Source organism: Pongo abelii, chromosome 1, assembly GCF_028885655.2.
Source record: "Pongo abelii isolate AG06213 chromosome 1, NHGRI_mPonAbe1-v2.0_pri, whole genome shotgun sequence".
Classification (NCBI taxonomy): domain Eukaryota; kingdom Metazoa; phylum Chordata; class Mammalia; order Primates; family Hominidae; genus Pongo; species Pongo abelii.
In genome coordinates this window covers 1,307,493-1,379,581 of record NC_071985.2, presented here as the reverse complement: position 1 = coordinate 1,379,581, position 72,089 = coordinate 1,307,493, and the positions used below count along the sequence as shown (strand labels likewise).

The 72,089-nt window shown below is 37.8% G+C and overlaps 1 long non-coding RNA gene across 1 annotated transcript; it reads left to right on the top strand.

The window, feature by feature from the left end:
* The first annotated feature begins 46,203 nt into the window (after positions 1-46,203).
* On the top strand, positions 46,204-52,327 carry LOC129060738 (uncharacterized). The gene is made up of 2 exons (XR_008527632.2): positions 46,204-46,544; positions 52,189-52,327. It is a non-coding gene; the product is annotated as an uncharacterized LOC129060738 (long non-coding RNA).
* The last annotated feature ends 19,762 nt before the right edge of the window (positions 52,328-72,089 follow it).

The following is a 72,089-nucleotide window of genomic DNA, read 5'->3' as shown; positions in this document are numbered from 1 at the left end:
TTGATGTGTGAATATGTAAGCATTTAATTGGACACTAAGTCATCATGAAACCTCAGGCCACCAGTCAGAGTTAGCACAATTAGGCTGATTAGAACTTGTCGAGAGAATATGTCTCCAAGCACACGGAGGGTGTCTATGATTAGGAGGCTCAGGAGGGTCTCCTAGGAAACTGATAGCTGAGCAACGCTGTGTTTGTGTGTGTGTGTGTGTGTGTGTGTGTGCGCGCGCGCAGGTGGGGGCGTGGATTAGGGGAGGATGTGCAGATGGTCTTAGAATTTCTTCTATATGGTTCTTCTAAATGTATAGTTATTTAGACTATACTTGATTTCTCTCAAAGAGAGGGAAATCACATGGCCCCCATCATCTTCTGATCTGGCTTTTGTCTAAAATTATATATCAATATTGTTAGAGGTTATTTTTCTTTATTAGAGTCCGTGTTGTAACTAAGCTTAATTTGCCTATTAATTCAGTGGACTATTATCTTCCTTTTTGATGTGTCGGGACTCATATCTCATATCATAACTCAGAGTTGATATAAAGATTATTTTATGTTGAAGACATTTGAGAATCAGTGGATACTAAAGAAGCCTTCTCAGGCCTGTCTTGTCTGATGCAAAGCAACACATTTTGGGAAATGAGGCTGCCATAAATTTCCTCTTCAGGGAGGGGCTGCTCCTAGGAGGGAGACCAAAGAAAACCTATTGTAAGTTTCCTCTCAGGGGTTGTCTCACGGCCATAAAGACGGGAAGACAGAAAGGCCACTTACACCTACGTGAATAAACATCATCACAAATTTTCTCATCTTTCTTTTGTTCTTCTAAAAACCCATTTGTCTTTGCTAAAGAAACCTGTCATTTACACAGAGATCTTTTCTACCCACCCCAACTTTTCCTTACTAAAATAGGCATATAAGCCCTAGCTAACCATTTAGCAAGCTGGCTACTTCTTGTGTTCTCATACGTATACAAACAAATGTTTTCCTGCTGCTGATCTGTCATTTGTTAAAGGAGAAGAAAGGTTTTTTCTCCCTGAGAAATGCCTTTGATCGGCCTATTTAAATAAGTATATGACTAATAATATGGACCTACTCAAGGCCTCCTAGTATGACTTTTACATTTTCCATACTTTAGTTAGAGTGACTGGGGTTATTGAAGCAGACAGGAGAGTATCTGGAGAAGATGAATCCTGAGCTGAGGTCTGAAAAGTTTTATTGCAAGTGCAGTGATGCCAGGTTCCATTTGATAATCTTATTTGCATGCTGGAAACGTCAATAATGTCTTACTAAATAAAAATGTCAGCCGGGTGCAGTGGCTCATGCCTGTAATCTCAGCACTATGGGAGGCTGAGGCAGGCAGATCACCTGAGGTCAGGAGTTTGAGACCAGCCTGGCCAACATGGTGAAACCCTGTCTCTACTAAAAATACAAAAAAAAAAAAAAAAAAAGCAAAAACTGGGCATGGTGGTGGGCGCCTGTAATCCCAGCTACTTGGGAGGCTGAGGCAGGAGAATCGTTTGAACCCGAGAGGTGGAGGTTGCAGTGAGCCAAGAATGTGCCACTGCACTCCAGCGACACTAATGAAACTCCATCTCAAAAAAAAAAAAAAAAAGAAAAAAGTCAATGAAAAGAATCAAACTCTGTAATATATTTAAAGAGATTTATTCTGAGCCAAATATGAGTGACCATGTCCCATGACACAGCCCTAAGGAGGTCCTGAGAAACATGTCCCCAGGGTGGTCAGGGTATAGCTTGGTTTTATATATTTTAGGGAGGCATAAGACATCAATCAAATACATTTAAGAAATACATTGGTTTAGTTCAGAAAGCGGGACAAGTCAAAGCAAGGGCTTCCAGGCTATAGGTAAATTTAAACATTTTCTGCTTGACAATTGTTTGAGTTGGTCTAAAGACCTGGGATCCATAGAGAGGGAATGTTCAGGTTAAGATAAAAGATTGTGGAGACCAAGGTTCTTTTGAAGTCTCATAGTGGCTGCCCTTAAGAGATAGTAGATGACAAATATTTCCTATTCAGATCTTTAAAAGGTGCTATACTTCAGTTAATCTCTTCAGGATTGGGAGGGCCTGGAAGAAAAAGATCTATCTAGCTATTAACAGATATTCTTTACAGATGCAGATTTTCTCCCACAAAGGACGGCTTTCCAAGGCCATCTCAAGATATGGCACAGAAACATGTTTTTGGGGTAAAATATTTTGATTTTTTTCCTTGTCTCATATTTTTACACCAGAGTCAGACTGGAAAGTAAGCCATGATGTATAGGGTTAAATAAAACCCATCTGATGAGATTTATGGTTTGTAGCACATGACTCCCCAGACCCCTTAAATAAGAATTTGGGTAAGATTAAAAAATAGACTTGAGTCCTCAAAAAGCAGAGTGACAAAAATATCTGCCTTAAAAGCGTCCTTTTCCCTGAGTGATTTCTGACAAACTGTACACAAGATTTAATTGCTTCCTTGGTATCCTTTGCCCCAGTGACCTCTCAGCCAAGTTAATATTCTCTATATTTCTCTTTGTGACTTCCCCACTGTCTGTCTCATTATTTTAGAGAAAAATAAGTTTTTTTTCTTTTTTTTAATAAGCATGTGCATTTGATCTCTCCTGGTGTCTGCTGTTTGACCTCAGGTAAAAGATGCTACCCATTGTATCAATAATGCTCATATGTCTTTCCATGATGATGAGTTTATAAATCTTGTGGTAAAATGCTCTATGGGGAGTAAGGCAATTGCTTGTTTATGGTTCATTTTTAATCAATAAATACTTCTAAAATGAAATGAAATATTCTGTTATTAATCAGATTAAAGTGAAATAAATATGATTGTTTCTTAGTATTTCACCAAATATGTGTCTCTTATGCAAATTGACTAAATAAATAATTTTCATGGATATTAAAAACAGCTATTTCACTTGCTCTTATGTCATGAAAAAAGGGCTAACTTGAAAAGAATTATTTGGATATGATACAAACATTATAAATCACTGTATCCTCTTTCAACATATGAATGTGCTGTTTTGTAAAAAAAAGGAATTCCCTCCTGGCTAACACGGTGAAACACCGTCTCTACTAAAAAAACACAAAAAATTGGCCAGGCATGGTGGCTGGCGCCTGTAGTCCCAGCTACTCGGGAGGCTGAGGCAGGAGAATGGCGTGAACCCAGGAGGCGTAGCTTGTAGTGAGCCGAGGTCGCACCACTGCACTCCAGCCTGGGCGACAGAGCCAGACTCGTCTCAAAAAAAAAACCAAAAGGAATTCCCTTGGCAATAAGGAGCTGGCAGGTGGAACCTTCTGATAAAGCTGCAAGCATGGTGTAACATCTTCAGTTTTCTTAACTAGGTTCAGAATGAAAATCTCTGTAGGTAAATATCTAGGTTAACATGAGACGTTCACTAAGACCTGTTTTAATGTTAACATGAGATTGAGTCAGAACAATGGAAAGACAAGTCTTTTTTAATTTTAATTTTAGTTTTAGAATTAATTAAGTGTAGGGAAATGTGAGGTTTGAGGGTAAGGGCAAGCGGGGTGGTGTGTGTACGTGTGTGTGTGCGAATTTTCTGATTACAGATGATGGTTGATGCTGCTATGGAGATGAGACTGATAGGAAGAATTTTGTAGAGAAGCAAAGGGGGTGAGAATTGGAAAGATGCATAGTTAGGTAAAGGAAGAAAGAGCAGGCATCGATACTCAGTTTTGTCATAGTTAACTCTTCAGTCAGCTCACATTTTAATATAATTTCTTTTTCATATGCAGGACTTGTCTATGGGGCACTTGAAACACATTTATTGTTCTTTTCTTCCAGATGCTTGTAATACGTATGGTAAAGCTAACATAAATATATGTAAATATTCGATATACAAGCCCATATGAGAGAAACGCGAAACAACTGCGTAAAGACAAAATCAAAACAAAACAAAAACTTACAAGCTCACAGAGCAAGCCATACATTGCAACAGTTTTTATCTAAATCTTTTGAGAACTAAGAAGCTTCTGCAGGCTTTGATCTGGGAAGAATCACAATAAGAGCATTTTTAAGATCTTAGTTGCAGTGATAGTCCTGGGACAGGATTATTAGAGACAGGATCAATGAGAAGCAAGATCAAATATGATGGTAAATTTTAAATCAAGGTGTGTGAAAAAGTGGGACTCTCTACGGTTAAGGTGGTCATCACAAAGTGTTACGTGGTTGGCGCCTGGGCTCACCGTGAGACATGTTGAATCCAAGATGGTATTATGATAGACATAGATACAGGCACACTGGAGTGTAGTTTTAAAGTCAAAGCTAACAAAATAAATTGAAGATGTAACCATGGTATCATGGCAAGTAGCAAATTGATGTGATCTGATTGGATGAAAAAGTTGAGAATTATTAACAGAAAATACCCGAAAACGAGTATAAAAAATTGGGCATAGTGGCTCATGCCTGTAATCCCAACACTTTGGGAGGCCAAGGTGGGAGAATTACCTGAGCTCAGGAGTTCAAGATTAGCCTGGGCAACATAGTGAACCCTGCCTCCTCACAAAAAAGAAGAAGAAAGAAGAAAGAAGAAAGAAGAAAGAAGAAAGAAGAAAGAAGAAGCAGCAGCAGCAGCAGCAGCAGCCAGGCATGGTGGTGTGCACCTGTGGTCCCAGATGCCCAGGAGGCTGAGGTGAGAGGATCTCTTAAGCCTGGGAAGTTGAGGCTTCAGTGAGCCATGATCATGCCACTGCACTCTAGCCTGGGTGACAGAGTGAGATTCTGTCAAAAATAATTGAGAAGTGACCCCAGTGGGGAGGAGGAGAAAGAAAAAGCTCAGTATAGAAAAAATAAAATCTTCTAGAGTGAAGGAAGAGCAAAGCATACTTAGAATTCCATAATGGATAGAGTTTAAAGAATAAAATATGGCAATTATCATACTTCCATTACCAAAGTAATGAGGCAGAATGTAAGTGCATCAAGCTAATTGGATTAACTGTTGAGGGATTATTTCTAAGCTTTATGAATTCTGTTTCAGCAAGCCAAAGCACAGAAAACAGATTTGGGATATTGAGCAAAGAAAAAAGTGGTGTACATACATACATTAATGAAGAAATGTAGAGCTGTGGGAAGAAGTGTATCGTAAGCTGCAATTCCATACAACGATGAAATCAGAGAGAGATACTTCAGATTTTATGTGATATTAGAACCATATAACTTTACAGTGTCATTTAGGACATGATAGCAGGAGGTACAGAGAACAACAAGGACAAATAAATTTTAAGAGCATCGTTAATTTTCAAAATAAGGGAAATAATATGCATGTTTGAAGGCAGAGACAAAGAAATGGAAGAGAAGTAAAGATTCCAGATATTGTAAATACACAAAATAAGTGAATGATAAGAGTCCCAGGGAACGTGGAGAAAAGATATTAATGTGGGCATAATAGAAGAACGAGAGCTTAGTTTGAAGTGATGATTCACAGTTTAGAGAGAGAAATGTGCTCTCATTGCATCCTTCAAGGTGGCACCCAAGAAAGATAACGAAGGTATAGATTTTTGTTCAACCTCACATATCTACTCATTCAAACATAGTTATCCATTTCAGAAGCAATGCAATGAAAGGTAATGGCCATTTCCAACATCAGCTCATTCAGTGGGTTTTTCCTGCTGGGTTTCTCCAAGCAGCCTCTGCTAGAGATGGTGCTCTTCATTATCATTGTGATTTTCTACTTGCTGACTTTGCTTGGCAATATGGCCATTATTGTTTTGGCTTGTCTGGATCCCAGGCTCCATACCCCAATGTACCTCTTCCTTAGCCATTTGTCATTGATGGACCTCTGCTACTCTGCCAGCACAGTCCCCCAGCTGCTCTTCAACCTGCAGGGCCCAAGGAAGACTATAACTTATGGTGGCTGTGTTGGTCAACTCTATGTGTCTTTGGCAATGGGTTCCACAGAATGCATCCTTCTTGCAGTCATGGCCTTTGACCGTTATGTTGCTGTATGCTGGCCTTTGCACTATACTATTCTCATGCATCCTTGCATCTGTTTGCAACTGGTGGTTATGATATGGCTGACTGGCTTGTCCAGTTCATTGCTGCAGACTGTGCTCATCACACAGGTTCCCCTTTGTGGAAGAAACATCATAGACCATGTCTTCTGTGAAGTGCCAGTTCTCCTCAGACTGGCTTGTGTGGATACCACCTTCAATCAGATGGAACTCTTCCTGGTGAGTGCATTTTTACTCCTCGTGCCCCTTACTCTCATTCTTATTTCCTATACCTGCATTGCTCAGGCTGTGTGGAAGGTCATCTGAAGGACGTCGAAAAGCCCTGGAGACTTGCTCTTCCCACTTGGTGGTGGTATTTCTCTTGTATGGCACTGCTATGGCCACGTATCTGCAGCCCGGTTCAGCCATCTCCCGGGACCAGAACAAGTTTATGGCTTTATTCTATGGAATTGTTACTCCAACTCTAAATCCTTTCATATATACATTACGTAATAAAGATATGAAAGGGGTACTGTGGAAGATAATGGGGAAAAAGTAAAGAAAAAGAAAGAGTTTGAAAAGATGGTAGAAATGGAAGAATGGAAAATTGCTTAATGGAAATAAACCATGAAATGCTTTTAATTCTGAAAAAAAGGTAATATCCCTTTTATTTTGGAGTCGCATTACTCATATATGAAAATATATTTACCATGTTAACATATTTTTATGTTTTATTTACAATGGCTAGATAATAGAATAGCTAAAGGTTACCTATCTTGATTCTGACAATGCCTAGCTACACAACCATGGCCAACTCACGTAATTTCTATTATTGTCATTATATTAACGAAAATGGGAATGAAAACACCTACCCTGCATTGTGTAGAGGTTATTGTGGAGACAGAGCTAGATAAAGCAATGTTTTGTAGTCTCCAAATGTAAAATTCTGTATAACAATTTCACATACAACTTTTGGGAGTATTCTCCAAATTTTGAGGGACTTCAGAGGCCATCTGGCCTAATACATCCAGTATGAGAATCCCCAGAAAATATTTTTGAATAGTAGTCATTCAAATGTGTTTGAACATGTCCATGACAGAGCAATCTGTTTTTCCCAAATGTTACACATTTGGACAGTTATGTTCATTAAAGTCTTTTTTCTTAGATTAAGCTGGGAATCTGCCTATTTATTATTTTGACCTTGTTGATTTTGGCTTTGGCCTTCAGAGCCAAACAAAATAATATTCCATTTGCCTAAATATTTTGAACATATGAAATAGATTACCATGCAGAACTTCTCTGAATTAGTGCATAATACTTTAAACTATTTTTTAGGTAACATGATGTCAACTATCAACAAAACCTTGACATTTTTCTAAATTAAATTTAACAATTTTAACCTACTTTTACCAATAAATTTTGTTGATCAAGTTGATTTATATAGATATAGTGAGGTGGGCTAGATTTGTCTTTTAAGCTCCATGAATATCTTTTGCTAAAAGTCAACCCAATTTTAAAATGGGGAGGTTATTTTTAAATTAATTCCTTTAGACATTCCTGTCTGATTGTGCAGGAAGGAAAATGTCCATTCTCTTCTTGATAGGCAATAAGATTCTGCATCTTAGTGAACAAGCAGTGGTCACTGTGAATTACATTCCCATCGCACTGGAGTAGCATCATCAAAACCATTCATAGCTCAGAAGACCACCAATGCTACTAAAGGCATGTTCATCATTTCTCCACACAGTATTCTTTGCTTAGCATAGAAATTATTATACCATGTTCACTGAAAATTGACAATAAAATAAGAAAAAGTAATAAATATATAAAGGTTGGTGTTTCCTTCTGCTTGGTTGTTGGAAATGGAAATGAATAATGAGACATCTTTGGTCCCTTTTCTTTCTCAAGTTTCATCTCAAAATTGGTCACTAAGTCCCATGGACATTCCCTCCTAATATCTCTCAGATTAGTTTATCATCATTTCTAATCAAACTTAAGAGATAACGTTATTTGCTTTTATGAATATTTGTTGAATAATTGAATGGTTCAAATTAACAACGATTAGAATTCAGTAAATTGGTTAGGAAGCAATACTTACTACACATATGTAAATACTTATATGGCAACCTGTCTAAAACAGACTCCTTATATACCAGCAATAATGACTTAAAGGCATAACTCATTCAATTAATTATTTTATGATTTTGAATTGTGCATTAATTATTTTTCTCCTTATCTTATAATAATGACTCAGGTTATTGGAAGTGTCATAGTAGCAATGATGGTATGCACACTTCTTATTTTTAGTACTAAGGAATGTGTTCAAGTTTTTCAACTAAATATGGTATTAGAAGTAAATTTTGGCATGTAACTTTTAACAGAAAAAATAACTTCTCTTTCATTTCTGGTTTTCTGAGATTAATGCATCACAAATTGTTACTAAATTCTACCAAATGCTTTGTATTTACTTTGAAAATCATGTGAATTTTTTCTTTTAGGCCATTTTTTCTGATAAATTAATATTTATACTATTGACTCATCTTTGGAAAACTGGAATGGGGCCTATTAGATAATGTTTTAAAAGTAAATGTTTCATTTATAACTTTCAGTTGAGTTAATAAGTGCTCATAATTCTTCTGAACTAGTACTTTTCTCAAAATATAATCCTGATGATAATGAAGTATATCATAGAGGGTTACAGTCTATTGATGAAGATAATCGAAAAGCAATTACAAAGCAAAAGAAAGAGGGGATAGTCTAATGGGGGAATTGCAGGCAATATAGAAAACTGGTAGTATTGAGAAGTTTTCACTAATTCCCAGAGAGCATTTCCTTTTACATAACACCTGAAGGAAGATGGAATAAAATTTTGTGTAAGCAAGAGAAAATCTGAACAACAGTGGTTTAAATATTCATGAGTTAGGTTTCTTAGGCAACAAGCAGGCCAGCAGTGTGGTAGCTCAATGATACCATTAGAAATCATCTAGGTATTTGTCAGATACTTTACATAGATATTTCTCTTAAGTATTAATAGCTGTTTTAGGAATAATATATGATATATTAAAAAAAGAAATAATGTAAGTAAATGGGAAAGTTTTGGCAGATAAAATAAACCATCCTTGTTTATATGAAGTAGGTTCTAATGAAGGTATACCTACCCTTTTGAGTATGAGTGTGGGAATAAAGAAGGGATGATGAGGCACCCAGAGATTAGTCACAGGGGAAAGCATGCTCCCCTTTGATCTGGAAAAAGGAGGGAAGAAAAAATTGTCATCAAAGTTGACATAAATTGAGAGCTGTGAATGGAGATGCCTTGCATGTGTGGTAGAGATGCAGCTGCTGTCAAAGGTGCAGCTGAAGCAAGGAGAAAGCAGTGGGGAAGTATCCTGATGGCTCTTTTACCCCACGTTTTCTGATCTTGTTCTGGTGCCTTGAATCACCTTGAGTTTGGAACTCCAGTTAGAATCCAGCAAGCAATTGCACTGGGGGCGTGCAGTCCACAGGGAGCAGCTTCCCCAACACAGAGCAGAATAAAGAAGAGCAGAGAATAGGTCTGAGGCCAGATGGAATAAAAGAGTTCCCAGGAACCTCCTCTTTCTTTCACCGCCCTCCTGTCACCCCCCTGTCTTTGGCATAAGTCTTCATTTGCAAATGTTTTGCTTTATAATTGGTAAAGACATTTGCATTTGGATGGCCTCTGCTCATGTAGAGGTGAGTACTTTCACCTCTCAAAGTACTGGGACTACAGGTGTGAACCACCACATCCAGCCTGCATTTTCATATGAATTGTAAAATCAACTTTTCAATTTTTAGAAAACAGTCTGCTGTGTTTTGGTTGAGATTGCATTGAATCTATAGAATAATATGAGAAAAATTGACATCTTAACTATATTGAGTTTTCTGGCATATGATCATGGTTTATCTTTCCATTTATATAGGTCTTCTTTAATTTCTCTCCATGTTTCAGTTTTCAAAGCACAGATCTCACACATCTATTTTCGATTTATCTTTATGTATTTTGTACTTAATTTTTGTTTTACTTTTATTATTATTTTTTGAGACGGGGTCTCCCTCTTTGGCCCAGGTTGTAGCGCAGTGGCACAAACACAGCTCACTGCAGCCTCAACCTCCTGGGCTCAAGCAGTCCTCCTGCCTTACCCTCCCAAGTGGCTGGGACCACAGTCGCTTGCCACCACGCCTGGCTAATTTTTTAATAGAGATGAGGGTCTCGCCATGTTGCCCAGGCTCGTCCTTAACTCCTGGCCTCCAGCAATCCTCCTGCCTCAGCCTCTCAAAATGCTGAGATTACGGGCATGAGCCATTGCACCCAACCTATTTTATACTTTTGATGCTATGTTGAATAATATTATTCTTTAATTTCTGAGTGTTTATTGTTAGTATATAGAAATACAATTGATTTTTGTATATTTGAGCCATGAATTATTTAGATATCTGTTATTTAATTCCAAATATTTGGAGATTTTCTAGAGGTCTTTCTGTTGCTGATTGAAAAATAATTAATAGATAATTTTCATTACAGTTTTAGATGTTCTGACTAATTGGGCAAATAGTATGTAATGTTGCATATATCTACACCATACCCATGCATATACCAGCACACATAATTTCCCCTATTATTAACATCTTGCATTAATCTGGTACACTTATTATAATTAATGACCAAATATCAATACTACATTATTAACTATTCTCCATAGTTTTCATTAAGGTTCACATTGAGTTATACAGTTATGTAGGTTTCAACAAATGCATAATGGCATGTGTCCACCATTAAAGTTTCATACAGAATCATTTCCCCACCCTAAAAATCCCCTGTGTTTCACTTCTTCATGCCTCCCCACCCTCTCCATTGATCCCTGGTAACCATTGACCATTTTTTTACTATCTCTTCAGATTGACCTTTTCTGAAATGTTATATGGTTGGAACCATATGGTGTGTAGCCTTTTCAAACTGACCTTCTTCATTTAACAACGTGCGTTTAGGATTCCTCCATGCCTTCTCATGGCTTCATAGCACATTTCTTTCCATTGCTGAATAAAATTTTGTTGTGTGGATGTAGACAGTGTGCTTGTCCATTAAACTGTTGAAGGACATCTAGGTTGTTTCCAGTTTGGGGTAATTATGAATAAAGCTTCTATTAGTATTCGTGGGTAGGCTTTTGTGTGGACTTGTTTTCAGCTCATTTGGATAACTATCTAGGAGTGCAAATGCTGTGTTGTATGGTAAAACTATATTTGGCCAAACTATCTTCAAAAGTGATTGAACTATTTTGCATTTTCACCAACAATGAGTGATAGTTCATTTTGCTTCACAGCCTCCCTGGAATTTTGTCTTTTTTGAAGAACGTTAGCCATTCTAATACATGTATCGTGGTATATCATTGCAATTACTTAATGGCATACAATGTTGAGCATCTTTTCATAAGTTCTTTTCCATCTGTATATCATCTTTGGTGAAGTGTTCAGAACTTTGGATTATTTATTAATTGGGTTGTTTGTTTTCTTGTCACCCCCCCTTTTTAGGGCACAGATATATTTTATCACATTTGTGATTATAAAAAGCTGGGAGAAGCAATGAGGCTTTGCTTGTTGGTACAGAAAGATAAATAACTCTATGACAATTATGGTGATAACAGTTGTATAGTTACAAGGAGAAAAGTCAAGTATTTAGTGTCCTTGGCTAAGAAGTGACTAAAACAAAACCACAAGCTTATACTATATTAAAAGGAATATGGTCTTTAGATGAGATTAGTCCTGAATTCTTCCTCCACTGTTTATTAGCTATGTGAACTTCAGAATGTTGGTAACATTTCTGAGCTTCAGTGTCACATCTGTATAGCAGGGGTATCTATTTCACAAGATTGTTTTAAAAATTAAATGAGATTTTAAAAGGTGAAAAGATTTTAAAGAATCACCTGAGGTCAGGACCTCGAGACCAGCCTGGCCAACACAGTGAAAGCTTGTCTCTACTAAAAATACAAAAATTAGCCAGGCGTGGTCGTATGCGCCTGTAATCCCAGCTACTCGGAAGGCTGAGGCAGAAGAATAGCTTGAACCCAGGAGGCGGAGGTTTCAGCGAGCCGAGGTCGTGCCACTGCACTCCAGACTGGGTGACAGAGCAAGACTCCATCTCAAAAAAAAAAAAGACAAACAAAGAGAAATTGACACTGCATGACTCCTATAAGAGAGAAAGTAAATTTTACCCTCAGTACACTTAAAAACTCCTTATGCAACTATTGTTTGTATAATGCAGTATACATTTGCTTGTATAATTTTTGTATTATACAATATAAATTTGCATATATATTGGTGTTTGTATGTATAACATATATACTTATATATAGTACATGTACATTTATATATACGTAAATTTATTTTACATAATCAAAAAGCAATTATAAAACCATAAAAACTGTTAAAAATAGATGTTAATGCATATTTTTAGAGCTAGATATAAAAACTTTTATTCTAGCTTTGTCCCCAGTGTGCATATGGGAAAATGATTTTCTAGACCATTCTCTAATTAAAACGAAATGGAAATAGTACAAAAACAACAAAAAACCACTATAAAATACATCATAGCTACCATTCAAAAAGAATGAGTAAAAGAAATAATTATTTTACTCAAGCCAAGCTTTTGGTCAAATGATTAACTGTGGCCAATTTATTTATATCTCTATCTCCTTTATTTATGAAAATGATAAAATGACAAAACTTTTGACATTTTCTCAATGTTGTGGTAATATTTTATAAACCAATTGCTTTTCTCCTTTGATTATTGAAATATTAACTATGAATCAGACAAACAACAAAAACTCTTCAGAGGAACTGGGAAGATCTATTAAACATTCTACCCAGAGCACTCTTAATCGCCCTGTTTCTGAGGCTAAAGATGATCGGGTTAGTGAAGGGGGGCACCATGGTGTAAAACATGGCTGTGAGGAGGCTTTGAAGGGTGGATGCATGTGAAACGGGGCTCAAACAAGCAAACAATGAAGAAAGTACAAATAGAATAAAAGTAGCTATCTGTGGGGAACAGGTTGACAGGGCTTTGTTCCTGGCTTCCAAAGAACACATCTGGAGCACAGCTGAAAAAATATTAACATATGAGATGAATAACATGACAGAAAAAAGTAGAACAATGCAAGCACTCACAGAAAGGGCCACAGATTCAGAAAACTGCACATACTGGGATGAGATGCTCATGACTTGAGGTACATCACAGAAATATTGATGGATCACATTAGACTCTATGAAGGGAAGTCTGAATATGGTTCCTGTGTGGATAGCAGAATAGACCAATCCACTGACCCACGAGCCACCTGCTGCCTGAATGCATAGACGCTGAGTCATGGTGAGCCCATAGTGTAGAGGATGGCAAATGGCAACATAGCGGTCATAGGACATGACCACAAGGAAAAAAAACTCAGTGAATCCAAAGAAGATAAACAGAAAAGTTTGAGTGGCACAGGCTGGAAGAGAAATCCATTTTCTGCCTGTCAGAGAATTCACTATTGATTTGGGAATAGTAACTGAAATGTAACCAAAATCTATGAGGGATAAATTGCCTATAAAGAAATACATTGGGAATTGAAGTCGTGGGTCTATCACAATGACAGCAATGGTCAAAAGATTTCCAGCCAGGGCTCCCACATAAATCACTAGGAACAACAGACCTTGCAAGACTTGCAGCTCCTGGGAGCTTGAGATATCCATGAGAATAAATTCTGTGAAGATGGTGAGGTTTCCCATGCCTGCTAAAACGCTGTGGTAATCTGTAGTCAATGGATAAAGTGATAAGAGGAAGTTACAAACAAAATGGAGACAGAGCAGAGCTATCCTCATATGATACACAAATTGTGATCATTGTTTATTGAATTTAAAAACATATACCTCAAATAAAGTCATTATTTAATTTCGTGTTTTTATGGAGTGATAAAAGCATTGAGATATAGGAAAACACAAAAATGCTAACAACATTAAGTAATGTCACTATATCTTAGAAAATTTAGAGTTTTGTCCAATGGGATATTGAAAATACAACTATATCATAAAGTAATGAGCACCAACATAAACAAGACATACCTGAGGACGTGAGGTCTCTGTGAACATCAGTATCTCTCACAAAGACACACGTATAAAGCCCAATACCATTACTCTTCAGTTCTCTTCACTGAGCAGAGAGTTCTTTCTCACTGGTGCATTTTGATTTTAAGCCGCATGAAGAATTGTGCTTTGGGCTTCCATGATTTGCTTTATGATCTCTTCTTGAGGACACTGTTGAACTGATACCTCTGATAAGCTTCACAGGAACTAGTAATTATAGTCTCCTGAAAAGCTGAAGTCCCGTCAATGACTTTTTTCCATAGGTTTTTTTTTTTTTTGGCCAATCCATTGAGATTAATTAGATTAATAATAGTCTGTCTTAAGCTTAGGATAGAAATTTGTTAAATTTGAGAGAGCACAGGTTTTCCGTAATGGTTTCTAGGTCACAGGTGATTCAATGATTAAATAAATTTATCTAAAAATGTGTGCAAATAAACTAAAATAAGAAATAAGTAAAACTGAATCAATGTGCTTAACTCTCATATCTAAACTAAATTAACCAATAGTGTCTGAAACAGTCTCAAAGACACCAACATAAATGCTAACTTATACCATAACTTTGAAGAATGCTAGCCAAAAATGAAACAGGAAAATGACTATTAGGTCATAACTTAAGCTCCTAGTCAAAAGCTTAGAGAAGTCCCTGACCTTTAGCTACTGCTGAAATGCTTTAAGGGAAAGTAGTTAGACAAAATTCTGAGATGATCCTGATGATTCTCACAAATAAATAAAAATAAAATCTTTATGATAAATTCAGGAATAATAAATCTTAAAGTCCTACATCCCAGTGCCTTGTTGGGCAAATATATAAATCAATATGGGGCTGTAGTTTTCTTTTTTTGTGTGCCTTTGTCTGGTTTTGGTACCAGGGTGATGCTGGCTTTGCAGAGTGAGACTGGAAAAATTTTCTCCTTTCCAATTTTTTTAGAATTAATTTGAAAGGGAATGATATTAGTTCTTCTTTAAACATTTTGTAGAATTCAGCAGTAAAACCATTACGTCCTAGGCTTTTCTTTGATGGGAGACTTTTTACTACTAATTCAAACTTCTTACTTATTATTGGTCTGTTCAGATTTCCTAGAGGCCTGATGAACATAGTGCTGAAGTCCTCAGCAAGCTACTAGCAAACCCAATTCAACAGTACCTTAAAAAGTTCATTCTCCATGACCAAATGGGATTTATCCCAGGGATGGAAGGCTGGTTCAACATATGCAAATCAATAAACATGCTATATCACATTAACAGAATCAAGGGGAAAATATATAATTATTTCAATAGACACAGAAAAAGCATTTGATAAAATTCAACATCCTTTGATGATAAAAACTCTCAACAAATTAGATATAGAAGGAACACACCTCAACACACTAAGGCCATATACACGTATACAGGGAAAACTTGAAAGCTTTTTCTCTAAGATCTGGAACAAAACAGGGATGCTCACATTTACCACTTCTGTTTAACATAATGCTGGAAGTCCTAGCCAGAGGAATTAGGCAAAATAAAGAATTAAAGGGCATGCAAACTGGAAAGGAGGAAGTCAAATTGTCCCTGGTTGCATTTCACATGATTATATACATAAAAAACCCTAAAGACTCCACCAAAAAGCTGTTATAACTAATAAAGAAATTTAGTAAAGTTGCAGAATACAAAATCAACATACGAAAATTAGCATTTCTATATGCTAATAGTGAACTATCCAAAAAAGAAATAAAAAAAGCAATCTCATTTACAATAGCTACCAAAAAAAAAAAAAAAGAAAAACCCTTAGGAATAAAGTTAACCAAGGAGGTGAAATATCCCTAAATTAAAAACTAAAACATTGATGAAAGAAATTGAAGAGGACGCAGATAAATAGGAAGACATTTTGTGTTCATGAATTGGAAGAATTAATCTTGTTAAAATGTCCACACTACCCAAGGTAATCTACACATTCAGTGCAATCCCTATTAAAATGCCAATGACATTCTTCACAGAAATAGACAAAAGTCCTAAAATTTATATGGAACCACAAAAGACCCCAGATAGCCAAATCAATCTTGAGCAAAAAGAACAAAACTGGAAGCATCACACTATTTGACTTCAAAATGTGCTAAAAAGCTGTAGGAACCAAAAAAGCATGATATTGGCACAAAATTAAAGACATAAATCAATGAAACAGAGTAGACAATAGAACAATAAAATCGCACACTTACAATGAACTGACTTTTGACAAAGGCACTGAGGATGCATATTGGGAAATGGACAATCTCTTTAACCAATGATGTTGGAGAAACTGGATATCCGAATGCAGAAAAATGAAACTAGACCCCTGTTTTCTCAACATATACAAAAACCAACTCAAAATGAATAAAAAGATTTAAATGTAAGACCTGAAATTCTAAAACTACTAAAAGAAAACATAGGGAAATACTTTAGGACATTGATCTGGACAAGGAATTTTTGGTTAGGAACTAAGAAAGCACAAATAATGAAAGCAAATATAGACAAATGGGATTACATCACACTAAAAAGCATCTGTACAACAACAGAAATAATAAAGAGACAATCTCCAGAATGGGAAAAATATTTGCAAAACTATGCATCTCATAAAGAATATCTAGGATGTATAAGGAATTCAAATAGCTCAATATCAAAGAAGCAAATAATATTAAAAATGAGCAAAGAACTTGAATTGACATTTCTCAAAAGAAGACATACAAATGCCAACAGGTGTATAAAAAATGTTGAAATTATTTTCCTATTTGATACTGATTATAATTAAAATTCCTTGTATATTTCAAGTGATAAGAAAGATTTCAATATATAATGCCTATAAGTTGGTTTTCAATCCAGATTTTTATAGGCTACTTCACAATATTTGAAAGAGAAAATTCTGATTTTAGCAGTGTATTTGAATTGCATGTGAATTGCTTATGTTACTGTGAATGCCAGGCTTCTTAAATCCTATAGATGCCAAGGTGACTATACGATCACTGGTCATGTACAAGGTCAATGATGTTACAAATGAGTGAAAAGCAAACTGTAGGTTCTTAATTTCTCCCAGGCAAACACTAACATGTAGCCAACATGTGGCCAAGAAACCACTAAACACTAAAGCCCATGCTCAATTAGGGTGTATTCCTTCCTAAAAGCTATCTAGCCATCAATCTAGATATCACAACAACTTTTGAATTATTTACTCATTTAAATATTTTACAGGTTTTTTTCTTACATTATATTTGTACCTCATCAAGCTCAATATCACTTCATTCTGAATGAACAGCTGTCAAAAAGTTACATAATTTCCTTAGGTGTCATGACATCCTACTTTTGGTAAGAGCATACCACTATGAGCAAGACTGAATACCCTTGATCTTGGTGTTAAACGCTAGAGGACCAAAATGTATCAAGAAGGAAGAAGGAACGGTTGGTCAAATATAAAACAAATTGCAAGATAATAGAAATAGACTTAACTTTAACCATATCAGCAATCATAAATGTAATTGGTCTGAAGAACTCAAAAGGCAGAGATCGTTAGATTAGATAAAAGATTAAAGACATAAATCAATGAAACAAAGTAGACAATAGAACAATAAAATCGCACACTTACAATGAACTGATTTTTGACGAAGGCACCGAGGATGCATACTGGGAAATAGACAATCTCTTTAACCAATGGTGCTGGAGAAACTGGATATCCGCATACAGAAAAATGAAACTAGCTATATGCTGCCTACCACGAACATACTTTAAATATAAAAATGCAAATCACTTAAAAGGAGCAGGATGAAATAATACATATTATACTAGCATTATGAGAAAAGGTAGAGTTTAGAGAAAATTATGCTAACAGTTAAAGAAGGACATTTTACAATTACAGAAAGTCAACATTGAAAAGGTATCATAACCCCCCCTTGATAATACCTCTAATAATAGAGAGCTTGAATATATACAAATAAAAGACTCATAGAAGTTTAAAGGTAAAGTATAATGAGTAAAGAGGTATGCTAAAAGACAGAAAGTTCTACAATTACAGCCTAAAATTTCAATTACCTCTCTCAATAATTGATACAACAGGTAGACAGTAAGGATGAAATAGACTGCAACAAAACTATCAAGCAACTTATCTTTCATTTATAAAACATTTTGTCCCCAAACAGCAGATTGCATCTTCATTTCAAGTGTACATGGAAGATTTACCTAGATAGATCATGTCCTGGGACATAAAATTGGTCTCAATTAATTTTTAAAAGATTCAAGACATATGAAGCATGTTCTTTCTCAAAACTGGAAATAATCAAGGAACATAAACAAATTTACAAGGAAAAAAACAATCCCATTAAAAAGTGGGCAAAGGACATGAACAGACACTTCTCAAAAGAAGATATTCATGCAGCCAACAAACATGAAAAAAAGCTCAACATCACTGATCATTGGTGAAATGCATATCAAAACCACAATGATATACCATCTCACACCAGTCAGAATGGCGATTATTAAAGTCAAGAAGCAACACATGCTGGGTAGATGGCGGAGAAATGGATGAACACCACATGTTCTCACTTATAAGTGGGAAGTGAGCAAGGAGAACACATGGACACAGGGAGAGGAACAACACAAACTGGGGCTTGTCAGGGGGTTGGGTGGGGGGATGGAGAGCATTAGGAAAAATAGTTAATGCATGCTAGGCTTAATACCTAGGTGATGGGTTGATAGGTGCAGCAAACCACCATGGCACACGTTTACCTATGTAACGAACCTGTGTATCCTGCACAAAACACACACACACAAACACCACCACCACCTTATTTTATATATAATAATTAAACATGGATAATACACCTATATATAAGTAAAAACTAAGTACTCTGGAACTTAAAATTAAAATTAAAATTAAAAAAAACAAAAAACAAAAACAATGCATCTAATTTTTAAAATTTATGTTAAATTGATAAATTTTTTTAGGAGACAAATGAACAAGACTCACTGAAGAAGGCATAGATAATTTAAATACCCCTAATTATAATGAAGATATTGAATTTGTAGTTAATTTAAAAAATTCCCCAAAAGAAAACTCAGTGTGAACATGGTTTCAATGGTGAATTCTATCAAACATTTAAGTATGAAATAGTTCCAATTCCACACAGCCTATTCCAGAAAATTGATGACAAAGGCATACATCCCAACTTGTTTTATGAGGACAGAATTTTCCTGATATTTAGACCAAAGATACTGCTAGAAAAAAAATCTATAGACTCATTGATACCAATAAAAAAATTCTATAAAATATATAAATGAATTCCAAGAAAGGAAACTCTAGAATTTAGGAATAAATAATTGAAACTAAAAACTTAATGAATGAGATTTGTTTCCATCTAAATCAAATTGCAACATGTCTGTTTTGAAGAAATTGGCAAGCTAATTATAAAGTGTATATAAAAAAACCAAAGAAATAAGAATAGTCAAAACAATCTCCAAAAAAATTTTGAAAGCATTCTGTTAGAAGATTGCTACTAATTGCTGTTAATGTTTACTCTAAAGCTATAGTCATTGAGACAGTGTGAACTTTTTATGAAGATAAATGGATACATGCAACAGAAGAAAGAGTGAAGAAATAGGGCTACATATTCATGGACAGTGATGCTTAACAAAGCTTTGAAGAAAATTCAAGGCCAGAAAGGGCAATCTATATATCACACTGGAATAACTATATAAGCAAGCACACACACAGAAACACCACCACCACCTCATTTTATATGAAATAAGTAAACATGGACAATACACCCATATATAAAATTAAAAACTATGAATATTATAGAAGGAAGCATATAGAAATATTTTTATGGGTTAGGCAAAGATGCCAAAACATAAAACTAAGCATTAAACAAAAACTGGACTTCTTTAAAAAAATCTGCTTATGGCAAATTAACCTACAATCAAATGCAAATCAATCAAATTTGCATTTGATTGATAACTAATGATGTATATATTCAGCATCATTAGTAATCAATCAAATATAAATGAAAACCATAATGTTATACTGCTTTGCACACCCCCAAATGGCAAAAAGGAAAACTAAAAACAAAAAAATGCAAAAAACCACACACACAGACACACACACACAAAACAGAGACTGACAACAGCAAACACAGTCAAGGATGTGAAATAGCTATAAATTATTCATCACTTGTTGCAGGATAAAACGATACAAACTTGACAATAGTGTTTATCAGTTTCTTATGAAATCAGACAGATATTGACCTCATGAATCAACAATTGCATCTCAGACATTTAGCAACTTTAGTAGAAATATTTGTTTCCAAAATAATTTTTACATGAATATTTATAGTTTTTTTCTTAGTACCCACGGTGCAAAACCAGTGAAAATGGTAATGAGGAAAAGAACGGAAAACAGATTGCAAAAGATCCACACAATGAAATATTACCCAACAATAAAAAATAAATGATATACCTGCACTCTGATGTTCCTTGCAGCATTATTTACAATAGAAAGTATGTGGAAGCAAACTGTCTATCAAAGGATGAATGAGTAAATAAAATATGATAAATATATACAGTGGAATGCTTTTAAAAAGAAGGAAATTCTCTCATTTGTAGCAGCAGGCCAAACCTGGAAGACACTATGCTAAGAGAAATAAGCCAGGCATAGAAAGACAAATATTGCATGATGTCATTTAAATGTGGAATCTAAAAAAGTTAAATTAATGGAAGTAGAGAATAGAATGATGGTTATCAGAGGCTCAGGGGCAATAGAGGGTGGATGAGAAAAGGGAAGATGTTGGTTAAATGTTGTAAAGTTTCAGTTAGGGGAAAAACGTTTCAGTTAGGGAAAAAACATTTTAGTAATCTCTTGCACAGCAGAGTCACTATAGTTAATAATAATATATTGCATATTTCAAAATTGCAAAGAGTAGATTTTAAATATTCTCACTGCAAAGAAACGATAAGTATATGAGGTGATGGATATGTTAATAAACTTGATGTAAGCATTGTACAATGAATATATATATTATGACATCCCATTGTACCCTATAAATATATACAATGATTATTCGGCAGTTAAAAATGAAATATAATAATAAACTATAGACATTTACAACCATGTGAATGAATCTCTTTTAAAAATTACTTTGAAAGGAAGAAGCCAGACAGAGCAGTTTACATTATATATGTATGCAATTTTATGAAGCCCAAAAATGTGCAAAAATCATCTATGGTGATAGGGAAAAATGTCAGTTGCCTACAGAGTGAAGATTAACTAGAAGAGGAATGTGAGTGAACTTTCTAGAGGATGGAAAAATTTAATGTTTCAATTGGAGTTCTGGTCACATAGGAGTATATATTTTTCAAAACTTGTCAAAATGTACAATGAAAATCCATGCATTTTACCCTTAGGAAACAAACAAGCATGTTCAACCACGCTGAGTTCAGCGCATGGAAACATCGCATGAAGTGAGGCCTCCCATTCTAGATGCTGACCTTGTGAATGAGATGGCTCAGCCAAGGTCTAACTCTAGCTGCGTGAGAGGCGCTGCGGGAGAGCACCTCAAGGCTGCAGTCAACGATGTGCAGAATAAGGAATAGCTGTTATTTTTAGCCACTGTTTGAGGATACTCAGTTACATTTTAATTTGTGTTTGGACCTAAAGTATTTCTGTCTTATCTTACCCTTAGTATATGTAGAATCTATAATGATATTTCTATTTTATTCTTTTTATTGATAATTTCTGAATTGTCTCTTTTTTCTTTCGATATAGTCTTGCTAGAGACATACATTTTAATTTTTTCAAAGAAGCAACTTTCAGTTTCATTAGATTCCTCTGTAGTGTGTACGTCTTCCATTTCATTTTGATTTCTGCTCTTTTCTTTCTTATTGTTCTCTTTTAAAACGACTTTTGCTTTGGTATGTACTTCTTTTCTAGTTTCCTTAGGCAGAAATATGCATAATAGATTTTAAGTCTTTTTTCCCTAATGCAAACATTTTAATCTGCAATCTCACCTCTAAGGACTGCTTTTTGATGCATCCCACAAATTATGTGTTGTACTTTTATCAATAATAAAATATATTCATTGCATTGTGTAATTTTCCTGTGTATTTGTTCCTAGTCTCAAGGTCGATTTAGAAGTGTATTGTCAACTTCTCAAATATTTCGGGATTTTTATACATACCATTTTAAAATATTGATTTGTAATTTAATTTCATTGGGGTCACAGAAGACGCCCTGGATCATTTCAGTCTTCATATGTGTGTATATAAATATGTATATATATATATATATCTTTTTTTTTTTTTTTTTTTTTTGAGACGGAGTCTCGCTCTGTGGCCCAGGCTGGAGTGCAGTGGCGCGATCTCGGCTCACTGCAAGCTGCGCCTCCCGGGTTCACGCCATTCTCCTGCCTCAGCCTCCCAAGTAGCTGGGACTACAGGTGCCCACCACCACGCCCGGCTAATTTTTTTTTGTATTTTTAGTAGAGACGGGGTTTCACAGTGTGAGCCAGGATGGTCTCGATCTCCTGACCTCGTGATCCGCCCGCCTCGGCCTCCCAAACTGCTGGGATTACAGGCGTGAGCCACCGCGCCCGGCCTCAAAATATATTAAAACATTTTATGGGTAAGCCTGTGATCATTCTTGATGAATTTTCTATTTTTACTTTTAAAAACATATATTATGACAATAGTGCATAGTTTTAATGTTTAATTAGGCCAACTTGATTGCCAGTATCTATAATTCCTATATATTTAATGATATTTGTACTGATAATTACTGAAAGAGAGGATGTGAAAATCTCTTTCAGTGTGGATTCATTCGTTTTCCTTGTAGTTTTAGTAGCCTTGTCTTCATAAAGTTTGATGCTCTGTTACATATGTACATAATTTGAAATGTTGTGCCTTCCTTGTGAATGTCTAGTTTCTTGACAATTATCTTGACTATTTTTGTAATGAAATTAATCTTGAAACATATTTGGTCAAAACATTGGCTAGCCCAGCAACTTTTTGCTTCCTATGTGCATAGCATATATTTTTCCATAATTTTTACTTTTTACCTGTGTGTCGATAATGAATCCTTTGAATATACAATAAATTAGGTCTCCTTTTTTTAAAAATCCAGCTTGACTATCTCTGCCTTTATTTGATGCTGTTTAGTCTATTCATACTTAATGAAATTCTTGATTTTGTAGGCTTTAAATGTACTTTTTTTTGCATTTAGTCTGATTCCTTTTGTTCCTCATTTTCTCCTTTTCTATACTCTGTTAATTAGATTGAAAGTCTAATTCCTTTCAATTCCTCTTTATTCCTCTGGTAGTTAATGCATAACACATTTTTAACACCTCCCCACATAACCTATTTTTTTTTTTTGAGACGGAGTCTCACTCTGTCACCCAGGCTGGAGTGCAGTGGCGCAATCTCGGCTCACTGCAAGCTCCGCCTCCCGGGTTCACGCCATTCTCCTGCCTCAGCCTCCCAAGTAGCTGGGACCACAGGCGCCCGCCACCACGCCGGGCTAATTTTTTGTATTTTTAGTAGAGACAGGGTTTCACCATGTTAGCCAGGATGGTCTTGATCTCCTGACCTCCTGATCTTCCTGCCTCTGCCTCCCAAAGTGCTGGGATTACAGGCGTGAGCCACTGCGCTTGGCCCACATAACCTATTTTCTACTTGTTTTTATGCCTCTCAAATACTTAATCAGCGAAATTATTAGGAAGAAATACCTTATTTATTTTATGCATTTTAGCACCTAGCATATCAGTATATAGTATGTGGTTGAAAATATCTGGTAAATGTTTGAATGAATGAATAAATGAATAAATGAGCGGATGAATGATTTCTTAAAAAAACAGGGGAATTTGAAATTTAGTATTGCCACATTTTTACAGAGTAGCAAAACCTCTGAGACTCATACTTTGTAAAGGAGAGTGTTATAAGTGAAACATTCATACTCTGGATTAGAGACTAATGAAGACCTCACCCACAAAGACTTCAGAATTTGGGAGATGGCAAACTATTGGAGGGTATATGGATAAGCGATTCAATGGTAGCTTATTCTGAAAACGATATTGTAAACAAATATTAGGAGCTTACAATTGTCTCCCAGTGAGGGATATTTGAGAAGAACAATCACATACTGTACATTAAATGAAGATAAATTGTAACAGGAAAAGGTGCTCTGGGGGATTTTGATTTTTTATAGCGTCTTTTGGGGTAGAGTCATGTAGCAGTGGCTCCCTCCATCCTAATCAATTCCCCTCATGAAAACGAAAATCATTCTAATTTTTAGCAGCCATTTTATAACATATGAATTATGAAAATTTATAATTATATCTTTACTGGGAGACACTTGTCTTCATGACTTCTTCCATGTTTTCTTCCTCTACAAAGTGTAACTTAATACAATCTTTTTGAAAGGGAGTTCCCTGGTTGTCTTACTTCACACAAACTCACTCTATCTTTATAGCCCCAAGGTTAGAACCTCATCATGCAACCACTAAGATTGGTTGTCATGTGGATTTCACTTTCCACATATTCTACTTTTACGTGTCCAAACAAAATATGCTATCTTTAATGGCAGGGACCATGTTTAAAATTCCACTGTGCTATGTGGAATGTCCAGTCCAGTGTTCATTCAAAGATTACTGTGATGATTCCAAGGATCAGTTCTTACAAAATTCCCACACGAACCTCATACTATTTGAAAGTAATGAATTGCTTCAAATGGTTAATTTGAAAAAGCAACAAAGATGCATGAAATATAACGCTGAGAGATAAAGATTTCCTCATAACTTAAAAATACAAACTTCATTTTTATGATAATTATATCAGTATTTCTATTTGTATACATGTTATTTTAGCATTAATAATTATTTTTTATTTTTTTAGCATTAATAATTATTAATCATTAAAATTTTATTATTTTGTGATCTTACAATTACAAATGTATATTTCATACGACTGATCACATTTTAATGTTTATTTGTTTGTTTGTTAATTATGATGATTGTATAGAGATGAATCTTACTGTTCAGGATTGCTTAATGCATTTACCATGCAAGAACTAAAAAAATGTAATCTACCAAACAGACTCAAAGAACTGTGGGAAACCAGACACAGGAAGGAATACTAATAAACAAATGTTGGAGAGAACCATATTTGGAAGTGAGACAGTATGGTAATTTAGAAGCATGATGAAAAGTTAGCTTGTGAAGGTACTGGGAAAAAAGAATTCTGGAGAAGGAAAGCAGCATAAGAATAGAGCAGAGGTGGTGACATGTATTCTGAGCAGCAAACAACACATGTGTGCACATGTATGCACAGATGAGTAAGCATGTGTGCATGCTATGTTGTTGGTGGGACAATAAAAATTCTCAGGATTCTTTGTAGAAAACTACTCCTGGTGTTCTTCTAAACCCTTACACACAGTTTTTGATGAGTAATACATTGAGCCTCACAGGAACCAACTCTTGCACTCCATTCAAACCTTACCCCATTATCAGTATTTGCTCCCAGAGGAGAACTTGCTTGCTAAAAGTCAGAGCTCTAGTAATGAATTCCCAGAAGTTTCCCAAAGTGGAAGAGATGGGCCATAGAAGTGTAGCTCATTCCCAGGTCTTCAGCTGTTTAGCTGCTGGCCTATGTTCCGTGAAGTCAGATTCTGCACTAGAAAGAGATAACGCCATCACCCTAAAACTACCAGTTAAGCATTGCAAAACAAACACAACCACATGGAGATAAGCACACTTCAATAGCCTTAGAGTAAGGAAAACTGACAGTGATACTGCAGATGATTACAAAAAAAAATGTAGTACGTTGTTTTAAAATAAATGCGACCTGGGTATGGTGGCCCACGCCTGTAATCCCAGCACTTTGGGAGACCGAGGCGGGCAGATCACCTGAGGTTGGGAGTTCGAGATCAGCCTGGCTAACAAGGTGAAACCCTATCTCTACTAAATATACAAAATTAGCTGGGTGTGGTGGGGCATGCCTGTAATTCCAGCTACTTGTGGGGCTGGGGCAGGAGAATCGCTTGAACCTGGGAGGCGGAGGTTGCAGTGAGCTGTGGGCTGGGATCGTGCCACTGCACTCCAGCCTGGGGCAACAGAGTGAGGCTCCATCTCCAAAAAAAAAAAAAAAAAAAAAAAAAAACAAAACAAACAAAAAAAACAAACAAAACAAACAAACAAAAAAAACTCCACCGGAATAAATGCCTTAAAATTCAGTGTCTTGAGAACTAGAATTTGATTTTCTAAAGACATATTACAAATTTTTGCAAGGAAAATCTTCCTCGTAACCCTGCTGATAACAGTGTGTTAAGTGTTTTCTTTTTTTAAAAAAATTACATATTCAGAAAATGAAGCTTAAGTGAATTTCATATGTGGTATCAGGGCTCTAACCCTGAACTATGTTGTTTATAAAAAATCCTCATATTCTCTATACTGATAAAAAATGAAAGTCATACCATTTTGAGTAATGGCGAGTACACATTATAGGAAATGATGAAATGTATCATTTAAAAATAGACAAAAATTATGTATAATTAAATTAGGCAGGAAATAATCCAATTCAATTTAAAAAACAAAGGGTGCATGAGGAACTGGGCATCAGGGAAAACTAAAGAAAAGTACCAAGACCCTGCTCCACTTATGAAGAGCAAAAAGAAAAATGCATGCAAACCTTGAGAAGAGTGTGGAGTTCAGCCAAGACTCACGGAATAATTTTCATTGAATTGTTGGTGTTTTTTTCCCACTCTGCCACCTCCATTTGAATTTTCTCTTTTGACATGTACACCTGGTGGATTTTTCTCATTCTTTATGACTCGAATAATCTTCAGGGAGAGGGCTTTCCTGATGGCCCTGCATGTTGCTGGGCTTTTACTCGCCTGCACCGCAGGTAAAGTCAGCATGCACACTTTCTCCTGTGTTAAACTGTGAGGATTCTGGAGGGTGTCACTAGTCCATGCATGGTCCTTGTAGATTTCATGGCTGTCAAAAACACGTGGGAAGTAAAACATGCCATGAGAGAGGATGAAGTTTAAAGTCCTCCATCAAGAAAGGAGAATTCACAGGAAGGTAAAAAGGGTGGGCTTTTCAGACAAAGATTTAAGGCAGAAGGTTACAATTGAGTGGAGAGTTGCAATACATATACCAATTACATGCCTGAGGAATGCATCAGCATTAGTTGAACAATTGCCCAGACTGAATGAAGTGCAGTCACATTTTGGAGACACTGTGTTTGACCAGCTTAGAGATGGATTTACCAGCTTAGACATGGAAAGCTAATTCATGTTCCATAGTACCCATAAAACATCCAGAATTTGAGAGTCATAAAGCCTTTTCCTCTGAAATGGAATTATTTGTTGAATTTGATTATATTTACTAAGCTATAGAAAGAATCTCTGCCATTAGTGAAACACATGTTTCAAAGTAGACATATATTGAGTATGGGTAACTAAAGAGGATGCTATGACATATGGTTAATAAAAAAAAATAAGAACCTGAATAGTATAGGGGCAAGAAATAATGAAATGTGGAGGCCAAGCAAAGTTACAAAGTTGAAAGCCTGCCTGGAAATGTCAATTCCACTTTTATCATTAAATGAAACTTGCTTGTTGTTCGAATTAAATTTCTGAAGTGTAGAAATTTTCAATACCTGTGGTGTAATCCAGTAAAAGTCATGAAGGGCACAGTCACAGTAGAGTGCTGTCAGAGAAGATGACCTAATATATTTGTAGTGATTTTGACATAGAGTTACATGTATTTGTAGCTAATTAAGTTAAATATATGCCATACATATGTCACTAGCCTTAAAGAGAGCATTAGGAGGAGTAAGTTCTAACTACTGGCATCTTAAGATGGTGTCTTCTGCCTTTGGTGCATGATCCATCTCTCCCAGACTCTCCTTATGGCTCTTTTCACCTCCTTGTTTCTCAGGCTGTAAATCAAAGGATTTAGAGCAGGATTGATGATGGCATAGAACAAGGAAATCAGTTTGTCACCCTCAGCTGAGTATAGAGAGTTGGGCCTCATGTACATGAACATTCCTGTCCCATAATAAATGGTCACCACAGTCAGGTGAGAGCTGCAGTTAGAGAAAGCTTTTTTCCTGCCCTCAGCTGAGTTCATCCTCATCACGGCAACCACGATGTGTAGGTAGGAGAGGATAATGAGGAGGAAGGGCAGTAAGAGGATACCAGATGCACCTGTCACCATCATGGTCTCCTGCAGGGATGTGTCACCACAGACCATATGAAGAAGAACAGGTACTTCACAAAATATATGATCGATGACATAAGGGCCACAGAAGGGAGGTGTGGTGATGTAAAGAGGCACCACGGAGGCAAGGAAGCTAATGGTCCAGGCCCCCATAGCCAGCTGCACACAGGCAGACTGGTTCATGATGAGCATGTACCGCAGAGGGTAACAAATGGCCACATAACGGTCTAGAGCCATGACTGCCAAAATCATGCACTCAGCTGCTCCCATGAACAGGGAGATGTAGGTCTGGGCAAGGCAGAATTTGTAAGAGATAATTTTCTTGGAGGCGAGGAGGTTGAAAAACATCTTGGGGACCACAGCTGTGGTGTAAAATATATTGAGAAAGGCCAAGTGACACAGGAAAAAACACATGGGTGTTTGGAGACAGGCATCAATTACCACCAAAATGATAACTGCTGTGTTTCCAAAGAGATTCACCAGGTAAACCAGACAGAAGAGGAAGAAGCGGGGGATCTCAGCCTGGGGGTGACTGGAAAATCCAAGAAGGACTAGCTCTGCGATGGTGCTGGCATTCTCCTGAGCCATCCTGGGGGTCAGCATTAAACCACTGATGTGCACAGAAGAAGAAATGTACTTTGAGGACATAGAATCATGATGATGCCACAAAGACACACTAATTCTTTAACATCACCAAATGCCATTCAGGAGATATATTCAGTCATTCTTTGGACAGAATTACCTCTTTTTGCAAGCCTTCTTCACATTCATACTGAAGATTGGAAAACGCTTCTACATATTGTGATTTAGAAGTTCCTATTCAAATTCTGAAAGTGACCATAAATACAAAAACACAAATATGCACACACAGATTCACATACATGCAATTAAAGGATAAATTATTTTATGTTGCTCTTATACAACATAAAGAGCTAACACGTGCAGTGCGAAATTTTAGTGAGTCATTGGTTTTTATTTTAACAACCTCTTTCTTTATTCATATTATGAGAGTTCATAATAGAATCCTCCAGAATGTGCTAATATTATGATGACTGTAAAATATGAAATAGTCATTTAAAGAAGTCTTACAGGGAGTCAGCGTCTTTAGTGAGTTTGTCAAAGTCATGAGAGGAGTAAGTGGCAGCGATGGATGAGAACCCAGATCCTCTGATCTGCTTCTCCACAGGCTTGCCATCCCTGTGCTTCCACTGCAGAGATGAGAAGCTCATTTTAACGCACACATTTGTTGACTTACAGGGATATGTTATATATGCTTTGGAATTTGGAGAAAAATGAAGGCACCTATTAATTTAAACTCATTTCTGACCTAATTTACACAAAACAGGCAAACACAATATGCAATTTGTATAAGGAATAAGTGAGTCCATTCACTTACTTTTAATCTTCATTTCTTCACTTTTCTTTTTTTTTTTTAAGATGGAGTGTCACTCTGTTGCCCAGGCTGGAGGGCAGTGGCGTGATCTTGGCTCACTGATACCTCCACTTCCTGGGTTCAAGCGACTCTCCTGCCTTAGCCTCCCAAGTAGCTGGAATTACAGGCACCCGCCACCAGGCCCGGCTAATTTTTTTGTATTTTTAGTAGATATGGGGTTTCACCATGTTGGCCAGGCTGGTCACAAACTCCTGACCTTAGGTGATGTGCCCACCTCGGCCTCCCAAAGTGCTGGGATTACAAGCATGAGCCACTGTGCTCAGCCCTTTCATTGCTTCACAATTAAAAAAAAACACATCTTAGGCAGAAATATAGACTCATGTTCTTCCAAATACTGTCTAAGAATTTTTTTTTTTAATTTAACTGTCCATTGTCCTCTCCCCTCAGATATGTGTACATTTCAACCAGGTTTTGCATGACCACACACTCAAACCCCACCATGTACGCCCTCTGGATCCCTCCAAATTATGTGACTTTATGGAAAAGTTATAGCCGGATAACTAATGATAGTAGAACAAGGTAAATGAAGTCTTGGGAATCATTTAATCTAAAATATAATATCAAGAGTCCTGATGATTTATCAGCACATCTAAGAGTTATTGCAAATTTGCTATGTCTGACACTGTTATAAATGTCTTTTTGGATTAATTCTTTCCATTTACACAATAAGCATATGAAATGGGTTCTACTTTTATCCCCACTCTCCTATAAAAAAGTGTGATATAAAGAGTATTCACAGTTCTCAAATACATATCACCAGTTAGTGATGGGGGCCAGAATCCAAATCAAGACAGTATGGTTTTGATTTGTACTCTTAACCCATAGGTTTTCCTGATTATGAGAAACTCAAACCAATCAGCTTAACCCTGAGGACCACAGCAAAATAACCATAACATCAGTTTACTCCTCTGTAACATCATTCTTTAATACTTCCAGGCACTTAGTCACAAATAAAGGCAGATAAATTTCCAGAAATAGCAATATCACATATATTTTTATCCAGCCACATGTCTAAGCATTCCTTTCTCAGAAACCATAAAATATTAATAATAAGTGTTCTCACCTTAACAAAGGAGGAAAACTCAGAAGAACTTGTCCAAGTGAAAGGAAATTACCATTAAGAGATTGCAGTTTTTCCTGAGTGTTGATAAAAGACATTTTTCCGAAGATAAAAAAAAAAAAAAAACTTTAGTCTTCAAGAGAAGGAACCAAAAGAAGACATCAAGATTTATTTTTAATCAGCCAAATTCACCATATTTTATTATTCCAAATTGTCTTGATGTCGTGATTTCACTAATCTCTACAGAAACTACACGGAAAAGGAATCTTCCTGGGCTCTCATCAGAGGAGGAGATGCCTGGGCTCCATTTCTTCTGCCTGGCACTTGAAATGCCTTAATTGTTTCCTCCTTAGAGAACAGGTCAGAGGCTGAGACAAGATTATGCTGAAATAAGTATAAGTCTTTATGTGTTATACAGAGTTCATAGCAGGTTAACATATCTCCATATCCCAAGACATTAACAAACATGAGGTCCCAATCCCTGGAGAATCTTGTTAAGTTTGCATAGATGTTCTGTGTAGGGGATGGAGAGAAAGGAAGACACAAAACACTTAGGTATCACTCAAATGAGAAAAAGCTAACTTTCTAATCCCAGTGAGTGTGTGCTTGCGACTTCTGAATTCCTCCCCTTTGTCTAAACATAGTTATCACAAGGGTGTGAAAGAAAGCTTTCTTTTCACAAACTTTTATCATAAACTTGACTTTCTTCCTATGGCTTACAAATTTTGTACCTTTATTGCATTTGAAATGATGGCAGGCACTGGCATTTTCTTTTCCTTTTAAAAATTATAATAAAAGTAATATGTAATGAATCTCAATTTTATATTTTTATTATTTAAAATATGTAAATGGCAAAGATTGTATATATTCCAGGCATACATAAAATGATTTGATATCATCCATCACCACCCATGCTGTACATTAGATAATAGACACAGTCCTGGCCAACCTTCAGGAAACTTCAGGAAACTTCAGAAAGTTGGTATTTTATATTTATGAGTGGAAATTACATAAACCTTTTTGAAGATGAAATGTTTGAGTAAGAAAAAACTAGATTAAGAAATTAGAGAACTCAAATGTTTGAGTAAGAAAAATCTAGATTAAGAAATTGGAGAACTCATTGACATGCACAGTGCTTATATAATGCAAGGTCCTACGTTAATGTATGGAGAATCATGATGTCTGTCCATAAATACCTGTATATCACAGGATTATGAGCAGAACTTATAAAAATCAATTGATGCATATGAATAAGCCTGAAATAGAACAGAAGAAACTTTGGTTGTATTGGTAGGATGATTCTATTTTGAGGGTGTCTTTTTACTTCTATAACAAAATGCCATAGACTGGGTGATTACAAACCACATGGTACTGGTAAAAGAACAGACATATAGACAAAAGGAACAGGATAGAGAACTCAGAAATAAGGTTGCACATATCAACCATCTGATCTTTGACAAACCTGACAAAAACAAGCAATGGGGAAAGGATTCCCTATTTAATAAATGATGCTGGGAGAACTGGCCAGCCATACGCAGAAAATTGAAACTGGACCCCTTCCTTAAACCATATACAAAAACCAACTAAAGATGGATTAAAGACTTAAATGTAAAACCCAAAACTTTAAAAACCCTAGAAGAAAACCTACACAATACCATTCAGTACATAGGCACGGGCAAATATTTCATGACAAAAATGCCAAAACGAACAGCAACAAAAGCAAAAATTGACAAATGGGATCTAATTAAACTAAATAGCATCTGCACAGCAAAAAAAACTAGCAACAGAGTAAACATACAACTTACAAAAATGGCAGAAAATTTTTGCAATCCATGCATCTGAAAAAGGTCTAATATCCAGCATCTATAAGGAATTTAAACAAATTTACAAGAAAAAGACAACTACATTAAAAAGTGGGCAAAGGACATGAACAGACACTTCTGAAAAGAAGACATTCATGTGGCCAATAATCATGTGAAAACGGTTCAGCATCACTGATCATTAGAGAAATGCAAACCAAAACTGCAATGAGATAACATCTCAAACTAGTCACAATGGCTGTTATTAAAAAGTCAAAAAATAACAGATGCTGGTGAGGTTGTGGAGAAAAAGGAGCAGTTATACACTGTTGGTGGGAGTGTAAATTAGTTCAACCATTGTGGAAGACAGTGCGGTAATTCCTCAAAGACCTAGAGACAGAAATACCATTGGACCCAGAAATCTCGTTACTGGGTATATACCCAAAGGAATATAAATCTTTCTATTATAAAGACACATGCACATGTATGTTTATTGCAGCACCATTTACAATAGCAAAGACATGGAATCAACCCAATGCCCATCAATGGAGAAATTTGATGAATACACTACCACAATTTTTATAGATATATGCTTCCTAATAGGACAATTTTTCATATTTTTAACAAACTCAAATACATTTAGCCTGTTTAGACTCTATAAAAATAAGAAGTCAAAATTACACAAACTTAAACTAGAACTTAGTAATTAATGTTTCAGTACTTTATCATACTTTTAAATCACTAATGAATATCACTGTAATAACATAAGTCTAAATTGCAAGTTATCAAAAATAGGCAGAGAAGTTGGGTTAGAATCTCTAAGTTAATAAAATAACTCTAAGACTGCAAGTTATCAAAAATATTTTGGAAGCTGTTTTCAGCAGACATAACATTAAACAAAACTAGCTATCATCTCAAGCTACCTTTTGCTAATTTTAATTAACATGCATATTAGACATGTATCACAAAAGCAAAAAAAACCTTAAAAGTTTTTGTTTGTTTCTTTTACTGCTGTGCTTGATATACATTATTTCATGGAGATCAAACAATTCACTGTTACTGCATTTTTACTTATTCATCTGTTCTTAGGTTGAATTTATAATTTTAAAAATAATCTTAAATATCTAGTAGTTACAATCTTACCTTAATTGACTAGTAAATCCAAGAGTAATGCTTGTATTATAATTAATGCTGATAACTCAGAACATGTACCCATTTTTATGAAACCAATAATACCAAACTGCTTTATTTATGAAGGATTTACTAAAATCATGTGAATTTGAAAGATATTTGCGTAAGTTTCTATATTCTAGGATATTTAAGAATACTGAATTTATAGAAGTACTGACTTTTCTCTAAGCCAATTTGAACAGAACTTTAAGAGATTTTATAAATTTATTTGGCAATATTATCCAGGTGGAAAAGTATCACACACACATAACATACATACATACACACAGGCATAGAGACCTTGTAGGTTTCCTTCTCGCATTTTAGCCAGGAGACAGGTAAACACAGTAATACAAAACTCACTGGTTTATACGAAGTAGTTGTCTCTTGTCTTTGCCCTTTTCCTATTTTTATGCGAAGTGTGTTTCTAACAGATGGAATAAGTTTAGGTTCCTGCTTTATATGAGGGCTAATGCTTTCCACCAGTATTTATGGAGGAGACATTTCAGATTTTCATTTTCCCTGATATCTGAATGCTGTAGGGATTCCCTGAGTCCTCTGAGAGCTCCTGATAGGAGTAAAGGCCTAGAATTTCAGTTGTCACAGGGAGTTGGGAGGCTGGAGTAGGAAGAGAGAGGTCTGGCAGGGATGGACAGAGGGATGGAAGAGGTCGAGGTGTGAAGGATTCTACATATCAAAGGATTCTAACGAACTGAAGGGAAAATCAATGTGGGTAAAAGGAGGAAGAAGGAGCAGAGGTGATGGAAGGGAGAGGTCTCAGGAGCCAGTATGGGGAAGCCATCAAAGTTCCAAATTATCCTTAGTAAAAATCATGCCACAAGAAACAAAGTGGATGGAGTGCATGCCCTAGTGGTGGGACATATAGTCATCAAGGGTTTGAGAAGAGGAGTTTTTGGTCGACTGAGAAGCCCCCATATTCTTAACTAATGGTACCTCGCAAGCAAAGAAGCCTAGGATTCTAACCCAATTTCTCTGCCTACTCAACAGAGAATCAAAGGACTCTGCCCCAGCATCTGTTTACCTAGGACTCTACCCCAACCTCTAGAGCATGCTCAGAATCTTAAGAGGCTAAATCTGTCCTGACCATGCTTCTACACAGTCACCCAGAGCCCTGACTCAGGAGCCACCCTCACCAAGGGATCCTTGCTCAATCAGTCAGGACCGAAGACAAAGGTTTCAAAGCTGTGTGTCTGGGGTCCTGGAGGAGAGCAGTCCAGGGATCCAGTGATGAATCTGAACCTACATAAGTCATGGCACCATAAGTGTTAAAGCACAAATTTCTCTGACAGGGGTTAAGATGGTAAGGAAGACTTTGTTTACAGCTATTGCAATAGGTATCAAGACCACCACAACAGGGGAGAGATTGGACTCAATTCTAGTACAGCAAAGACAGCTGGGGATGTCCAGACCATGAACAGAGTGAAGGAGTCAATGGATGGAAAATTGCTAAGAGGAGACATCAAGGATAGGGGATCTTGCTAAATCGACCTGATGGGATAGTTGCTGAAGGCAGGCCAGAGTGATCAGATAGCAAAGGTGGGGTACTCTCCCTAAACTGACTTAGCAAAGTTCTTGCAATAACTGGATAGACAGGCAAAAGACAGGGCACCAGGATGAGTAGAAAAAAGGAGTAGAAAAGAGGGCTTGGAGGAGTCTGTTTAAAGTTTGGTCAAGGAGAGAGTCTTTGTCAGGTTCAAGCCCAGTCATTCCTGGACCCACCTCTCCTGTCTTCCTCCAAGCCCGCTGTATGTCTGGCTGTCCATCTAACTTGGGGACTGCAATGCACTACTTTCAGTTAAAATGCTCCAAACACTTGGAACACTCTCTTCTTAAAATCATACATTCAACTCTCAGGTGTTGAGCATTTATTATGTGCCAGGGACTTAGACTTAACCAAGGAATGGAATTAATATAGATACCAACTTTGGTGAGTTTTACATTCTAGCAAGGGAAAACAGAAAGGAGGCAATCACTCTAAAAAATAATTAAACTGTGTGGTATACTATAGGACAAACAAAAGGAAAGATAGGCAAGGACAAGGAGATGGAGTCTGATAGTTATGTGGGAACAGGTGCCACAGTCTTCTTTTTTATTATACTTTAAGTTCTGGGGTACGTGTGCAGAACGTGTAGGTTTGTTACATAGGTATACAGGTGTCATGGTGGTTTGCTGCATCCATCAGCTTGTCATCTACATTAGGTATTTCTCCTAATACTATCCCTCCCTCAGCCCCCCAAACCTGACAGGCCCCAGGGTGTGATGCTTCCCCCACCCCCGTGTCCATGTGTTCTCATTGTTCAACTCCCGCTTAGGAGTGAGAAGATGCAGTGTTTGGTTTTCTGTTCATGTGTTAGTTTGCTGAGAATGATGGTTTCCAGCTTCAACCATGTCCCTGCAAAGGACATGACTTCATCCCTTTTTTATGGCTGCATAGTATTCCATGGTGTATATGTCCCACATTTTCTTTCTCCAGTCTATCATTGATGGGAATTAGGGTTGGTTCCAAGTCTTTGTTATCGTGAACAGTGCTGCAATAAACATATGTGTGCATGTGTCTTTATAGTAGAATAAAGAATATAAATCCTTTGGGTATGTACCCAGTAATGGGAATGCTGGGTCAAATGGTATTTCTGGTTCTAGATCCTTGAGGAATCACACACTGTCTTCCATAATGGTTGAATTAATTTACACTCCCACTAACAGTGTAAAGGCATTCCTATTTCTCCACATCCTCTCCAGCATCTATTGTTTCCTCACTTTTTAATTATCACCATTCTAACTGGCACGAGATGGTATCTCATTGTGGTTTTGATTTGCATTTCTCTAATGACCAGTGATGATGAGCTTTTTTTTCATATGTTTGTTGGCTGCATAAATGTCTTCTTTTGAGGAGTGTCTGTTCATATCCTTGGCACACTTTTTGATGGGGCTGCTTTTTTTCTTGTGAATTTGTTTAAGTTCTTTGTAGATTTGAGATATTTGCCCTTGGTCAGATGGATAGATTGCAAAAGTTTTCTCTCATTCTGTAGGTTGCCTGTTCATTTTTGTTTGCTGTGCAGAAACTCTTTAGTTTAATTAGATCCCATTTGTCAATTTTGGTTTTGTTGCCATTGCTTTTGGTGTATTAGTCATGAAGTCTTTGCCCATGCCTATGTCCTGAATGGTATTGCCTAGGTTTTCTTCTAGGGTTTTTATGATTTTAGGTCTTATGTTTAAGTCTTTAATCCATCTAGAGTTATTTTTTTGTATAAGGTGTAAGGAAGGAATCCAGTTTCAGCTTTCTGCATATATCTAGCCAGTTGTCCCAACACCATTTATTAAATATGGAATCCTTTCCTCATTGCTTGTTCTTGTCAGGTTTGTCAAAGATCGGGTAGTTGTTGATGTGTGGTGTTATTTCTGAGGGGGTCTGTTTTGTTCCATTGGTCTGTATACCTGTTTTGGTACCGGTACCAATACCATGCCGTTTTGGTTACTGTAGCCTTGTAGTATAGTTTGAAGTCAGGTAGCATGATGCCTCCAGCTTTGTTCTTTTTGCTTAGGATTGTCTTGGCTATGTGGGCCCTTTTTTGGTTCCATATGAAATTTAAGGTAGTTTTTTCCCCCAATTCTGTGAAGAAAGTCAGTGGTAGCTTGATGGGGATAGCATTGGATCTATAAATTACTTTGGGCAGTGTGGCCATTTTCATGATCTTGATTTTTCCTATCCATGAGCATGGAATGTTTTTCCATTTGTTTGTGTCCTCTCTTATTTCCTTGAGCAGTGGTTTGTAGTTCTCCTTGAAGAGGTCCTTCACATCCCTCATAAGTTGTGTTCCTAGGTATTTTATTCTCTTTGTAGCAGTTGTAAATGGGAGTTCATTCATGATTTGGCTCTCTGTTTGTCTGTTATTGGTGTATAAGAATGCTTGTAATTTTTGCACATTGATTTTGCATCCTGAGATTTTGCTGAAGTTGCTTATCAAACTTAAGGAGATTTTGGGCTGAGACGATGGGATTTTCTAAACATACAATCATATCAACTGCAAACAGAGACAATTTAAATTCCTCTTTTCCTAATTGAATACCTTTTATTTATTTTTCTTGCCTGATTGCCCTGGCCAGAACTTCCAATACTATGTTGAATAGGAGTGGAGAGAGAGGGCATCCTTGCCTTGTGCCTGTTTTCAAAGGGAATGCTTCCAGTTTTTGCCCATTCAGTATGATATTGGCTGTGAGTTTTTCATTAATAGCTCTTATTATTTTGAGATATGTTCCATCGATATGTCGTTTATTGAGAGTTTTCAGCATGAAGTGTTGTTGAATTTTGTTGAAGGTCTTTTCTCCATCTATTGAGATAATCAGGTGGTTTTTGTCATTGGTTCTGTTGATGTGATGGATTACGTTTATTGATTTGTGTATGTTGAACCAGCCTTGCATCCTAGGGATGAAGCCAACTTGATAATGGTGGATACGCTTTTTGATGTGCTGCTGGATTCGGTTTGCCAGTATTTTATTGAGGATTTTCACATCGATGTTCATCAGGGATATTGGCCTGAAATTTTCTTTTTTTGTTGTGTCTCTGCCAGGTTTACGTATCAGGATGATGCTGACCTCATAAAATGAGTTAGGGAGGATTCCCTCTTTTTCTATTGTTTGCAATAGTTTCAGAAGGAATGGTACCACCTCCTCTTTGTACCTCTGGTAGAATTCAGCTGTGCATCCATCTGGTCCTGGACTTCTTTTGGTTAGTAGGCTATTAATTACTGCCTCAATTTCGGAACTTGTTATTGGTCTATTCAGGGATTTGACTTCTTCCTGGTTTAGTCTTGGGAGGGTGTATGTGTCCAGAAATTTATCCATTTCTTCTAGATTTTCTAGTGTATTTGCATAGAGATGTTTACAGTATTCTCTGATGGTAGTTTGTATTTCTGTGGGATCAGTGGTGATAACACTTTTATCATTTTTTGTGTGTATTTGATTCTTCTCTTTTTTCTTATTAGTCTGGCTAGTGGTCTATCTATGTTGTTGATCTTTTCAAAAACCCAGCTCCTGGATTCATTGATTTTTTTGAAGGCTTTTTCATGTCTCTATCTCCTTCAGTTCTGCTCTGACTTTAGTTATTTCTTTTCTTCTGCTAGCTTTTGAATTTCTTTGCTCTTGCTTCTCTTGCTCTTTTAATTGTGATGTTAGGGTGTCGATTTTAGATCTTTCCTGCTTCTCTTGTGGGCATTTAGTGCTATCAATTTTCCTCTACACACTGCTTTAAATTTGTCCCAGATATTCTGGTACATTGTGTCTTTGTTCTCATTGGTCTCAAAGAACATCTGCCTTCATTTCATTATTTACCCAGTAGTCATTCCGGCATAGGTTGTTCAGTTTCCAGGTAGTTATGTGGTTTTGAGTCAATTTCTTAATATCGAGTTCTAATTTGATTGCACTGTGGTCTGAGAGACTGTTTGTTATGATTTTCATTCTTTTTCATTTGCTGAGGAGTGTTTTACTTCCAATTATGTGGTCGATTTTAGAATAAGTGCTATGTGGTGCTGAGAAGAATGTATATTGTGTTGATTTGGGGTGTAGAGTTCTGTAGATGTCTATTAAGTCTGCTTGGTCCAGTGCTGAGATCAAGTTCTGGATATCCTTGTTAATTTTCTGACTCACTGATCTGTCTAATATTAACAGTGGGGTACTAAACTCTCCCACTATTACAGTGTGGGAGTCTAAGTCTTTTTGTAGGTCTCTAAGAACTTGCTTTATGAATCTGGGTGCTCCTATATTGGGTGCATATATATTTAGGATAGTTAGTTCTTCTTGTTGCATTGATCCCTTTACCATTACGTGATGCCCTTCTTTGTCTCTTTTGATCTTTGTTGGTTTAAAGTCTGTTTTATTAGAGATTAGGATTTCAATTCCTGTTTTTTTTTTTTTGTTTTTTTTTTTTTTGCTTTCCATTTGCTTGGTAAACATTCCTCCATCCCTTTATTTTGAGCCTATGTGTGTCTTTGCACATGAGATGGGTCTCCTGAATACAGCACACTGATGGGTCTTGGTTCTTTATCCAATTTGCCAGTCTGTGTCTTTTAATTGGGGCATTTAGCCCATTTACATTTAAGGTTAATATTGTTATGTGTGAATTTGATCTGCCATTATGATGCTAGCTGGTTATTTTGCCTGTTAGTTGATGCAGTTTTTTCATAGTGTTGATGGTCTTTACAATTTGGTATGTTTTTGCAGTGGCTGGTACCGGTTGTTCCTTTTGATGTTTAGTGCTTCCTTCAGGAGCTCTTGTAAGGCAGGCCTGGCAATGACAAAACCTCTCAGCATTTGCTTGTCTGTAAAGGATTTTATTTCTCCTTCGCTTATGAAGCTTAGTTTGGCTGGATATGAAATTCTGGGTAGAAAATTCTTTTCTTTAAGAATGTTGAATATTGGCCCCTACTCTCTTCTGGCTTGTTTCTGCAGAGAGATATGCTGTTAGTCTAATGGGCTTCCCTTTTTAGGTAACTTGACCTTTCTCTCTGGCTGCCCTTAACATGTTTTCCTTCATTTCAACCTTGGTGAATATAATGATTATGTGTCTTGGAGTTGCTCTTCTCGAGGAGTATCTTTGTGGTGTTCTCTGTATTTCCTGAATTTGAATGTTGGCCTGTCTTGCTAGGTTGGGGAAGTTGTCCTGGATAACATCCTGAAGAGTGTTTTCCAACTGGGTTCCATTCTCCTCATCACTTTCTGCAACACCAATCAAACATGGATTTGGTCTTTTCACATAGTCCCATATTTCTTGGAGGCTTTGTGCATTTCTTTTCACTCTTTTTTCTCTAATGTTGTCTTTTTGCTTTATTTCATTGAGTTCATCTTCAATCTCTGATATTCTTTCTTCTGCTTGATCGATTTGGCTATTGATACTTGTGTATGCTTCACGAAGTTCTCATGCTGTGTTTTTCAGCTCCATCGGGTCATTTATGTTCTTTCCTAAACTGGTTATTCTAGTTAACAATTCGTCTTACCTTTTTTCAAGGTTCTTAGCTTCCTTGAATTGGGTTAGAACATGCTCCTTTAGCTTGGGGGAGTTTGTTATTACCTACTTCTGAAGACTACTTCTGTCAATTCATCACTCATTCTCCATCCAGTTTTGTTCCCTTGCTGGCAAAGAGTTGTGATCCTTTGCAGGAGAAGAGGTTTTCTGGTTTTTAGAATTTTCAGTCTTTTTGTGCTGGTTTATCCCCATCTTCATGGATTTATCTACCATTGGTCTTTGATGTTGGTAACCTTCAGATGGGGTCTCTGAGTGGATGCTCTTTTTGTTGATGTTGATACACTTCCTTTCTGTTTGTTAGTTTTCCTTCTAACAGTCAGACCCCTCTGTTGCAGGTCTGTTGGAGCTTGCTGAGGTCCACTCCAGACGCTGTTTGCCTGGGTATCACCAGCAGAGGCTGAAGAACAGCAAAGACTGCTACCTGTTCCTTCCTCTGGAAGCTTTGTCCCAGAGGGGCATCCACCAGATGGCAGCCGGAGCTCTCCTGTATGAGGTGTCTGTCAGCCCCTACAGGGAGGTGTCTCCCAGTCAGAATGCAGGGGGGTCAGGGACCCACTTGAGGAGGCATTGTGTCCCTTATCAGAGCTTGAAGGCTGTGCTGGGAGATCTGCTGCTCTCTTCAGAGCTGTCAGGCAGGGACGTTTAAGTCTGCTGAAGCTGCGCCCACAGCCGCCCCTTCGCCCAAGTGTCTGTCCCAAGGAGATGGGGGTTTCATCTATAAGTCCCTGACTGGGGCTACTGCCTTTTTTTTTTCAGAGATGTCCAAAGAGGAGGAATCTAGAGAACGCCATAGTCTTAAATAGCATTTTCAGGGTTGACATTGTGCAGTAGGTGAATTTAGGCAAAAGCTTAAAGGAGGTAAGGGAATTGGTCCTAAGCTATTTAGTGGAAGAATGTTCCAGACAGAGAAACATGTGCAAAGTCCCTAGGTAAAAGCTGCCTGGCATGTTCCAAGAACAAGGAAGAGACTGGCATGGCTGGAGGGGAGTGAGTGAGGGCCAGGGAAGTGGAACACGCAGGTGAAGAGGAAGCTGAGTAGCAGATCACCATGGAGGAAACAGGGGCCCACTGCAGGGCTGTCAGGAGTGATGTGATCTGACTGATTATTTTACAGTGCCCTAGCTGCCCTGTAGAAGGTCAAAGGAAGAACTGGGAAGGACCATTGTGGGCTGTTGGAACAATCCTGGCAACAGACAGTGGTGGCTCTGGCTGGCATGGGAGGGTGTGGGAGGGGCTTACCTGAGGCTCTGTGACGGTTTATGTCTCTCTCATGAGGGTGTGTGCATTTCCTCAACACCTGGCAGCAGCAGAATGTTGGATCTATTTAAGATAAATATTAACAGCCTGATTATTATAGCTGTTATGTTATTATTCCAACAATAACCAGTACCCTAATTCTCTTATGCCAGCTCAGTGTCCGACAATTCTGTCCAGTTCTGACACTAGCCGGAGTTAGCACTTACCCCAGGGGTTAAGGGCTCAGTTCCTCAAGACCACCTCCACTTCAGGTGCAGGCCAGAAATGGGGTCCTCAGGCTATTTACACTTCTGCCTAGCTCACTAAAAATGTGAGGGTAGGCAGTTTGTTTCAAACTATGACTCCACCACTCCTGTCCCCAGGTTTGAGAATTTTCTAGAATGGCTCATTCCTCAGGAAAGCGCTTTAGTTACAGTCACAGTTTATCTTAAAGGATACAGTTTAAGAGCAGCCAAATGGAAGAGATGTACAGGTTAAGGGGTGGGTTGGGGATGGAGATTCCCTGCCCTCTCTGGGGGCACCAGCACCTCAATGTATTCCATCCTGGAAGCTCAGCCTCATTGTTTCAGGGGTTTTACTGAAGTTTCATTACATAGGCACGATTGATGGCAATTGGTGATGATTGGACTCAATCTCCAGCCCCAGTCCCCTCCCTGAAGATCAGGGGGTAGGGCTGAGAGTTCAGCCCTCTATTCATGTGGTTGGTTGCCCTGGCCACCAGCTCCCATCTAAAAGCTATGTAAGGGCCATCTAGAGTCACCTCTTAGCATTAACTCAGGTAAGATCAAAAGGGGCTCTTTATGAATAATGAAAGAAACTCCTATCACTCAGGAAATTCCAAGAATTTCAGGTGCCTTTTTGCCAGGAATCAAGGGCAAAGACCAAATAGATAAACATTTTGACCCTAACTTTTGAGACAGGGTCATGCCAGAGCTCAAGCGATCCTCTTGCTTCAGCCTTCCAAGTAGCTGGGACTAAGGTGCATGCACTCATACCTGGGTAATTTTTTTTTTGCATTTTTTGTACAGATGGGGTCTCCCTTTGTTGTCCAGGCTGGTCTTAAATTCCTGGCATCAAGGGTTCCTCCCGCATCAGCTTCCCAAACTGTTGCAATTACAGGTGTGAGCCACTGCATCTGGCCCAAATACATATTTTTGATGATAACACAATGGGAGTATCAAAAATTCAGATGGGAGAGCAGAGTCCAGTGTTCAGAAGAAAAGGCAGATCACTGAAGTCCAAGTGTCTGAAAACCAATCCAGGCAGGGAGGAGTAGGTGGGCAGTTGGAGGGCCAAGAAAACTAGCAGCCTGATGTGGCTGATGAAGGATGAAAGTGGATGTGGGCTTTCAGCCATGAGCAGTTGGCAGTAACTTAGAAGCGGAGCCTGGGTGCGGAGAAGGAGCAAGTGGATTTGCAATTTTTCAACCTCTCCTAGGTTTCAGGAGTTCATAAGTGTAAATAAGTTCATGAATGTCAATGCATAGCTCCATGTCTCCAAATCTTCACTTGCTTGACAAGATCTTAACCCCATGTTTCTCTTGTCTTCTTAAATTCCTCCCCAGCTATTTCTGGGTGTCCTTGGAATGGTGATGTCTCAACATGGGCTTGGGAACACGTTTGCTCCTCTTCTTTCCACTTGAGTCCGGGGGCCTTGCCATGGCTTCTGCACCTGGTGCTCTTTGAAAGACATGATTCCTGTGCACCCAACAGACCCCTGTGAAACAGGAATAAACATGTCTCATAGGATGTCAGTGAAGATTCAATAAGATAGTGTTTATAAAGCACTGAAGATTAAATAAGAATGTTTGATCCCTATTAAAAGCTCAGTTAATGGCTGGTGTTATTATTATTACTGTTCTTATTGTTAGGCACGGTTTTGAATTCCTCACCATCCTAATTGCCACTTAAAATGAACAACTGTCTTTGTGGATATAATTTCAGAGACAGCATGAGGACTAACTTTTTCAAAATATGAACCTAGTGCCTCCCACAGTGGTAGAAATTAAAATCCTGTGTGAAAACACAAATATGCTTGGGAGAGTTACTAGTTGTCAAGAAAGCTCTTTAGTTTCCTTTCTGTGTGAAGAAGCAAGCAGGGCTCAAGGGGCCCTACCAAGGCCATGGAGAATGGTAAGTGCTGCTCACAGCCACCCAGTCTGCGTTTTCCTTTCTAAGAGGTCTAAAGAGGTAGGAGTAAATCAGTTCAGTTTGTAAACACTCACACACACACACACACACACATGAAAATACGCAAGAGGGAGTCCCAGGGCCACTTTGGAGTGAGACCTTCCCCATGAGCAGGAAGGATGTTGAGGAACTAGAGCAGGGCTCAGGCGGGAAGAAGAACCAACAAGGTCATGTGGCAGCTCGATCTGGCGGGGAACTGAGCTCTGCAGTGTGCTTGGGAATATAAACAATGGGGATAGAAAAGAAAAAGAAGATTTCATTAAAAATGTAAAATCAACCAGGAGGGCAGCTCTGTCCTGCTGGGGCATAAAGCCATGGTGGAGGCCCAGGAAAGTCTTGGTGATGGAAAACAGTATCTGGGCATTTGGCAGCAACAGATGACTTAGATAGGTTCCCTTGATTTCAATACTCTCACTTTTATATTGAAATTATGTTATTTGATTTCTCAGCACAAGGACTGTGCAGTTAGCATTTGCTGAACTCCACAGAATTGGGGATGGGGTGGAGAAAAGAGCAGTGCCCATCAGGAGAGGGAGGTAAAGTTGAGATAAAGAAGTTTGAGATGCTCTAGACACCCTTTGCCTACTTCACCTTTTTTTTCTGGCATTAGCCTTGAGCATTAAGACGCAAAGGAAAAGAGAAGGAAAAGGAAGAGGCCTGGAGTGAGGGTAGTGCATGGAGCTCATCCTCATGAAATTCTTCTCTGGTTGCTGCTCCCATGAGGTTATGCGATCCCTGAGCACAGGAACTGTGCTCCTGGGTCCTGATACCAGTGCCCAGCCCATAGTGGGGGCTTCCCATTTTATGATAAGAATAAATGAGCAACTCCCAGATCGGTGACTTGCTCCACCCCACAATAACCCTGGGAGGAGGGTGTGGTCAGTCCAGCTGTGCAGGTGAGAAAGTGAGCCGGGAGCTGTGATTTATCCACACCCTCCCAGCAGCAGTTGTGAGAGCTGGGGTCACACAGTTGATAGGGGAAAAGTGGAGGAGGGAGAGTGGTAGAGAGTGAAGAACAACTTAGGAAAATGAAGGAAAAGCAGAGGAGAAATTAACTGACTGGAAAAATGACAACAGTTGGAAGACACAGGAAAAAGCGACAAGTGCATCAGAGTGTATTTTGGCACTTATTACTCTATCTCATTTTTATACTACTTCCCTTTTTCAACTTAATCAGTTAAGGCACGTCGGTCTGAGGATCTAGTCTTCCCTGAAGAGAACTTGCCAGGCTCTGCGACAGGCTTGGAAGTTGGAGCTCGAGCCCTGGGTTCTCGCAGCTTAGGAGGCGGAGTGGGAGGAGCCGGCCTGGCGGCCGTGGGGGCGGGGCTTCTCCACTAAAGGTTACTGGTCGCTGCTGCCGCCGCGCTCCTCCCCTGGCTACGGCAGAGGCGCGCGCCTGCGTTCTGAGGATCCCGCTGTTGGGCCGCCGGGAACCTCTCAGACTCGCGGAGTGGCCCTGGCGAGGCGCGGGTGTTGGGGGTTCACGAGAGCCTCACGACGCCCGCGACTGGGGACAGAGAACCTGGGCCGGGCTGGGACGAGGCGGCGCGGGAGGGCGCGCTGGGCGGACGCTGGGGCCGCAGAGCCCAACCGCCCTTGTCCTGGATGCCCCTTCGCGGTCCGCGCTGGCGGGCGCCCTCTCCTGAGGGGAACTGAGGCGGGGCGCCTGCCACCATTCGTGATTTTCCGTGACTCACCCTCTCAACAGTGTGTCCCGTCAGCCCCCACTTTCTGGAATTAAGATGATTTTCCATGGGCATTATAGTCAGAGGAGGTTTTCTCTGACACATCTGGAAAAGGCGACTCAATGATTACTCATATTGTTCTATTATGTTATACATTTAACTGGAATACTGGTGAATATCTTTATCTTTTATATCTTGGAAATTTTTCCCATTTTTGAATCAGAAATTTAGGACCAAGAATCTTCTGTCATAGAATCTATTACTTTGAGGAGTGAACTTAAATTAACAGTGCTAAACCGTACATGAACGACTTGGTAGATGAAAACTTTGGAAAATAGGAACATTTCATGTCGTCACATGTATCCTCCAACATTGGGGAAAGTTCAACAGTTGCCTTAAGGCGGGAGTTTAATTGAAGACATTTACTGAAAAGTTACTTATTCTTTTTGAAATTCTCTTCTGATAAACATCCTCCCGGGATAATGAACATCTCCAGGATGTGACAGCCGAGCGTGTGTCCGCGGAGTGCTTGAGCAACGCAGAATGGCTTCGGCGCTGGGTTCCTTAGACCCCGTGCAGACCCTGCTGAGCCCTCAGCATCTGTGAGTGAGTCCCTCAGCGTCACCTTGGCCTCCCGTGTAGCTAGATCAGTCTTCCGACCCCTTGTTCTACTTGCACAGATTTCTGATTAACCTCTTCTGCTCCTCCAGAGATGAGTCAGGGCTCCGTATCAGCTCCCCAGGGCATTTGCTGGCTTCTGACATTTACTTGGAGGACTTTAGGCTGCGAAAGGGCAAAGTTTGCCGTTCTCATCTCTTTTTTGGTGCCTGCCCCCGGGTCTTGACCTTTCTCTGGAGTCTCCTCTCCTGGTTCTTTACCCACCTCTTTGGTTTCTCCTGTGGTTGTCAACGTGTCCCCTAGATGTCACACTCTGAGGCTCAGTTGTGGCTGAGTCTTGCATTGGAAGTGTTTTTGCAGGTGTCTCTGCGAAGTGTGGATATGGGATGGTGAAAGTGGCAGTGTGCATAGAGTGTTTGGGATTAGATGGGCAAGTGGAAGGGCGTCTAGGTAGGACCCCTTTGTCCTGGTGTGAGGTGATGAGGTTCTAGAATGTGCTGTCAAGGTGAAACTAAAAGGAAAGGATAGACAGGAGACTTTGTAAAAGATGAAATTATGGTAGTTTGGTAACAAATGGATGCAGGGACTGGTGGATGGGTGTAGAAGAAGGCAGAAAATCTTGCCAAGGACATTGCAAGTCCTGAATCAGACCAGGAAAATTAAGGTTCAATTAACAGAAATAAGTCCAGAGGGGGAGCTAATTTTGGAGGAAGTGTGGTGATAAATTTGCTTTTCTATATGGTTCAGCTGGTGGAGAGACATCAAGAAGCACTTAGAGAAATACAGGAAATAGAGAGGTGGGTGACCTAAGTCCTACTTCCTATCCTGTCTGTGCATATATAACAAAGGCCAAATGAATTCATGTGTTGAGGTCTGCTTTCCTATTTCTAATAGCAATGGCGTAAAATGAATTCTAGCCAATTCTAAAGTTGCTAGTAGATAGTAATATTCACTAAGTAGCCACAAATCCAGGGCTGTAACTCAAGGGAGAGAGATCAGGACTGGAGATAGAATTTTCACAAGTAACTGATGCATAGCACGTTTCTGTATTTTGGTAAATGTGTTGAGAAGATGATTGCAGTTAAGCAGCTAACTGTTCCAGCTACTATCCAAGGCGTGAATGATTTGTTCTGGAGTAGGTGTGCTGTGTCACTGTAGCATATCTACTACAACAGACATGATATGTTTCCATACATTATCTCATTTAACACTCAGAAGAACTTCAGGAGTAGTTATTACTAGTCCATTTTGCAGAAGCTTACAGATAAGATTCAGAGATGAAGAATCAGGTCTATCTGATTTAAACCCAGGTCTATCTGATTTCAAAGTCTATGGACTTTTTGTTATTTCATACCATAATCTGTCAGGGTGTGAATGGGGGATAAAAGAAAGTTAAACAAAACTCTTGGAAACAGAGAGGAAGGGCTTAAACCATTAAAATTAACTTCAGAAGTCAAGAATGAAGCTTGGGCAGAAAACAAGTAGAGGGCACGGTTCTGTCCCGATTTACAGAGGATGCGTTTGTGACCTTTCTGATGCATTAACTTAGTAATGCTAAGGTGAGCCATCCAAAACGATCACCTGTATATAAGCCACTCTTTCACAGAGGTAGGTTTTTCTTTTCTTTTTTAATTCCCATGCTGCTCAAAACCTTTTAGATTTGAATTATTGGGAAGAATATCTCAGGGTAGGCAGGAAGCCAAAGGGATTGACAGCTGCTTGTCACTTGCTGGTTTTGCTTGGTATGGACTCGGTCAGCAGTAGGGACTTCCTTAGTCCTCAGTCTTTCTAGGTTAACTACCACCCTCTTGGTCCTTGTTTCTGTTTTGCTTTTCCTGGCCTGGACGTGGAATTTTGTAAGTGCCACACATTATTTCCTGTCCCATGACCATACTGAAGCTATAAATTATAGTTTTGTTCCTTCCTGATCCTTTTCCTTCCACACCAAATGTGTTTGTGCCTCAAACCAGGAAGTTGGAAATGTTATTTAACTTTCCTGCATTTTAATTGGTCACAAATCTCTCCCCTTACACACACGTCCCCAACTTTTGAGGAGTCTTGAGAATCTCCTTAATGTCCTTGACAGTTGGTCAATGAAAGACATGTTGGGAGATCCAGATTGCAATTAATATTGTATTGTTTGCTTAAGAATTTGAAGAGTTATTGCTTCATAGTAAATGAAGATGAGCATATTGAGGTTTATAAGGGAGATTGAGGTTCACTTGGCCAGAGATCCAGATGTTCACTTTATTTTATAATCATCCTTTTTAAAAAACAAAATAGACTGACATGGGCAACTTTCAAGATTTCATATGGCACATTGCATGTAGGGATAAACAGTACCAACATTACTTTGCTTGGAGTGCTTCGGGATCCAGGAATGGGGAAGCCTAAGCAAAACCCCCAAATCTTGGCAAGCTCAGGAGGAGGGAGCAGATAGCGCTGCTGGGGTGATCTGTGCTGCTTGAATGCTCTTTTGGAGAATCACTTCCCTGTAGATAGGCCACAGATTACAGTTTACCAAAAGCATTGACTGTGAGACCCACATAGCTGGTTTCCATTAATATGGTTTTGCTCTGGGTCTTCTTCAAGTCCTCTTTGTTTGTTTGTTTGTTTTTTCTTTTTTCTTTTTTTTTTTTTTGAGACAGAGTTTTGCTCTTGTTGCTCAGGCTGGAGTGCAATGGCATGATCTTGGTTCACTGCAACCTCTGCCTCCAGGGTTCAAGCGATTCTCCTGCCTCCGCCTCCCGAGTACCTGGGATTACAGGCGCCTGCCAGCACGCTTGGCCAATTTTGTATTTTTAGTAGAGACGGGATTTCACCATGTTGGCCAGGCTGGTCTCGAACTCCTGACCACAGGTCATCCACCTGCCTTGGCCTCCCAAAGTGCTGGGATTACAGGCATGAACCACCGTGCCCAGCCTCAAGTCCTCTTTTAAATGTGGAAACTTCTTCCTGCATTACACAGTTCTTTGCTCACTCTCTTCCTGCCTCCCTTCCTTTCACTATACCTTAGCTATACTGAATTGGACATATAATTCTTAGCTCATGCATGGCTTTCTTTTAATAATTAAATAGCTAAACAATAGCATGATCATATATGATGATATCACCCAACCAGAGAATAACAACATGGTCCGTATTTACCTCTGTACATTTTCTCTGCAGCCTGTATGCCTGTCTTACCTCTTTATGCTGATTGTTCTGTTGCCTTTTTTGTAGTTTTCATAGTTTTGTCAGTGTGCATGTATTTATATGTTTATGTATATATGTGTTTATATGTGTTTATATGTATATATGTGTTTATGTATATATGTGTTGTTTGTGTATATATGTTCACATGTATGTGTAGCCTAAATATAGCACCTAAACAATAGTCTATTTACTTTTAGTCATTTATGAACTTCATAAGAAGCTTATTATTCTGTATAGAGCAACTTGGAGCTAGCTTATTTCACTCAGTATGTTATTAATATCTAACTGTGTGTACAGTTTAATTTGTTTTTCCTTGCTGCCTATTATTCCACTTGATTATGTCACATAATTTGGGTCGTTTGTAAATTTTTGTTGTGAGCAACAGTCCTCATATGAATCTTCTTATCCATGTTTGTGAAGCACCTGTGCAAGGCATCAACTAGTTCTAAGAGGTTTGCTTTAAAGTTTAGTGGGAATATGTACATGAAAGTGAGAACTGGCCGGGAGCGGTGGCTTATGCCTGTAATCCCAGCACTTTGGGAGGCCAAGGCAGGTGGATCATGAGGTCAGGAGATCAAGACAATCCTGGCCAACATGGTGAAACCCTGTCTGTACTAAAAATACAAAAATTAGCTGGGCGTGGTAGCAGACACCTGTAATCCCAGCCACTTGGGAGGCTGAGGCAGGAGAATTGCTTGAACCCGGGAAATGGAGGTTGCAGTGAGCCGAGATTGCACCACTGCACTCCAGCCTGGCGATAGAGCAAGACTCCGTCTCAAAAAAAAAAAAAAAAGTGAGAACTGTAGCAGCGTGCTCAGATGTGTGATTCAGAAGTGAAGCTAGAATGAAGATGATGTAGAGAAAGCAAGGAGGCCAGATGGGAGATTGTTACAAAGCCAGGAGATGTTGAGAGTTAGTATGATTGGAAATGGAGAAGAGCAAGTTAGATTTGAGGGAGATTGGAGGATGGACATGCTGGGGGCTAGAGGTTAATGGCATATGTGACTGAGAGAGAGAGATTTTCCTCATGCTTTCCAGCTGAAGTGCCTAGGTAGATGGTGATACTATTACATGAGGTACAGAATAGAGATGAGAGATAAGTATGGGAAGGGAAGCCAACCTTGGAGAGGATTAGTGTGAGTTGGGTGGTAGTTGGAAATGTAGAATTTTTGGAATGGTGAAGGATGTCCTTTACACCCTGTCAAGGAAGTGTAGGTTAGAAAGGTGGTCCTTCAGGTGAGATTTTGAGTCATGTTCTGCAGACTGTTGACTTGTAAGAGGTCAGTCCATAGGAACACACAGGAATGGACACTGATGGGGAGAAGGTTGATCTGGCTTATTGACCATAGTTTTCAAAAAAGGCACTCGATTGCACTGCTCCTGTGGATCACAGTAACACATGTGGTACCCTGCCTTTATGTGAAACAGAAGAATCTCCAAAGGAAAGCAGACATCAAGGTCTTTTTCTGGAAAGTCATTTCAGGGAAGTTATAGACCAAAGCAGCTCAGAGATGGGAAGCCTCACTTGTCCCTTTCTTCTACATTACTCCCCTTTTTAAATAGCCACCTCTGTGGCAGTGTGTTCCAAAGTATACATCTAGTAATGCCTTCCTACAGGATGATCTTTGAAAATAAATGAAAAAAATGCTGCTAAAATGTGGGAAATACTATTTAGTATAATCCTTTCTAAGAAAGTTGCTATACATATTAATATGTTAAATGTCCTAAAAACTAAATTATTCCACCACTTTTTTTGTTCTCTAATATCTGTAGAGGTCTCAGAGAAAGCTCTGTTATGAGTGATATACTTTAGAAATGGAAAGAATGTTTTGTTTATGTTAATTATCCTGATTCATCATTAAAATTTAAATTATGTTAAAAATGTGTATTTTTATCTATTTGTAATTATTTAAGAAAAAAATCTTTGATCTTTCAATTAAAAAATATTTTTGGACTGGCCGGGCGCGGTGACTCACGCCTGTAATCCCAGCACTTTGGGAGGCCGAGGTGGGTGGATCACAAGGTCAGGAGATTGAGACCATCCTGGCTAACATGGTGAAATCCCGTCTCTACTAAAAATACAAAAAAATTAGCCGGGTGTGGTGGCGGGCGCCTGTAGTCCCAGCTACTCAGGAGGCTGAGGCAGGAGGATGGCATGAATCCAGGAGGTGGAGCTTGCAATGAGCCGATATCGCGCCACTGCACTCCAGCCTGGGTGACAGAGGGAGACTCCGTCTCAAAAAAAAAAAAAAAAAAATCTGGACTAAATTTCTGTTCTCTGGAATATTTGCTTCTCCTGAGCAAGTTTCTTCCCAGTAAGAACAGTTAATAAGCATTACTTCTTGAGTGAAAAGAATTTTGAGGTAAAGTTTTGAATTGACAGTATTAGAGACAATATTATTTTTTATACATTTTCCTTTCTTTTTCTTTCAGTTATCTGGATTAGAGATCTGATTTCCAAAAGTTGTCATGTTTTTGTAAACCTTCAATCAAAAGGCTTAAAAGGAGAAGGTATAATTTTAACTTTACCAGGAGTATATGCTGTATTTACTTGCATAAAGACAGAAAAGAGCCCTGGTTTCTCTGTGTCACTTGCTGTCGTTTATAAGCTTTGGCTGGAGGGGAGCAATGTCAAGGTGCATGGCAGCTGGTGTTAGAGCCTCTGTTCAGTGAGCTATCCCAGAATGCAGGGATGTATTTAGTTTGTCATGATTGGGTCAGGTGGAGCAGGCATGCTTCTCAGAACTTGATGAAAGTTTGGAATACACAGAAACTGAGCTCACCATCTGCCAGGGATATGTCTACCTTATCTCTGATTTTTATGCCCCTTCAACATGTCTAAAACTGTTTGATATCAGAGAGGCCAATGGAATCAATGTGTAATTCCTCACTGTTATTTGTGGACTACTGAGGACAGCCACAAGCTTTTCTAGGATCCTGGTGCTCTGCTTAAAAATAAAAAAATTTAATATGATTTAAAATAAAGACAACAACAACAGTGGCCTTTGGGCCCTCCCATAAGTACAGATAACAAGTAGTTGGGTAGAGTGACCATAATAAATACCCATCTCACTAAGCCTTAGTATTCATCTTGCTACACTTTGACACAGAAGTTCTGGCATCTCATACTCATTTACTATAGGCCTCCTTTAAGTCCAGATTTCAATTAGTCAACATAGAAGACTATGAATGCTCTTTCCAGACACTTAAACCAACATATTAAGTTATAAATCCTTCAGGGGTATACCCATGGTAATGAATATTACCATATTTAGTCTTATATTACATCCTCTTTTGTCTAAAAGCCATAGAATGTACATTCATAGTTGTTCCTCAGACTTCTGCCAAGAAAAATGTCAAGACCTACAGCTCTCTTAGTACATGAGCCATATTCCTCGGTGCATGTTCTCTACTTCTCCTTCTCTGCGAAGCTGGATCTCAATCTCCTATGCTTTAGAGGAAGTGAAAGATGCTGGCAAACTTACCCAGTTGAAGCCATTGAAAAGACTTATGTATAGATTTGCTGATTGTCTCAAATCAGGATGGGGGGTATGAAATTCTTACACCCAAAAGTAGTGTTCAGTGTTTTCAGTTTCAAAGTTGTCACTCTTGTCTTTGTTTATACAACTGTCTGCAACCCATTTCTCAGGATCACACTACTCCCAATCCATGTCTTTCCTGTAGCACAAGAGAACTTGGATGGTCACATATTCAATTGGTAATGTAACTCTGTATCCTTCCAAATTAATCTAGGCTTATCAGTCTAAAGTTATTATAAAGTTATAAAGGCAAGCAAACCAATTCAAGAACCATTTTGATGTGTTGTTTTGTGAGGTTCTTAGGGTCTCTATTGGAGAATTAATTGGGAGCTGGTAGAAAACAGATGGCCTGCTCAAAGGAGTTGAGAAGAGATTTTAGTGAAAGAACTATTTACACATTGTTATTAAGGTTAAGAGATCCAACAAGCAATAATGTCACATAATAGAATTAACAAGATGAAATCTGAATGGGTAAGAAGAAAGAGTGGTTTTATTGACTGACAATGGTAGCTGTGAACTTAGGCAAAGGAGGAGGGCAATTGCCAGACCATAGGCTGGCAGGAAGAAGTAGAGTTAAGTACTCTGACCTCTCCTTCCACCCTCCAATATTCTGATGATATATGAAAAACAGCAACAACAAGACAGCTTTGTGATGGGGGGACAAAGAAAAAGCATCGGTTATTACCCAACAACTTTAACTCAAAATGTGATTGCTTTATTCTGACAGATACAGTTCCCAGAGATATTCTCTTGAGGTAGTCTAGTTTCTCTCATTTGACAATCACTTGGCCTCCCAATGAGAGTTCTTAAAAATTATAATAGGGCTATGTGAAAGGCACAGGGGCTGAGCAGTTGTGTAAATAGTCTCTCACAGAATACAAAAGACCGGGGAAGAGGGATTTGAAAGCAGCTTTGTTTTCTTTACTTGGCAACTTCCTGGAGCTTGGATCCCTGCCAGTTAAACCTCTGCTCTGGGTGTGCCAGGGGACTTGTTAGAGTGCTACAATATACCAGTTAAAAAGTTTTAATTAAATAGAGGAAATGACAAGCACTGGCACCTGCAGTTGGGATCCCAGGAGGAGAAGAACTTGTTATAATATCCTTTGGGTTTCTAACTTAGCTCTCCCTGGCATTCTGGACAGTAATGAAGCCCTAAGTTCATTCAAAGGCATCTTGGCAACAGTGAAATCAGACAAATTTTGACAAAAAGTTTAAGGTTTCACCTGGGACCAGATGCAATTCTCATACAAAGTGCTGGACTATCTGCTTATTATTAAACACACTGTGTCTGTATTTGTGAGTAGGAAGACAATAGTGTGTTCCATTAATTTGAGGTAGAACAGCAAAATGAGTCCCCCTTGATAGCTTTGGGCTCATTTAACAACTATGCTTATGTTCCATGACGTTTATCTGCATATGATTATTATTCACTGGAATAAACTGATCATTCCGAGGATAGTCCTAGTACCCTCATTTGACTACCAATTTCAGTATTTGGAAAACAATCCAGATTCATAACTGGAATCTTTCTTTTAGTATTGTGACTGTGTCACAGCATTTATAATAAAATTGTCACTGCACTAAAAATACCATTAATAATAAATTAAAGTGTGGAAAGACATGATATTCAGCTCTCTTCAAAAGTAGCTGTTTGGTTATTTAAAGTTAGCTCATACGTTTTATGTATTTATAAAGCTCAAGAACTTGGGCTAGATTCTTAACAAAAAAGTTTTCAATTTGTTAAAAGGTTCAGTCAAGTCAGTGAAAAACATAAAAATCCTAGGATAGATCGAATTGACTTAAGTTATTTTAATCTATGAAATTCTTTTTATCAGTTAAAGTGTTTTAATTTCTGCCCTTGTGTAGAGAAAAGTATTGATTAAAGAAGAAAAATTCTTGAGTAACACAAACTCCATTGGTTTTGTTGATGCAGAAAGCTAAACTGTAAAATATTTGAAGAGGTTTATTTTGAGCCAAATGTGAATCACCATGGCCCGTGACACAGCCTCAGGAGGTCCTGAGAACACGTGCTCAGGTAGCTGGGTTACAGCTCGCTTTTACACATTTTAGGGAGACAGGTTCCCAAGGTAGCTGGGTTACAGCTCGCTTTTACACATTTTAGGGAGACAGGTTCCCAGGTAGCTGGGTTACAGCTCGCTTTTACACATTTTAGGGAGACAGGTGCCCAGGTAGCTGGGTTACAGCTCACTTTTACACATTTTAGGGAGACAGGTTCCCAAGGTAGCTGGGTTACAGCTCGCTTTTACACATTTTAGGGAGACAGGTGCCCAGGTAGCTGGGTTACAGCTTTTACACATTTTAGAGAGACAGGTTCCCAAGGTAGCTGGGTTACAGCTTTTACACATTTTAGGGAGACAGGTGCCCAGGTAGCTGGGTTACAGCTTTTACACATTTTAGGGAGACAGGTGCCCAGGTAGCTGGGTTACAGCTTTTACACATTTTAGGGAGACAGGTGCCCAGGTAGCTGGGTTACAGCTCGCTTTTACACATTTTAGGGAGACAGGTGCCCAGGTAGCTGGGTTACAGCTCGCTTTTACACATTTTAGGGAGACAGGTTCCCAAGGTAGCTGGGTTACAGCTTGCTTCTATACGCTTTAGGGCGACGAAGTTACAGGCAGACATAAATCAATACATGTAAAGTGTACACTGGTTCGGCCCTGAAAGGTGAGACATCTAGAAGGTAGGGTGTGGGAGAGGGCTTTTCAGGTCCTGGGTGAATTCAAAGATTTCCTGATTGGCAATGGGTTGAAAAAGTTAAGTTTTGCCTGAGAAGGGTTGAAGTCAGCATAAAGAAATGCTTGAGTTAAGATGAGGGGGGTTGCGGAAGCTAAGTTCTTGTTATGTCTGTGAAGCCTCTAAGTAACAGGCTTCAGAGAGAATGGATGGTAAATGTATCTTATCAGATCTTGAAAAAATCTGGAAAAGACCTGGTAAGGGAAGGAGATTCTCTGCAGAATACAAATTCCTTTTACAAGAGAGGGCTTTGCAGGGACATTTCAAAATATGTCAAAGAGAATATATTTTGGGACAAAATACTTTGATTTCCTTCAAGGCCTGCTCTCTATCATGTGATCTGATACCAGAGTCAGGTTGGAGTTGGGTATCTCATTGCTGCAAAGAATCTGTTTTGTCAGCCTTATGATCTCTATTTTAATGTTAATGCTGGTCCCTTGTAATATTATATTGCTGTTTTAGATAGCTATCTATGGATTTGATATTGTTTGGACCTGTGTCCCCACCCAAATTTCATTTCAAATTGTAATCCCCTGTGTTGGAGGTGGTGCCTGGAGGGAGGTGATTGGATTATGGGGTTAGATTTCTCATGAATAGTTTACCATCATCCTCTTGGGCCTGTTCTTGTGATACTGAGTGAGTTCTCTTGAGATCTGGTTGTTTAAAAGTGTATAGCCCCTCCCTGCTCTCTCTCTGTTGCTCCTGCTCCCAACATGTGAGATGCCTCGCTCCCCCTTTGATTTCTGCCCTGATTGGAAGCTTCCTGAGGCCTCCCCAGGAGCCTGGAAGATGCCAGAATCACACTTCCTGCACAGCCCATAGAACCTTAGGACAATTAAACTTCTTTTCTTTATAAATTACACTGTCCAGGTTTTTTTTATAGTAATGTAAGAATGGACTAATACAGGATTCATTATGGAAGCGATCACCTCTTTATATAGTCATTGGACTGCTGTGATTAGAAAATTCACAGCAATGAGTTGGTCTCATTTTGTATATATTTTATTGAGTGTTCGCCATATTTAGGTTACCTCTGGGATAGGGTGCAATTCTCATACACAATATACAGACTATTTACTTATTAGAAGGATGTCTGTGTTTGTAACTGTATCAGGAGTGAGAGGACAGTGGTGAACTCAATGTGATTCAGTAGAACATCAAAATGAGATCTTCATTGTGGCTTTGGAATAAATTTTTGACACTTTTAAAATTAAAATTATTTTAATTCATATTATGAAATATATTGTACACAATAAAATGCATCTAATTAATATTTACATATTTAAAATAAAATAACCTGTAATTACTACACATAGAAGGAATATACATCAACAATTTATTTGAGCTCCTAGTGGTCTCCTCCCATCTCTGGAGAGCCACAACATTCTTAATTTTGTTTTGTAAATCATTTGTTTATCTTTGCACTTTTATCATAAATGCCTATATCTTCAAATATATGTGTGCGTGTCTCTTTTGAGCTTTATATTGACAGAATCATATCAAAAGCATTTTCTTTGTTTGCACTTAACATTTTGCTTGGGAGATTCATTCATGCAAGTACTAATGGTTAAGACATTTTTAAAATACATAACTGTTACGCAGTGTTTCATTGTTTAAAAATAACTATTTGTATTTTCTTTTGTCCAGTTTTCTGCTATCTAGAAAATCTTTGTTAAGACTTTTATTCTAAGGCAGATGGGAAGTCAATATAGGGTCTTGTGCAGAGAAGTACACATATTATTTTTGCTACTCTGTAGGGAGTAGGTTGCTGAGGGGCAAGGGTAGAAGCAGCAAGATTACATAAACATTTCATAAGTCCATGAAGAATAAGTGGCCCGGAGCAGGTAGGTAGCGGTGAAGATGGTGAGAAGCGGCCGGGATTCTGGATGTCTTTGGAGGTAGAGCCAACAGAAATATTGTAGACTGGCTGTGGCGTGTGTACAGAAGACAGCACTCATGGGTGACCCCAAAGCTTTGGGCCAGAGATACTAAGGGGTACCATTGTGATCAGAAGTGGTAGGCAAAGATGTGCCTGGAACAGATATGGGATAGGAAAATATCAGAAGACAGTACATCTGAGATGTCTAAAAGCCATTCAAGTGGGAAGGTCATGTGGGTAATTGGATGTGGAGTTGAATCAGTAAGTAAATTATATACACAATCTTTAGGAATCATTAAGACGAAGGAAAATAACCCAACAGAAAAAAAAGTCTGCAAAAGGCCTAAACAGATAGTTAACAGAGTAGAAAGTATGGATGATCAATAAACATATCAAATGATACTGCATATGGATAATAATCATGGAAATTAAAATAAAACCATTAGGTTGTACTCCATACTTGCTATTTTTCAGCAAATATTTAAATGAGTGAACATACTATGTTTGAATGAGGATATGGAGTGAAACGAACTCTGATGCATTAGCAATGGAAATGTGAATTTGTGTATCTCTTTGAAAAACAACCCACATTTACCTAGTAAATATTCTAAGATCCATTTTTTTCTGTCCTAGACAGAAAGTCAAGGGCCTCAAAAAGGCTGCTCCAGGACCCTTTTAAGTCTAGTTTCCAGTTATATTTTGCTGTTATCGCTCACTGATCTCATCTTCCCATTCTCCATTCCAACCACACAGACATCTATGCTGTTCTAGAATATATGCTCCACAGTTCTGCTTCAGAGTTGGCATGCTAGGAATTTTCTTTTATTAGACTCTCTTCTCCAAAGTATCTATGAGACTCACTCTCTTATTGTTTTACCAATCTGTGCTCAAAAGTTACTTACTCAAGGCCCAGCCTGAGCTCTCTACTGTTACCCACCAGTATTATTGATCTGCCCGAGTTCACTCTTTTTCCTCTTTACTATGATGCTGATGACCTTCCATCATGCTATGTAATTTACTTATTTATTATGATTATTTTCAGTATCTGCCCTCTCCCCACCCCTTCCCCGCACACATACACTCTTATCCTAAAGTATAATTTGCTCATAAGCAGGGATTTTTTTTTTATTATTATACTTTAAGTTCTAGGGTACATGTTCACAACATGCAGGTTTGTTACATATGTATACATGTGCCATGTTGGTGTGCTGCACCCATTAATTCGTCATTTACATTAGGTATATCTCCTAATGCTATCCCTGCCCCCTCCCCCCACCCCACAACAGTCCCCAGAGTGTGATGTTCCCCTTTCTGTGTCCAAGTGATCTCATTGTTCAGTTCCCACCTATGAGTGAAAACATGCGGTGTATGGTTTTCTGTCCTTGTGATAGTTTGCTGAGAATGATGGTTTCCAGCTTCATCCATGTCCCTACAAAGGACATGAACTCATCATTTTTTATGGCTGCATAGTATTCCATGGTGTATAAGTGCCACATTTTCTTAATCCAGCCTGTCACTGATGGACATTTGGGTTGGTTCCAAGTCTTTGCTATTGTGAATAGTGCCACAATAAACATACATGTGCATGTGTCTTTATAGCAGCATGATTTATAATCCTTTGGGTATATACCCAGTAATGGGATGGCTGGGTCAAATGGTATTTCTAGTTCTGGATCCCATAAGCAGGGAATTTTTTTTTTTGTTGTTATTCCTGATGTATCTCAAGAGCCTAGAGCATTGTCTGGCACATGGCACATAAAGTTAGCTAGATAGATGCTAGCTGAAGGATGAGTGATAACCAGTTACACGCAGCAGCATGCACCAATGTGTGTGGTGATGAATATCAGAGCCTCTCAACATTTAATGACTCTCTTATTAATTTTTTTGAGCAAATAATTTGAGCTTTCCTTACCTTAAAAAATGAAGATAGAATAAATCATCCCAGTGTTGCCCTTTAGTAGATGAAAATATAATATTTTTGATTTTGTAAGAGACCTTTTTTATTATTTGGGGAAGGTTTTAGAATTTTCTCTGTCTTTGATATTAAACTTCACAAATATGCCTATGTTTAGATTTTTCCTAATATTATCATGTTACATTTTTAAGGGGGGACTATAATCCTGCTTCACATAAGGAAAACACTTGTTTCTTCAAATATATACTCTCATATGTATACTTATTTATTTCATTCTGATGATGCTATTATGTTGAAGTCTTATCTGGATTTTCTCTGAGACAATTCTTCTACATTCATCAGAGTAATCAATAACTAGTTATGTCAGATCTGTTAATTAAAACATTTTTTAGTGTTTTTTCTAGATATTTATATTTGTACTTATTATTCCTACTTGCTTCTCTTTATATTTTTCTCCTTTATGTTAACTATGAAATCCTCATTTGGGGGTTATATATTTATTTTAAATTTTGCTGTATGAGAAATTAGTAATTTTTTTTACCTGACAACATACTTTCATTTTGCTTGTTTCATTTTACTTTGTTTAAGGAGTTTGTTTTTCTCAGACAGCTCATATTTCCCTAGACATATTACCTACCTTTTCTTTAAATGTATTTGTGTGAGAAGTATCGACTCCAGGCCCCAGTTTTTGCCCCTTCTATAAATATACCTGAGGCTATCTCCTACAATTTTGAAAAGTAGTTTCCTCTTATTAAACAATTTTTATTTCCTGATCTCGCTATTTCTTTCATCAATGGAGTGACATCACAGTCTCTCTTTTATATTGTCCTAATACCACAGCAAATTAGAAAGCCATTTTACAGTTTCTAAATACATAATTCTCGTTTAGGTTGTTTTTCTTTTGGTAAATAGTCTATTTAATTTATTTATGGTGCCCTAATGGAAAGTCACTTAATAAATTGTGCATTTGAAAAGAATATGAGTGCATGAATGTAGTTGAATGACTCAAATCTTTACACCCCTCATTTTGTTTACTTGACATGTTGAATTTCCCATAACATTGTATTGTGAATGTTGTAATATAAAGAGAAAGTTGAGAGACTTCTTCATATACATGTTCAGTAAACACTCATATACCTATGGTCTCTGTTGTATCTTCCTTATAGCATATCTATCCTATTTGACTTTGATTTTTAAAGACTTTTAAAGACTTTTTAACATTTTTAAGTTTCTTTTTAAGAGATGGAGTCTTGCTCTGTTGCCCAGGCCGAATTGCAGTGTTTATTCACAGGTACCATGATAGTGTACTACAGCCTCAAACTCCTGGCCTCAAGCAATCTTCCTGACTCTGCCTCCTGCGTAGCTGTGACTACAGGCACACACCACCCCACCCAGAAGACACTTTATTTTTTCACATCAGTTTTAGGTTCACAGCAAAACAGGAAGTTAAGGAGCTTTCCCATATGCCTCCTGCCTGTACACATACACAGCCTCCCCTTTATCAACATCCCACACCACCATGGTACATTTTGTACAACTAATGAACCTACACTGATGCATCATCATCACCCAAAGTCCATAGTTTATCTCAGTGTTCACTCTTGGTGATGTACATTCTGTGAGTTTGGACAAATGTATAATAACTGTATCCATCATTATAGCGTCTTACAGAGTATTTTCACTTCCCTAAAAATTCGTTATTGCTCTGCATCGTCTCCAGAAACTGGTGATGTCAGTGTTTCATATTTCAGTCATACAAATAGGTGTGTAGGGGTAACTTATTATTTTAATTTATATTTCCCTAACAACATATGATATGGAGCATCTTCTCATATGCTTATTTGCCCTCTATATTTCTTCTTTGGTGAGGTGTCACTTGAGGTACTTGGCCCATTTTTAATTATGTTGTTAGTTTTCTTATTGTTGAGTTTTAAGGGTTCCTTTTTTCTTTTCTTTCTTTCTTTTTTTTTTTTTTTTTTTTGAGACGAAGTTTTACTCTTGTTGCCCAGGCTGGAGTGCAATGGCATGATCTCGGCCCACCGCAACCTCCACCTCCCAGATTTAAGTGATTCTCCTGCCTCAGCCTCCCAGGTAGCTGGGATTACAGACATGTGCCACCATGCCCGGCTAATTTTGTATTTTTAGTAGAGACGGGGTTTCTCCATGTTGGTCAGACTGGTCTCAAACTCTGGACCTGAGGTGATCTGCCCACCTCCGCCTCCCAAAGTGCTGGGATTGCAGACATGAGCCACCATGCCCAGCCCTTAAGGGTTCTTTGCATATTTTAAATAAGTTTTTTTTTTTTCTTTTTAATTTAGTGATGGAATCTTGCTGTGTTGCCCAAGCTAGTCTTGAACTTCTGGCCTAAAACAATCCTCCCACATCAGCCTCCCTAAGTGCTAGGATTATAGGTGGGAGTTACTGGACCTAGCAATGGATAAGTTCTTTGTCAGATGTATTTTTGTCAAATATTTTCTTCCAGTGTGTGGTTCGTCTTCTCATCCTCTTGACATTGTACAAGCAGATTTATTTAAGATAAAGTTTGACTTTTCAATGATTTATGAATTGTGGCTTTTGTGTTTTATCTAAAAAGTTATCTCCATACCCAACGTCATCTAGGTTTTCCCCTATGCCATCTTAGGGTTTTATAGTTTTGCATTTTATATTTAAGTCTGTGATTCATTTTAAGTTAATTTTTGTGAAGGACTTAAGGTTTATGTCTATTTTTTGCACGTGGATATGCAGTTGTTTCAGCACCATTTGTTGAAGACTATTATTGCTCTGTTTTACTGCCTTTGCTTCTTTGTCAAACCTTTGTTGACTATATGTACGTGGGACTATTTCTGGGCTCTAGCCTGTCCTGTTGATCTGTTTGTCTATTCTTTTACCAATACCACACTGTCTTCATCACTGTAACTTTATAATAAGCGTCAAAGTCAGGTAGTATAAGTCCTCCAACTTTGTTATTCTCTTTCACTGTTGCTCTAGCTGTTCTGGGTCTTTTGTTTCTTCCCTTAGCTTTTAGGAAAAGTTTCTTAATAAATACAGTTACTTGCTGGGATTTTGAGTGGGATTACATTGAATCTATAGATCAAATTGGAAGAACCAACATCTTGACAATATCAGGCCTTTTAATGCATGAACGTGGAATATGTCTCCACTTATTAATTTCTTCCTTGATTTTATTAGCGTTTTATAGTTTTTCTCATATATGTCTTGTTCATATTTCGTTAGATCTGTACCTAAGTATTTTAATTTTGGGTGCTAATGTAAATGGTGTTGTGTTTCAAATTTCTTCTTTTTATAATGTTTAGAAATTATTATTTTATTTTTAAAATTTTACAGATAGCATTGTATATTTTTATCGTGTGCCCATAATATTTTGAAGTATATATACATTGTGGGATTATGATGTCTAGCTAATTAACAATTGCATTAGCTCACCCAGTTACCATTTTAGTGAGAAAAGCACTTAACATCTATTCTCTTTGCATTTTTTAAGAATCGAATCATCATTAATTATAGTCACTTTACTGTACAATAGGTCTCTTGAATTTATTTCTCCTAACTGTAATTTAGTATCCTTTGACAAACCTTTTCCTATTCTCTGCTTTCCCCTACTCTCCTTTCCTTCTGGAAACCACTTTTCTACTCTCTACTTCTATGAGATCAATTTTTAGAAATTCCGTGTATTAATGAGATCATTCAGTATTTGTGTTTTGTGCCTGGCTTATTTCACTGAACATAATGTCTTCTGTAGCACATTCATGTAGTTCCTAATGAAATAATTTTATTCTTTTTATGGCTAAAGAGTATTCTATTGTGTATATATTATCACATTTTCTTTATCAGTTCATCTGCTGGTGGACACTGAGGTTGATTCCATATCTTGACTATTGTGAATATGGTTCCCATAAACATGGGAGTGCAGATAGCTCTTCAACATACCAATTTCATTTTCTTTGAATATCTACCCAGTAGTGGAATTGGTGGATCATGTGGGAGTTCTATTTTTAATTTTTTGAGAAACCTTCATACTGTTTTTTAAAGTGGCTGTACGAATTTACATTTCCATCAACAATGTGTGTGGGTTCACTTTTCTCCACATCCTCTCCAGCACTTGTTATTTTAAGTCTTTCTAATTATAGCCATTCTAACTGCATTGAGGTGATATCTCATTGTGGTTTTGTTTTTCATTTCCCAGAACATCAGTATTGTTGATCTTTTTTTTATATATACCTGTTAGGCATTTATGTGCCTTCTTTTGAGAACTATTTATTTAGGTATTTTGCCCATTTTTAAATCAGGTTCTTGGTGGTTTTTTTGTTACTATTGAGTCGTTGGAGGACTTTATGTTTTGGATATTAACATTTTATCAGTTAAATAATTTGCAAATGTTCTCCTATTCTGTAGATTGCCTCTTTACTTTGTGGATTGTTTTATTCGCTGTGTAGAAGCTTTTTAATCTGATGTAATCCTATATGTATATTTGTGCTTTTGTTTTCTATGTTTTTGAGGTCTTATCCAAATAATCCTCCCCAGACAATGTTATAAAGCTTTCTTCTATTTTTTTCTAGTTGTTTTATAGTTTCAGATTTTACATTCAAGTCTGTAATCTATTTTAAGTTGCATTTTATATATGGTGAGAGATAAGGGTCTAATTTTAGTCTTCTGAATGTGAATATCCAATTTCCCAACACCATTCCTTGAAGAAGCTGTCCTTTCCCCATTGTATGATCTTGGCACCTTTGTTGAAAATCACTTAACTGTACATTTATAGATTTAATTCTGGTATCTCTATTATGTTCCATTGGCCTCTATGTCTACTTCTATGCCAGTATCATGCTGTTTACTGTAGCCTTGTAGTAGTGTATTATGAAGCCTGTGATATGATGTCTTCAGGTTTGTTCTTTTTACTCAAAATTGCTGTGGCTATTTGGTGTTTATTTTTGTGGTGTCATAAGAATTATAGAATTTTTTTTCTGTTTATGCAAAGAATGTCATTGGTATTTTGATAGGGATTGCATGAAATCTGTAGATTGCTTTGGGGAGTATAGACATTTTTATTTATTCTTCCAAAATGAACTCAGGCTATCTTTCCATTTATTTGTGTTTTTCTTCAAGTTTTTAATCAATGATTTATAGTTTTCAGTACAGAAATCATTAACCTCCTTAGTTAAGTTTATTCCTAAGTACTGTATTTTATTTTATATTTTTACCTATTGAGAATGAAATTTTTTTGATTTATTTTTATAGCGAAAAATTAGTACACGGAAATGCTACTGATTTGTATGTTGATTTTATATCCTGCAACTTTTCTAAATTTGTTAATCAGTTCTAAAAGATTTTGGTAGAGTCTTTAGAGTTTTCTGTGTATGATAACATGGCACCTTCAAGCAGGGACAGTTTAACTTCCTCCTTTCCAATTTGGATGCCTTTTATTCCTTCTCTTGCCCAGTTGTTCTGGCTAAAACTTCCAGTACTATGTTGAATAGGAGTACCAAAAGTGGACACTTTTTTCTTGTTCTGTATTTCAGGGGAAAAGCTTTCAAGTTGTCCTCATTCAGCAGAAAGTTAGCTGTGGGTTTTTCATATATGGCCTTTATTGTGTTGAGGTACATTTCTTTTGTACCTAATTTGTTGAGAGTTTTGATCATGTAGGATTTTTGAATTTTACCAAATGCTTTTCTGCATCTATAGAAATGATCATGAGTTTTTGGTCCTTGATTCTGCTGGTATATCGCATGTATTGATTTGCATATGTTGAATTCTTGTATCCATGGGATTAATCCCAATTTGAGCATGATAAATTATCTTTTCATTGTGCTGAATTGGATTTGCCAGCTTTTTTTTTTATTATTATACTTTAAGTTCTGGGATACATGTGCAGAATGTGCAGGTTTTTTACATAGGTATACATGTACTATGGTGGTTTGCTGCACCCATCAACCTGTCATCTACTTAGGTATTTCTCCTAATGCTATCACTCCCCTTGCCCCCCACCCGCCGACAGGCCCTGGTGTGTGATGTTCCCCTCCCTGTGCCCATATGTTCTTATTGTTCAGCTCCCACTTATGAGTGAGAACATGCAGTGTTTGGTTTTCTGTTCTGTGTTAGTTTGCTGAAAATGATGATTTCCAGCTTCATCCATATCCCTGCAAAGGACATGAATTCATTCTTTTTTATGGCTGCATGGTATTCCATGGTATATATGTGCCACATTTTCTTTATTCAGTCTATCATTGATGAGCATTTGGGTTGGTTCCAAGTCTTTGCTGTTGTGAGTAGTGCCGCAATAAACATACGTGTGCATGTGTGTTTATAGTAGAATGATTTATAGTCCTTTGGGTATAAACCCAGTAATGGGATTGCTGAGTCAAATGGTATTTCTAGTTCTGTATCTTAGAGGAATCGCCACACTGTCTTCCACAATGGTTGAACTAATTTTCACTCCCACAAACAGTGTAAAAATGTTCCTATTTCTCCACATCCTCTCCAGCATCTGTTCTTTACTGACTTTTTAATGATTGCTATTCTAAACTGGCGTGAGATGGTATCTCATTGTGGTTTTGATTTGCATTTCTCTAATGACCAGTGATGACGAGCTTTCTTTCATGTTTGTTGGCCGCATAAATGTCTTCTTTTGAGAAGTGTCTGTTCATATCCTTTGACCACTTTTTTATGAGGTTGTTTGCCTTTTTCTTGTAAACTTGTTTAAGTTTCTTGTAGATTCTGGATATTAGCCCTTTGTCAGATGGATAGATTGCAAAAATTTTCTCCCATTCTGTAGGTTGCCTGTTCAGTCTAATGATAGTTTCTTTTGCTGTGCAGAAGCTCTTCAGTTTAATCAGATCCCATTTGTCAATTTTGGCTTTTGTGGCAATTGCTTTTGGTGTTTTAGTCATGAAGTCTTTGCCCATGCCTATGTCCCGAATGGTATTGCCTAGGTTTTCGTCTAGGGTTTTTATGGTTTTAGGTCTTACGTTTAAGTCTTTAATCCATCTTGAGTTATTTTTTGTATAAGGTATAAGGAAGGGGTCCAGTTTCAGTTTTCTGCATATGACTAGCCAGTTTTCCCAACACTATTTATTAAATAGAGAATCCTTTCCCTGTTGCTTGTTTTTGTCAGTTTTGTCAAAGATCAGATGGTTGTAGATGTGCAGTGTTATTTCTGAGGCCTCTGTTTATAGAATCCATTTGAAAGTGTTCTTTCTTCTTCAATATTTTGGAATTGTTTAAGAAGAACTGGTGTTAAGTTCTTTTTTAACTTTTTTTATAATATGAAAAATTATAATATGAAAAAATTATAAATCCATTGGGTCCTGGGCTCTTTTTATTTTTTGATAGGGGACTTATTACTGATTCAATTTCTTCACTTATTATTGGTCTATTAAGATTTTCTATTTTTTAATAATGCAATTTTTGTAGGTTTTATGTGTCTAAGAATTTATCCATTTCTTCTAGGATATTCAGTTTGTTGTCATATAATTGCTTATAATAGTCTCTTATGATCCCTTGTGTTTCTGTGGTATCAGTTGTACTGTCTCCTTTTTCATGTTTTATTTTATCTATTTGAATATTGTCTTTTTTTCTTAGTTTGTCTACCTAAAGATTTGTGTGTTTATCTTTAAAAAAAATCCAACTCTTCGTCTCATTGACCTTTTATTTTTTTTTCTTTATTACATTTACTTGTGCTCTTTTTTTTTATTATTACTTCCTTCCTTCTACTAATGTTTTTTCTGGTTCCTTGAGGTGTAGTGTTAGGCTGTTTATTTTAGCTCTTTCTTCTTTTCTGATGGAGGCATTTATTGCTGTAAACTTCTCTCCTAGAACTGTTTTGCTGTGTCCCATAGGTTTTGGTATAATGTGTTTCCATTTTTGTTTGTTTCAAAAATTTTTAAACTTTTAGTTAATTTCTTCACTTGCCCTTTGGCTATTCAAGAGCATGTTGTTTGTTTAATTCTCATGTCTCTGTAAATTCTGCAAATTTTCTTCTGGAATTGACTTCTAGTTTTATACCATTGTGGTCCCAAAAGATATTCGATAGAATTTCAGTCTTCTTAAATTTGCGTAGATTATTTCTGGGGCCAAATGTATAGTCTGTCCTGAAATATGTTTCATTTGCTGTTGAAAAGAAAGTAATTTTGCAGCTTTTGGACAAAATGTTCTTTTAATGTCTGTAAAGTCATTCGGTCTAGAATGGACTTTAGATCCTTTGTTTCTTTTTTATCCAGATGATCCATTAATTGATGAAAGTGGGGTATTCAAACCCCTATTATTGTTTTGCAGTCATTTCTCCCCTTAGATTTATTAATATTTGCTTTGTATATTTAGATGCTCCAATGTTGAGTGCATATATTTTTACAATTATTATAACCTCTTGGTGAATTCACCCCTTAATCATTATATAAAGACCTTCTTTGTCTCTTTCTATAGTTTTTGACATCAAGCCTATGTTTTTCTCATATAAGTATAGCTACTTCTACTGTCTTTTGAGTTCCATTTTCACAAAATATTTTGTTTTTGTTCCTTTACTTTTATCCCTTTCCTTATAGGTGAAGTGAGTAAACTATGGTCAGCATTTTGTTGGGTCTTGTTTTAAAAACCCACTCAGTCCCGGCGCGGTGGCTCATGCCTGTAATCCTAGCACTTTGAGAGGCTGAGGCAGGCGGACCACGAGGTCAGGAAATCGAGACCATCCTGCTTAACATGGTGAAACCCCGTCTCTACTAAGAAAACACAAAAAAATTAGCCAGGCGTGGTGGCGGGCGCCTGTAGTTCCAGCTACTGGAGAGGCTGAGGCAGGAGAATGGCGTGAACCCGGGAGGTGGAGCTTGCAGGGAGCCCAGATCGCACCACTGCACTTCAGCCTGGGTGACAGAGTGAGACTCTGTCTCAAAAAAAAAAAAAAAAAGATTATTCCTAATAGATACGGTCTTACTTTTTGTTTTGTGTTTGTGCGTTTTCTCTAGTAGCATATTTTTATTCCTTGCTTTTTATTTTAGTGTGTCTATTTTAAGATTTTGCCTTGTGGTCACCATGAAGCTTACAGAAAATATCTTGTAGCTATATTATTTATCCTAGTAACAACTTAACTTTGATCACTAAAAAAACCTTCTATACTTTAACTCCTTTCTTCCTTTCCACATTTTGAATTTTTGACCTCATTTATGTTTATCATATTACATACCTTTTAACAAATTATTTTAGTTGTTATTTTTAATAGCTTTTTATTTAACCTTCATAGTAAAGATATAAGTAATTTTTACACTATCATTTCTTTTTTAGAGTATTCTGAATTTGACTGTTTTCAAATGTTTTTGTGTTACTCATTAGTGATTTTTTCTTTCAGCTTGAAGAACTCCCTTTATCGTATCTTATAAGCCAGATCTGGTGGTGATAAACTTGTTCAGCCTTTTTAACATTTTTTATTTTTTGCTTTGGAAAGTCTTTCTCCTTTATTTCTGAAGGATAGATTTGCTGGATACATTATTCTTGGTTGGCAGATTTTTCTTTCTTTTTTTTTAATAATTCATCATCAACTTTATTCAGATATCACCAGTTTTGCACACACTCATTCGTGTGTGTGTATTTAGTTCTATGCAATTTTTTTTTTTTATTATTATACTTTAAGTTTTAGGGTACATGTGCACAATGTGCAGGGTAGTTACATATGTATACATGTGCCATGCTGGTGTGCTGCACCCATTAACTCGTCATTTAGCATTAGGTATATCTCCTAATGCTATCCCTCCCCCGTCCCCCCACCCCACAACAGTCCCCAGAGTGTGATGTTCCCCTTCCTGTGTCCATGTGTTCTCATTGTTCAATTCCCACCTATGAGTGAGAACATGCGGTGTTTGGTTTTTTGTCCTTGCGATAGTTTACTGAGAATGATGATTTCCAATTTCATCCACGTCCCTACACAGGACATGAACTCATCATTTTTTATGGCTGCATAGTATTCCATGGTGTACATGTGCCACATGTTCTTAATCCAGTCTATCGTTGTTGGACATTTGGATTGGTTCCAAGTCTTTGCTCTTGTGAATAGTGCCGCAATAAACATACGTGTGCATGTGTCTTTATAGCAGCATGATTTATAGTCCTTTGGGTATATACCCAGTAATGGGATGGCTGGGTCAAATGGTATTTCTAGTTCTAGATCCCTGAGGAATCGCCACGCTGACTTCCACAATGGTTGAACTAGTTTACAGTCCCATCAACAGTGTAAAAGTGTTCCTATTTCTCCACATCCTCTCCAGCACCTGTTGTTTCCTGACTTTTTAATGACTGCCATTCTAACTGGTGTGAGATGGTATCTCATTGTGGTTTTGATTTGCATTTCTCTGATGGCCAGTGATGGTGAGCATTTTTTCATGTGTTTTTTGGCTGCATAAATGTCTTCTTTTGAGAAGTGTCTGTTCATGTCCTTCGCCCACTTTTTGATGGGGTTGTTTGTTTTTTTCTTGTAAATTTGTTTGAGTTCATTGTAGATTCTGGATATTAGCCCTTTGTCAGATGAGTAGGTTGCGAAAATTTTCTCCCATTTTGTAGGTTGCCTGTTCACTCTGATGGTAGTTTCTTTTGCTGTGCAGAAGCTCTTTAGTTTAATTAGATCCCATTTGTCAATTTTGGCTTTTGTTGCCATTGCTTTTGGTGTTTTAGACATGAAGTCCTTGCCCATGCCTATGTCCTGAATGGTATTGCCTAGGTTTTCTTCTAGGGTTTTTATGGTTTTAGGTCTAACGCTTAAGTCTTTAATCCATCTTGAATTAATTTTTGTATAAGGTGTAAGGAAGGGATCCAGTTTCAGCTTTCTACATATGGCTAGCCAGTTTTCCCAGCACCATTTATTAAATAGGGAATCCTTTCCCCATTGCTTGTTTTTCTCAGGTTTGTCAAACATCAGATAGTTGTAGATATGCAGCATTATTTCTGAGGGCTCTGTTCTGTTCCATTGATCTATATCTCTGTTTTGGTACCAGTACCATGCTGTTTTGGTTACTGTAGCCTTGTAGTATAGTTTGAAGTCAGGTAGCGTGATGCCTCCAGCTTTGTTCTTTTGGCTTAGGATTGACTTGGCAATGCGGGCTCTTTTTTGGTTCCATATGAACTTTAAAGTAGTTTTTTCCAATTCTGTGAAGAAAGTCATTGGTAGCTTGATGGGGATGGCATTGAATCTATAAATTACCTTGGGCAGTATGGCCATTTTCAGGATATTGATTCTTCCTACCCATGAGCATGGAATGTTCTTCCATTTGTTTGTATCCTCTTTTATTTCATTGAGCAGTGGTTTGTAGTTCTCCTTGAAGAGTTCCTTCACGTCCCTTGTAAGTTGGATTCCTAGGTATTTTATTCTCTTTGAAGCAATTGTGAATGGGAGTTCACTCATGATTTGGCTCTGTGTTTGTCTGTTATTGGTGTATAAGAATGCTTGTGATTTTTGTACGTTGATTTTGTATCCTGAGACTTTGCTGAAGTTGCTTATCAGCTTAAGGAGATTTTGGGCTGAGACATTGGGGTTTTCTAGATATACAATCATGTCATCTGCAAAGAGGGACAATTTGACTTCCTCTTTTCCTAACTGAATACCCTTTATTTCCTTCTCCTGCCTAATTGCCCTGGCCAGAACTTCCAACACTATGTTGAATAGAAGTGGTGAGAGAGGGCATCCCTGTCTTGTGCCCGTTTTCAAAGGGAATGCTTCCAGTTTTTGCCCATTCAGTATGATATTGGCTGTGGGTTTGTCATAGATAGCTCTTATTATTTTGAGATACGTCCCATCAATACCTAATTTATTGAGAGTTTTTAGCATGAAGGGTTTTTGAATTTTGTCAAAGGCCTTTTCTGCATCTATTGAGATAATCATGTGGTTTTTGTCTTTGGTTCTGTTTATATGCTGGATTACATTTATTGATTTGCATATATTGAACCAGTCTTGCATCCCAGGATGAAGCCCACTTGATCATGGTGGATAAGCTTTTGGATGTGCTGCTGGATTTGGTTTGCCAGTATTTTATTGAGGATTTTTGCATCAATGTTCATCAAGGATATTGGTCTAAAATTCTCTTTTTTGGTTGTGTCTCTGCCTGGCTTTGTTATCAGGATGATGCTGGCCTCATGAAATGAGTTAGGGAGGATTCCCTCTTTTTCTATTGATTGGAATAGTTTCAGAAGGAATGGTACCAGTTCCTCCTTGTACCTCTGGTAGAATTCGGCCGTGAATCCATCTGGTCTTGGACTC